The 71,150-nt window shown below is 43.8% G+C and overlaps 2 protein-coding genes and 2 long non-coding RNA genes across 9 annotated transcripts; 1 reads left to right on the top strand and 3 right to left on the bottom strand.

The window, feature by feature from the left end:
* Positions 1-39,322: 39,322 nt before the first annotated feature.
* On the bottom strand, positions 39,323-41,568 carry LOC105483186 (homeobox D1). Its single transcript, XM_011743885.2, has 2 exons — positions 40,776-41,568; positions 39,323-40,423 (listed from the first exon to the last, which is right to left on the bottom strand). Exons 1-2 carry the CDS (start codon positions 41,425-41,427, stop codon positions 40,089-40,091), a joined length of 987 nt encoding a protein of 328 aa, XP_011742187.2. The 5' UTR covers positions 41,428-41,568; the 3' UTR covers positions 39,323-40,088.
* A 95-nt stretch (positions 41,569-41,663) lies between these two features.
* Positions 41,664-55,105, top strand: LOC139357154 (uncharacterized). 5 transcript variants are annotated; one of them, XR_011609882.1, is made up of 4 exons: positions 41,664-41,817; positions 53,094-53,256; positions 53,892-54,049; positions 54,796-55,105. It is a non-coding gene; the product is annotated as an uncharacterized lncRNA (long non-coding RNA). The 5 variants fall into 5 exon arrangements; XR_011609883.1 differs by lacking the exon at positions 41,664-41,817 and adding an exon at positions 52,130-52,206; XR_011609881.1 differs by lacking the exon at positions 41,664-41,817 and adding an exon at positions 52,310-52,894.
* LOC105483185 (uncharacterized) lies at positions 51,598-52,440 on the bottom strand. Its single transcript, XR_988095.2, has 2 exons — positions 52,353-52,440; positions 51,598-52,181 (listed from the first exon to the last, which is right to left on the bottom strand). It is a non-coding gene; the product is annotated as an uncharacterized lncRNA (long non-coding RNA).
* A 724-nt stretch (positions 55,106-55,829) lies between the features above and the next one.
* On the bottom strand, positions 55,830-61,482 carry LOC105483184 (homeobox D3). 2 transcript variants are annotated; one of them, XR_988094.3, is made up of 3 exons: positions 60,942-61,482; positions 58,030-59,080; positions 55,830-56,717 (listed from the first exon to the last, which is right to left on the bottom strand). XR_988094.3 is itself a non-coding variant. In XM_024793224.2 (2 exons), exons 1-2 carry the CDS (start codon positions 61,480-61,482, stop codon positions 58,323-58,325), a joined length of 1,299 nt encoding a protein of 432 aa, XP_024648992.1. In that variant the 3' UTR covers positions 55,830-58,322. The 2 variants fall into 2 exon arrangements, 1 of the variants encoding a protein (XP_024648992.1); XM_024793224.2 differs by having other exon boundaries at positions 55,830-59,080.
* Between the last annotated feature and the right edge of the window lie 9,668 nt (positions 61,483-71,150).

Genomic DNA, 71,150 nt, shown 5'->3' with positions numbered 1-71,150 from the left:
AAGCATTCTCAAGAGAGGACATAAAGTGGCAAATGCCCCAGCTCCAATGTCAAGGCTATCTTTCCCATATAGAACAACAGTGGTATCTTGATAGGGGTTCTCAGGACAATCTCTTATTTGGAGTCTGGGGATCTCCAAACAAATGACACTTTGTAAAAACACTTTCTTTAGTCACTAGACTGTTCTTTAAAGAATTCAAAGTCTGAAAGCCTGAGATACTGCTTTGGTTTGGGTGTGGTTTGCACCCACCAAAACTCGTGTTGAAATTTGATCTCCAATGTGCCAATGTTGGTAGGTAGAGCCTAGTGGGAGGTGTTTAGGTCATGGGAGCAGGCCCCTCATGAATTGATTAATTCCTTACCAAAGGGTTGAGTGAGTCCTCACTCTTATGGGAATGGATTAGTTTCTGAGACAGCGAACTGTTAGAAAGAGTATGGCTCCCTCAGTTTCTCTCTCTTGCTACCTCTCTTGCTGTTTGATCTCTTTGCACATGCCTGCTTTGATTCTGCTTTCTGCCATGAATGGAAGCAGCATGAGACAGAAGCTGAGCAGATGCTGGTACCATGCCCCTTGAACTTCCCAACCTGCAGAACCCTGAGCTAAAGAAACATCTTTTCTTTATAAATTATTCAGCCCCAGGTGTTTTGTTATAGCAACACAAAGTAGACTAAGACAAATGCAAAGCTTGATTATAATACTGTAATTTAGATGTGAATGATAGGCTTGAAAAGTGAGGATTTGGTTGACTTTTAGTTATATAATTTTTAAGAATCAATAGATGTCTGGAAAGCTCAGCCCCAGATTGCCTAGCCACTCTTGACAGGGGTCCAGGCTATACTCAGGAGGAATGTGACAGTCATCTCCCCAGGACAACCCAGGACAAAAGTTCACTGCACAGCCCAGGACTCTTTTCATGATATGCTGAAACTGATAGAAATGCCCCTTCACCTTCGACTGGAAGGGGAAGGATCTGGTTTACTTTTTTGTTTTTTGTTTTTTGAGACAGGACAGTGGCACGATCATGGCACACTACAGCCTTGACCTCCTGCGCTCAAACAATCCTCCCTTTTCAGCCTCCTGAGTAGCTGGGACTACAAATGCATGCCACTATGCCCAGCTATTTTTCTTTTCTTTTGTAGAGACAGAGTCTCCTTATGTTGGCCAGGCTGGTCTCAAGCTCCTGGGCTCCAGCAATCCTCCTGCCTCGGCCTCTCAAAGTGCTGGGATTACAGGTGTAAACCACCACACCCAGCCCAGTTTTCTTAGACTCATCGTTGTTGGAATAACTTATCTCCCTTTAGCATTAGCATCTGCCAAACCCAGTCCGGAGTAATGAGAAACCAGATCCTTCTTTGGCCAAGATGCCCCCTCTTTCTTTCCTAAAAGTTCTGGTTTGTGACAATAAAGTTTGTGTATCACTCAAAGTCCCAGTGGAAAACAGATGGCACACTAAAAATAGATAATTTAAGGAGAGTTTGGTAAGGGCACTGTTTACGAGGGTGTGAGTAGGCTAAAGAGAATTAACAAGGGATAGCACTGCAGTGCCCCAGGACTGTTGCCACCCTGCAACACATGCAAGGGAATAGAGAAATTACTGGAACCTCAAGAGAGAAAGGTTATGTGCAGAGGATCACCAGATGGGAGCGGAGTAACCAAGCTGATGAAACCTCTCAGAGAGGAAACAGAAGAATAAGTACTCTCCTCCCACCAGTCTTATTTGGTAATACTCACAGGAAGCTGGAGTGCAAGGGAGCCCTTTGATGGAGGCTGTCCAGATGAGACTGGTGCAGAGAGCAAGATGGACAATGGTGAGAGTGGATCTCAGGGGCAAATGGAAGCTCTCCAGCACAGCTATGCTTTTCCATTCTCCAAGAAACTGTGTCTGTAAAACCCCACTCATTTCAAGTGAAAAAGACCTCCTTTAGACTAATACAGTGAACCAAAAGCAAATAGAATTAGGGAAACAAGACCCTACATTCTAATCCCATTTCTACCAGTAATTTGTTGTGTGAGGCTGAGAAAAGTAAGTTTTCTGCATTTAGGCTTCTTTCTTTGTATGCTGCTCACTATCTCTTGAGAGTATTGTGAGGATATTTGCAGCACTTGAATATGTATCAGCCTCCTTTTTTTTATTCAATCACTTTCCTTTATAGCATAACTACCAGGTGCTTCCTTGATTCTCTTTGTATTCATTTCTTCTCTCTCTCTCTCATTCTCTCTCTCTCTCATTCTCTCTCTCTTTTTCTCTTCTTTCCCACCGTACTTTATCTCATATTGAAGTCTGCCTTGTGGTGTACTGTGAATACTGTGTTGTGGTTTAATTCTATGTTTGTTGTAGTTATTGTTTAGCTCTGTAAAAAGCTGATCCTTCAAATTCATGTTGAATCATCCCAATGATAATTTTATTACAACTTGTTCAAACCACGAATATTGCTCACAAATATTGTTCTAATCTCCTTGCATTGCAGAATATGACAGAGACAGTAAAATGCCAGGAGCTGCATTATCCAAAGAACAACCTATTCTGTAGGATTGTGTTTGTGATGATAATGACAATGATTAGTCAATAGGTGTTTATATATTACATATGTTTACAAATTACTAATAAATAATTTGTATTTACTATGTGGCAGGAACCATACTAAGTAGTTTGCATATGTAATTTTATGCCATTATTAATAGGTACTATTAAGTGTAATTATTATCCCCACTTTGTAGAAGAGGAAGATGGGGCTTAGAAAGTTAAGTAACTTCCCCACAGTTGTAAAGTATTACTGATTCAGGACTCAAATCCAGGTGTGTCTAACTCTATAGCCCATGCTCTTAGACACTACAGTTTGCTTGAATTTTAAAAGTTAATAGGCACGTGATTTAAACCCTCTGACCCTATAATCACACTCAGGAGCATTTTTCCTAACCTAAAAGAAAAACAGTATCATTCTGATGTTACATGGTGAAGACAGTTGCACAACAATGTAAATGTACTTAATACCATTGAACTGTACACTTAAAAATGGTTAAAATGACAAAATTTATATTAGGCATATTTTGCCACAATAAGGACCACAATAATTTGTAAGAATCAACAGGAACAAAAAAGAAAGCATTATGTCAAACTAATAAAGCAACTTTGCAAGGTTGCTTTAAAATTAATGATGAAATTAAATATCATAAATATCTATTACCTACTTTGTTTCCGTGTATAAAACTGTATATTCAAGCTGCTTAAAAACTTTGAAAAACTATATTCTTATTGGGGAGATGGAATTTTTCTTAAGTTTGATATTGCCATGTATTTGGGCATGACAATTTTCAATATAAAATGAATAGCTGTCTAAGCTAATACTTAATGAGGAGAAAAACAAAGATAGCTTTGGATATGATCTGACCCAAATTTTGCTATCCATTGACCACAGAGGATTATCTGAGGAGTTATTACAGCAATTACCAAGGAAGAAAATGGCATGGGAGAAATTGAAATGGAGAGGATAAAAAGGAAAGTACTATAGAAACAAAGATTCTGATTGCAACATTATTTTTAATTGCAAATGAACTATAGGAAGTAACTGAAATGCCCACAGAGAATGAGTAAATTAGCTGTTTTATAGTACCTTCACTTGAGAGAATATTGTGCAGCCATTAAAAATTATAATTATGAAGATTTTTGTAGCAACATGGAAATACTTATGGCTTAATGTTAAATAAAAAATAGGATGCAAAATTTTATTCACATTATGCTTACAGTATAAATATATGTGTGAATATGTGTGCAGACTGAAATAAAACATGCAAAAACTAAAACAATGTTTGTGATTCAGTGGTGAAATTATGGGTGATTTTTCCCCTCTATTTTCCAAACTTTCTTTAATGATAAACTTCATTGTTGTGTTAGTTATCTACTGTTATAGAACAAATTACCACCAAACTTAGAAGCTTAAGACAACAAGCACAAATTTTCTCACAGATTTTGTGGATAGAATCCAGGCATAAGCTTTGCCAGCTCTCATAGCCTCAAGACTGCAGTCAGCTCAAGTCTTGACTAAGGGAATATTCTCTTCTAATGGTTGTTAACAGGATTCACTTCCTCTGCAGCTGTCATATTGAGGGCTGGGGTTCCTCCCTAGCTGTCACTTGGAAGCCTACCTCAGTTCTTTGTCACATGACCTCTCCATAGGGCAGCTCAAAACATGGCAGCTGTTTTTTCATCAAAGCAAATATGTGAAAGAGCAATCAAGGGCAAGTATCATGGAAACCAAAGTATTTCTGTAGCCCAATCTCAGAACCAAAATCTTATTACTTCTGCCTTATTCTGTTGGTTAGAAGCAAATTACTAGGTCCAGCCCATACTCAAGAAGTTAGGGATTATTGGGACTGTCTTAAAGGCTGCCCACCACAAGAGTTATTAGAACTGGAAAAAAAAAAAAAAAAAAAAGGATGAAATAAGAGCACTTGGGCTGGGCATCGTGGCTCATGTGTGTAATCCCAACACTTTGGAAGTGATTTCCATCCTCCGAAATGGGAGGATGGCTTAAGGCCAAGAGTTTGAATTAAGCCTGGGCAGCAAAGTAACACTCCATCTCTACAAAAAAATTTAAAAATTAGCTGGGCACGGTGGTCCCAGCTACATGGGAGGCCAAAGTGGGAGGATCACTTGAGCCCAGGAAGTTGAGGCTGCAGTGAGAAGTGATCTGGCCACTGCATTCCAGCTTGGGCAACAGACCGAGATCCTGTCTCCAATACACACACACACACACACACACACACACACACACACACACACACACACACCTGTTCTTCTGATCATCCAGCAGGATCTGAAATCAACTCATAGCCCATTATTCTTTGGGAATAGGATTTAGCAACTCCTTTTCATGTGAGTATCAGCAGGAGCAATTATCATCAGAAGCGTTTTGATATTGAAAAGCTTATGCTTGTAGGCATGTAAAGAGGCCCGTTGGGGCCCTTTCTGAAAGGGCTGGAATAGAGGTGGAGGCTGAGGAGTGGAGGAGTGCAGAAACAGACTGCTACTATTACCTAGGAATAGAATGATACCCTCCCCTAACTCTACAAATCCTAAAAGATTTCATTACGTTTTGTTCTTGACCAGCATGTCTTTGAATCTTTTGACTTAGGAAAGACCTATTATATTTTTTAAAGGATCAGAGGGGGAATTAAAAGGCAATAAAGAACAACAATTCTAGCCAAGCCCGATCGGGCAGTTCATCACAGCTACATAGAATTCTACTATAAAAGCTGCATGCATTTTACAGAATGGTAACTTACATCTTTTCACTGGGAGGTACTGGGTATCCCTGGCAGAACAAAAAACATGTGCGGGAAAGTGGGAGGAAGAATGGGGAAGACAAAGTTGATCCCCTCCTCCCAAATAGTCAGAAAGAGAAAGAAAAAGATGCATCAATGATGGGGTGTTAGTATCTAATTATGCCCCAGATACCAGTAAAAACCACTGTCTGTGAAATTACCTACCCACGGTCTGTCAGTACTGTAGTTAATGTCTTCATGTCTCCAACAGGGGATTACGATGTACGCTCTGAGGAAAGGGGAAGCTTGTCCAGCTTTCTTCAGCCCAGGTCAGATTACAATGGTACATCTTTCAACTATTCCCTTCAGACAATGGCAAGAAAGTTATTGTTTGCCTCACTTTACTTTTTTTTTTTTTTTTTTTGAGATGGAGCTTCACCCTGTCGATTATTGGATTATTGGTGCAATCTTGGCTCATTGAAACCTCCACCTCCCAGGTTCAAGCAATTCTCCTGCCTTGGTCTCCCAAGTAGCTGGGATTACAGGCATGTGCCACCACGCCCAGCTATTTTTTTTTTTAATTTTTATTTTTAGTAGAGACGGTGTTTCACCATGTTGGCCAGGATGGCCTCGAACTCCTGACCTCAGGTGATCTGCCCACCTCGGCCTCCCAAAGTGCTGGGATTACAGGCGTGAGCCACCGAGCCGGGCCTTAGTTTACTATTTGAAACATTAAGTGAGCCCCCAAAGGACTCAAACCTCAATTCTGCTTCTGTGACTGTCACAAATCTGGGAAGCTTCCCCAAGCTAGACAAGGCTCACTTGGAATCTGTGATTCAAAAACAGTTGCTCCCAATCCTCAAACCAAATGACAAATCTGTCCAGCTGAAAAGGGTTTTTATTTCACTCTCCTGAAAAAGAGAAATGGATTGCCTTTTCTGTTGTTGTTTGTGTTTTGTTTGGGGAGGTTGTTGTTATTTAATGGGAGCATGGGAAGATTTTTTTTTTTCTACCTTGTGGTAGGCAATGTCCATGTCCTAATCCTCAGAATGTGTGAATATGTTACATCGATGGACAGAGAGGAATTCAGATTGCAGATGGAATTATGGTTGCTAATCAGCTAAACTTAAAATAGAGAGGTTATTCTGGATTATCCAAGAATCACAAGGGTCCTTGAAAGTAGAAGCAGCCAGGCGCAGTGGCTTAAGCCTGTAATCCCAGCACTATGGGAGGCCAAGGCGAGTGGATCACCTGAGGTCAGGAGTTTAAGGCCAGCCTGACCAATATGGTAAAACCCCATCTCTATTAAAAATACAAAAATGGACAGGAATCCAGTATCTGGCCTCACTGCCGCCTGAGACATGGCTTCTGTTCGAATTCTTCTTACCCAAGGAAGACAGTTGTTTTCATGAGTCCATTTGGTCATGCGTTAAGCATCAGATGTGTTAAAAATAAATACAGAGGAGATCTGTTCCAAGATGGCCGAATAGGAACAGCTCTGGTCCGCAGTTCCCAGCATGATCGATGCAGAACACGAGTGGTTTCTGCATTTCCAACTGAGCATCCGCTGGTGATACCCAGGCAAACAGGGTCTGGAGTGGACCTCCAGCAAACTCCAACAGACCTGCAGCTGAGGGACCTGACCAGTAGAAGGAAAACTAACAAAGAGAAAGGAATAGCATCAACATCAACAAAAAGGACATCTACACCAAAACCCCATCTGTAGGTCACCAACATCAAAGACCAAAGGTAGATAAACCCACAAAGTAGGGGAGAAACCAGAGCAGAAAAGCAGAAAACTCTAAAAATCAGAACGCCTCTTCTCCTGCAAAGGATCACAGCTCCTTGCCAGCAACGAACAAAGCTAGATGGAGAATGACTTTGACAAGTTGACAGAAGTAGGCTTCAGAAGGTCAGTAATAACAAACTTCTTAGAGCTAAAGGAGCATGTTCGAACCCATTGCAAGGAAGCTAAAAACCTTGAAAAAAGATTAGATGAATGGCTAACTAGAATAAAGAGTGTAGAGAAGACCTTAAATGACTTGACGGAGCTGAAAACCATGGCACAAGAACTTCGTGATGCATGCACAAGCTTCAATAGCCAATTCGATCAAGTGGAAGACAGAGTATCAGGGATTGAAGATTAAATTAATGAAATGAAGCAAGAAGACAAGGTTAGAGAAAAAAGGGCAAAAAGAAACGAACAAAGTCTCCAAGAAATATGGGACTATGTGAAATGACCAAATCTACGTTTGATTGGTGTACCTGAAAGTGATGGGGAGAATGGAACCAAGCTGGAAAACACTCTTTAAGATATTATCCAGGAGAACTTCCCTAACTTAGCACGGCAGACCAACATTCAAATTCAGGAAATAAAGAGAACACCACAAAGATACTCCTCTACAACAGCAACCCCAAGACACATAATTGTCAGATTCACCAAGGTTGAAATGAAGGAAAAAATACTAAGGGCAGCCAGAGAGAAAGGTCAAGTTATCCACAAAGGGAAGCCCATCAGACTAACAGCAGATCTCTCAGCAGAAACTCTACAAGCCAGAAGAGAGTGGGCACCAATATTCAACATTCTTAAAGAAAAGAATTTTCAACCCAGAATTTCATATCCAGCCAAAGTAAGCTTCATAAGTGAAGGAGAAATAAGATCCTTTACAGACAAGCAAAGGCTGAGAGATTTTTGTCACCACCAGGCCTGCCCTACAAGAGTTCCTGAAGGAAGCACTAAACATGGAAAGAAATGGCCAATACCAGCCACTGCAAAAACATGCCAAATTGTAATGACCATCAATGTTATGAAGAAACTGCATCAATTAATGGGCAAAATAACCAGCCAATATCATAATGACAGGATCAAATTCACACATAACAATATTAACCTTTAATGTAAATGGGCTAAATGCCCCAATTAAAAGAAACAGACTGGCAAATAGGATAAAGAGTCAAGACCCATCAGTGTGCTGTATTCAGAAGATCCATCTCACATGCAAAGACACAAATAGGCTCAAAATAAAGGGATGGGGGAAGATCTATCAAGAAACGGAAAGCAAAAAAAAGCAGGAATTTCAATCCTAGTATCTGATAAAACAGATTTTAAACCGACAAAGATCAAAAGAGACAAAGAAGGCCACTACATAATGGTAAAGGGATCAATTCAACAAGAAGAGCTAACGATCCTGAATATATATGCACCCAATACAGGAGCACCCAGAATCTTAAAGCAAGTCCTTAGAGACCTACAAAGAGATTAGACTCCCACACAATAAAAATGGGAGACTCTAACACCCCACTGTCAATATTAGACAGATGAACAAGACAGAATGTTAATAAGGATATTGAACTCAGCTCTGCACCAAGCAGACTTAACAGACATCTATAGAACTCTCCACCCCAAATCAAAATATACATTCTCAGCACCACCTCACACTGTCTATTAAGCTCAGCACTACACAGACTTAATAGACATCTACAGAACTCTCCACCCCACATCAACGGAATATATATTCTTCTCAGCACCACCTTGTGCTTATTCTAAAACTGACCACATAATTGGAAGTAAAGCACTCCTCATCAAATGTAAAAGAACTGAAATCACAACAAACTGTCTCTCAGACCACAGTGCAATCAAATTAGAACTCAGGATTAAGAAACTCACTCAAACCCACACAACTACATAGAAACTGAACAACTTGTTCCTGAATGACTACTGGGTAAATAATGAAATGAAGGCAAAAGTAAAGGTGTTCTTTGAAACCAATGAGAACAAAGACACAATGTACTAGAATCTCTGGGACACATTTAGAGCAGTGTGTAAAGGGAAATTTATAGCACTAAAAGCCCACAAGAGAAAGCAGGAAAGATCTAAAATCGACACCCTAACATCACAATTAAAAGAACTAGAGAAGCAAGAGCAAACACATTCAAAAGCTAGCAGAAGGCAAGAAATAACTAAGATCAGAGCAGAACTGAAAGAGATAGAGACACAAAAAACCTTCAAAAAATCAATGAATCCAGGAGCTGGTTTTTTGAAAAGATCAACAAAATTGATAGACCGCTAGCAAGACTAACAAAGGAGAGAGAAGAATCAAATAGATGCAATAAAAGATGATAAAGGGGATATCACCACTGATCCCATAGAAATACAAACTACCATCAGAGAATACTATAAACACTTCTATGCAAATAAACTAGAAAATCTAGAAGAAATGAATAAATTCCTGGACACATACACCCTCCCAAGACTAAACCAGGAAGAAGTTGAATCTCCGAATAGACCAATAACAGACTCTGAAATTGAGGCAATAATTAATAGCCTATCAACCAAAAAAAGTCCAGGACCAGACGGATTCACAGCCGAATTCTACCAGAGGTACAAAAAGGAGCTGGTACCATTGCTTCTGAAATTGTTCCAATCAATAGAAAAAGAGGGAATCCTCCCTAACTCATTTTATGAGGCCAGGATCATCTGATACCAAAGCCTGGCAGAGACACACACAATAAAAGAGAATTTTAGACCAATATCCCTGATGAACATCAATGTGAAAATCCTCAATAAAATACTGGCAAACCGAATCCAGCAGCACATCAAAAAGCTTATCCACCACCATCAAGTTGGCTTTATCCCTGGGATGCAAGGCAGGTTCAACACATGCAAATCAATAAACATAATCCATCACATAAACAGAACCAATGACAAAAACCACTTGATTATCTTAATAGATGCAGAAAAGGCCTTTGACGAAATTCAACAGCCCTTCATGCTAAAAAACTCTCAATAAAGTAGGAATTGATGGAACATATCTCAAAATAATAAGAGCTATTTATGGCAAACCCACAGCCAATATCATACAGAATGGGCAAAAACTGAAAGCATTCCCTTTGAAAACTGGCACAAGACAAAGATGCCCTCTCTCACCACTCCTATTCAACATAGTGTTGGAAGTTCTGGCCAGGAGAATCAGGCAGGAGAAAGAATTAAAGGGTATTCAATTAGGAAAAGAGGAAGTCAAATTGTCCCTGTTTGCAGATAACATGTTGTATATTTAGTAAACTCCATCATCTCAGTCCAAAATCTCCCTAAGCTGATAAGCAACTTCTGCAAAGTCTCAGGATACAAAATCAATGTGCAAAAATCACAAGCATTCTTATACACCAATAACAGACAAACAGAGAGCCAAATCATGAGTGAACTCCCTTTCACAATTGCTACAAAGAGAATAAAATACCAAGGAATCCAACTTACAAGGGATGTGAAGGACCTCTTCAAGGAGAACTACAAATCACTGCTCAATGAAATAAAAGAGGACATAAACAAATGGAAGAACATTCCATGCTCATGGATAGGAAGAATCAATATTGCAAAAATGGCCATACTGCCTAAAGTAATTTATAGATTTAATGCCATCCCCATCAAGCTACCTGTATTCTGTGAAGAAAGTTTCTTCTTCACAGAATTGGAAAAAAACACTTTAAACTTCATGTGAAACCAAAAAAGAGCCCACATTGCCAAGACAATCCTAAGCCAAAAGAACAAAGCTGGAGGCATCACACTACCTGACTTCAAACTATACTACAAGGCTACATAACAAAGGCAGCATGGTACTGGTACCAAAATAGAGATATAGATCAATGGAACAGCATAGAGGCCTCAGAAAAAACACTACACATCTACAACCATCTGATCTTTGACAAATCTGACAAAAACAAGAAATGGGGAAAAGATTCCCTATTTAATAAATGATGCTGGGGAAACTGGCTAGCCATATGTAGAAAGCTGAAACTGGATCTCTTCCTTACACTTTATACAAAAATTAATTCAAGATGGATTAAAGACCTAAATGTTAGACCTAAAACCATAAAAAATCCTAGAAGAAAACCTAGGCAATACCATTCAGGACATAGGCATGGGCAAGGACTTCATGACTAAAACACCAAAAGCAATGGCAACAAAAGCCAAGGCATGGGCAAGGACTTCATGACTAAAACACCAAAAGCAATGGCAACAAAAGCCAAAATAGACAAGTGGGATCTAATTAAACTAAAGAGCATCTGCATGCAAAAGAAACTATCATCAGAGTGAACAGGCAACCTACAGAATGGGAGAAGATTTTTGCAATCTACCCATCTGACAAAGGGCTAATATCCAGAATCTACAAAGAACTCAGCCAAATTTACAAAAAAAAAAAACCAGACAACTCCATCAAAAACTGGGCAAAGGATATGAACAGACACTTCTCAAAAGAAGACATCTATGCAGCCAACAGACACATGAAAAAAATGCTCATCATCGCTGGCCATCAGAGAAATGCAAATCAAAACCACAATGAGATATTATCTCATGCCAGTTAGAATGACAATCATTCAAAAGTCAGGAAACGACAGATGCTGGAGAGGATGTGGAGAAGTAGGATCGCTTTTATACTGTTGGTGGGAGTGTAAATTAGTTCAACCATTGTGGAAGACAGTGTGGTGATTCCTCAAGGATCTAGAACTAGAAATACCATTTGATACAGGGATCCCATTACTGGATATATTCCCAAAGGATTATAAATCATGCTACTATAATGACACATGCACACGTATGTTTATTGCAGCACTATTTACAATAGCAAAGACTTGGAACCAACCCAAATGTCCATCAATGATAGACTGGATTAAGAAAATGTGGCCCATATACACCATGGAATACTATGCAGCCATAAAAAAGGATGAGTTCATGTCTTTTGCAGGGACATGGATGAAGCTGGAAATCATTATTCTCAGCAAACTATTACAAGGACAGAAAACCAAACACTGCATGTTCTCACTCATTGGTGGGAATTGAACAATGAGATCACTTGGATGCAGGGCAGGGAACATCACACACTGGGGCCTGTCAGGGGGCGGGGGCCTGGGGGAAGGATAGCAATAGGAGAAATACCTAATGTAAATGACGAGTTGATGAGTGCAGCAAACCAGCATGGTAGATGTATACCTATGTATCAAACCTGCACATTGTACACATGTACCCAAGAACTTAAAGTATAATAATAAAAATAAAAGAAAATAAAAATAAATTTAATAAATAAATAAATAAATAAATAAAAATACAAAAATTGCCTGGCACTGTGGCTCACACCTGTAATCCCAGCACTTTGGGAGGCCTAGGTGGGCGAAGCACCAGGTCAGGAGTTTGAGATCAGCCTGGCCAACATGGCAAAACCCTATGTTGTCTCTAGTAAAAATACGGAAATTGTCGGGTGTGGTGGCACATGCCTGTAGTCCCAGCTACTCAGGAGGCTGAAGCAGGAGAATTGCTTGAACCCAGAAGGCAGAGGTTGCAGTGAGCCAATATCGTACCACTGCACCCCAGCCTGGGCAACAGAGCGAGACTCTATCTCAAAAACTAAATAAATAAAATGAAATTTTAAAAAATACAAATACAAATACAAAAACAAAAATTAGCCAGGTGTGTTGGCATGCACCTGTAGTCCCAGCTACTAGGGAGGCTGAGACAGAAGAATCACTTGAACCCAGGAGGTGGAGGTTGAGTGAGCCAAGATCGCGCCACTGCACTCCAGCCTGGGTGACAGAGCGAGACTTAATAAATAAAAAAGTGGAAACAGAAGGTGGAAGATAAGTGTCTGAGTGATTTGATGTGAGAAAGACTTGCCCAGCTGTTGCTAGCTTTGAAGATGAAAGGGGACCATAAGCCAAGAAGTATGGTGCTTCTGGAAGTTGGGAAGAAAAGTACAAAGATTCTCCCTAGCCCCTCTAAAAAGAAATGTACCCCTGCCAACACATTGATTTTAGCCCAGTGAGACCCAAATCAGACTCTGACCTCCAGAATTACAAGGTAATAAATTTGGGTTGTTTTGAACTACTGAGTTTATGGTAATTTGCTAAGGCAATCATAGAAAACTAATAGCAGCCACAAGCCAAACAAATTGCTAAAGTATAGCTTATTCAGTCTCAGACTGAATGGTTGTTTTATTGGGAGAAGTTGCACAGAAATGGATAAGGATTGGTTTTGGCCTGGTTTACAGGAATATTATTTAAGCAGTCTAAGCCGCCACGGTGATCGTTAGAAGTGGTCGTAGAAACAGCAGTCTTAAATTTCTCATTGACTTTTCACACTGAATTGTGATAATAACTATCATCCACTGTAGAAATTGATTTCAGTTAGTGGAGAAATTGGAAAATACAGATTTGTTTATTTCATTGAAAAATGAATGGAGAAACAAAGACATTTAACCTTTACTAAAACTTTGAGAGCACAAAGCCTGCTCTCAGCTTTCTTTAAGTCCTGCAATTTAGAGACACTCTGGATTAGGCCAAAAAAAAAAAAAAAAAAAAAGAAAGAAGTCCTTTTATGCCCATGTAAATCAGAGAGGCCAGTCTTTTCAAAGCTTGTCCTTCATAAAATAAGTTAGAGGAAATCCCATTAACATTATCTAGAAAGATAAAGAGCAAAATCCATTCTCCAGGGATGAGAACCTGTGATTACAAAGAGTTTAGCCTTTTTAAAGCTAAGGTTATGGTGTGGTGAACTGGTAAGTATAAAAAGATGGACTTCTCTTGCTTAAAAAGCTTCGAAAATGCTATGAGATTTTCTTTCCTTTTCCTCCGACCTTTAAGAGTCTGTGAAATGGAAGACTGACAGACGACTGTGGCTGTTAAGAGGTATACTCTTCCGGTGATGCATTTGTGCAGCTTCCATTAACACTTAGGGGAATTATGTGCAACTATCAGTGAGAGAATATATCCCTAGCACTCTATTTTTAATTTTTTTCATTTAACAGTTATGTTTAGTCAATCCCCAGCAGGGTTTGTTAGTGAGATTGCTGGCTTCCTAATGCAAGTTTCTTTTTAGTTAGCCGAGCTAATGCTGATGACCTGTTTTTACTTGATGATGCATTGTTAGATATATCCAATATCTACCTAAATGGATTTGTGAATTAAATCTTGTCTGGGAAGGTTTGCCCATTCAACCTAGGGATTAGAAATTATATTGACCCAAGAAGCAAGACTTGCTATATTTAGTCTGGATCAGTGCCAAAAATTCACAGCCAGACCAAGGACCTTTTTTACTTTTACTCCAGCATCTTACAAAACATAAAGATTAGCAATTATGCTACATCATTTGAAAGATACAATTCTTAGGTTTCAATTGTTTTAAATTTTGTTTGGAGCCTTATTTTCAAATCAATGCTATTCAGTGCTCAAAGGGAAAAGAAGAAACTAGAAGGGGAAAGAATCAGCCTTTACCAACGACCAACTGATATTTTAATTCCCATTCTGTGATGAGGAAACTAATACACAGATAAACTAATTATGTAAATTAAGAAAGGTACAATTGAGTTGGTAGCAGGATCAACATTCTGCCCATACCTATCTGAATCCAGATCCCATATAACTGTCTTTTGATTATTAATCCTACCTTGATATGAGAGAAAAGGGCTATGTTTCATTTCAGTTGGAAAAGTAAAGAAGTGAGACAATTATAATAATAGAATAGGTTCAGAACCTCCCAAGGAAAATCAAATAGCTTTTGACTCAAGCTTCCATCCCTTTTTTAGACATTTTCCTCCTCTCCTCTCTTGCCTTTCCTTCCTAATAAAAGCGCTGTTGAAATTAAACATTAAAACTGCAGGAAGAAAACAATCTCCAGGAGGGCACAGATTGCAATTTATCTTTGTATCTCCAGTAACTTGTACAATACCTGGCCCAGAATAGGTGCTTGTCACTGGCTCATCATAGGAAAGAGAGAATTAATAAACCACTGAATCAATGAAGATTGTTCTATTTATAATGCTCTTTGGAACTGCTGTTTCACTTTCAAATATAAGAAAGTATTATCTTATTATTTTAAGCCAGCTTTGAATATGTTAAATGTTTCAAATTTCTGACTTCTATTAAGAAAGACATGTAACTATTTTTCTCTCTCACTATGTACAGATAAAACCATACATATATATTTAGTCATATATTTTTATTACACCTCCAAAAATGATTTGAAACAGTTTAAATTCAGGGGTGTAAGCACTCTGACCTATCCAGTAACATTCTTAGAAAGAGCCTTTAAAAATTCCATTTATTTATTTATTTATTTATTTATTTATTTATTTATTTGAGATGGAGTCTCAGTCTGTCACCCAGGCTGGAGTGCAATGGCGTGATCTCAGCTCACCGCAACCTCAGCCTCCTGGATTCAAGCGATTCTCCTGCCTCAGCCTCCCAAGCAGCTGGGATTACAAGTGTGTGACACCACGCCCAGCTGATTTTGTAGTTTTAGTACAGATGGAGTTTCACCTTGTTGGTCAGGCTGGTCTCAAACTCCTGACCTCAGGTGATCCGCCCACTTCGGCCTCCCAAAGTGCTGGGATTACAGGCGTGAGCCACCATGCCCGTCCAAAATTCCATTAATTTAAAATAAAGAAGGCCAGGCACGGTGGCTCACGCCTGTAATCCCAGCACTTTAGAAGGCCAAGGTGGCCGGATCACAAGAGGTCAGGAGTTCAAGACCATCCTGGCCAACGTGGCGAAACCCCATCTCTACTAAAAATACAAAAAAATTAGCCAGGTGTTGTAGTGGGCGCCTGTAATCCCACCTACCCAAGAGGCTGAGGCAGGAGAATTGCTTGAGACCAGGAGGCGGAGGTTGCAGTGAGCCGAGATCAGCCACTGCACTCCAGCCTGGGTAATAAAGCGAGACTCCGTCTTAAAAAATAAATAAAACAAAGAGACCTTTAAAATGATAGTATTCATAGACCTCTCTAAAATGTAGTGCCTCTTGGACAGGATTTATAAACTGCCCAACTGTAATAGAGAATAATTTCAAACCTTGGGTAAAACATGTGGATGATGTTACCATTAACAAGATTTTTTTTCAGTAGTTCATATTTTAAATCAGGCTGCATTTGAAGTAGTGGTTTTATCCGTATCCACCCAACCCCAAAGAGCAGTCAAAAATTTCCAGAAGTAATACAGAGTGATGCTCTGAGAGTTCTTCTCAAAATGTACACCTAATATTTCCCACATTAGGTTTTTCTCTAGAAGAAAGTACAGTATCTTAAGTGCCTTTCTAGCCAAAAAAAAAAAAAAAAAGACAAATTTCAGATTTTTTTCTCATATAACATTCCATGAAATGCCTTGTTTCCAAGTGAAAAAAAAAAAAAGAATTCTAAGGAATCATAATAAAATTTGTTTTGCTTCAGTAAAAAGACCATTCCTAGAACTTTATTTTTTGTCATGTATGTGACATTTTCTATGAAAGACTTCAGTTCATATTCTTGAGAATAGATAATTTTTAAAATTAATACCACCTTTGTAGAATGTATTGGTATAATGATAATGTCAGTACCCATAGGTCATACATGAGGTGTGCTTGGATTGATTCTATCTTCCAATAGCCTGAAATCTAAATGAAGATATTTTTTAATAAGAAGCTAATAGGACTATAGAGATCTTTGTATGACATAAAATACACAGAGAGGTGTGTTGTAATGTGAATAAGACTAATTGATCTTCTTATTGGAGAAACACTTATCTTGAGATGAAAAATGGCCACACTGTTGTTTGACATTTGGATGGTCGATGGCTTGACCAGAAGAATCCTTGGTCAAACACTCCAGAGACAAGAATAGTTCAAGAGATCAGTTGCTTGCCAAAGGTCACTGATAGAATAATAGGGTTTTTTTCTTCACAGTCTTAGGAAAGTTATCTGACTCTACTTATATCCTAGTGAAGGGGAAATAAACTGATGGCCAAAAGTCATCCTTTCATTAAAAATAACATCATTCAATATTACAACCCATATGACAGGACAAACCAAAATTTCCTCATAATATTATAAGTCCCTAAATAGTATACTTAGGCCTATAACCTATACTTTGCTCATGTGGTATATATCAAAAGTAAAATATTGCATAATTTTTTAGCATAAATAAGCTAAGAAAACACCTGAGTTGAGTCAGTATTTATCTAGCTTGAAAATGATCCAAATGAGTAGAATTCTCAAATATACATTTAAATCTATATTTGTTTTTAAATTTTCATAGAAAAAGAGAGTTTAGGTAGGCTTAAAATGGTTTTTAAAAAGTAACAAAGAAAGAGATTCAATCCTCTCCTCTTACCACGGAGTTAAGATTTTCAAGGCCGGGCGTGGTGGCTCAAGCCTGTAATCCCAGCACTTTGGGAGGCCGAGACGGGCGAATCACGAGGTCAGGAGATCGAGACCATCCTGGCTAACACGGTGAAACCCCGTCTCTACTAAAAAATACAAAAAACTAGCCGGGCGAAGTGGCGGGCGCCTGTAGTCCCAGCCACTCGGAAGGCTGAGGCAGGAGAATGGCTAAACCCGGGAGGCGGAGCTTTCAGTGAGCTGAGATCCGGCCACTGCACTCCAGCCTGGGCAACAGAGCGAGACTCCGTCTCAAAAAAAATAAATAAATAAAAAAGATTTTCAGATAGAAGAGTTGGTGAATGTTCTTAGTCATTTCGTGCACCTTTGCTCATTTTATAATTTCCCATCTCCCTGAAGCAGCTCACATTAAGAACTGTAAATTAAAATAAAGAAGTGTCTAACCTAAAATGAAGGAATATCTGAAATGGTGACATTAATAAGTCTGTCTAAAATATAGGTTGTCTTGAACAGGACTTATAGATTATCCAACTGTAATGAAACATAAATTCAAAAACTTGGGAAGATATAGATGATGTTACCGTTAGGAAGAAATTCATTTTGAAAAACAGTAGTTCATATATAATTTTTAAATAGTTGTTCATTTTTTAAAAATTGTCTGTGATTTTAATGCCACATTACCTAATACCTCACAACTGAATTATTTAACAAGGTGTTAGTAACAGTGCTAAGATGTGCTGGTGGACATGAGGCACTTCCAAACCTTGAACTTCTCACTTTGTGCCAAGAAAGGTTTTCACAAAACCACCCATTTTAGCTAGTACATTGCCTCTCCAAGCGTGCAACGACATCTAGGATCATCTCTGGGAAAGTTAAGATGTCTTTACTACCACCCCACCCAGTTGGGAGACTTGAGAGCAAAAAGAAGTCAAAACAATGCAACGGGAAGCCTGCATTGTGTGCAGGGGAAGGGAGAGAGGCAGCTCCATTTCCCTTTACCTTGGTAAGAGTTGGCTGTACGTGAGCTTCAGTGCCACCTTCTTGACTCAACCCTCACACAACAGATACCCACTCCTTCCTTGGCCATCTTGGTCACTCTAGCAACAAAGGGCCCTCTAAGAACTATTGCCCCAATTCACTCTACCCCCAGGGATTGTTCTGAGGATTATCTGCTGGTGTTAGGTAAGTAACTAAATTAACCACCAAACTTTTTTCTGCCCACAGCAATGTGAAATAAATTTTGGGTCACTTAGGCATGCAAATCTTATCTTGTTGATTAATGACATTATTTGTCAGTAAGCTCTGAAAAATACAGCACAGTTTGGATGAAGAAAGGTTGACCTAATAACTGAATTACTGTGAGATCCAGATTCTCACTAGTACTTTATCCATAGGTGTCTAGGCCATCTCTTACAACTTGAATTGCATGGAAGAAGCTCAACAATATTTCATCTGCTCTCTTCAACCAGGAATCCATATTTTTAAATCCCGAAGGAAAACGCATGGGTCTCTAAAATACTCTTTTCCAAGTGGTTAGCAGTGCTTGAGTTCAGTAAAATTAGCTTATTACAAACATTAATAAGATTATTTTGCAGAACAAAGTGTTATTTGCAGTCAAAGATTACCAAAATCCCATAGATTCTTATGAGCCATATATAAAGCGTAGCTATTCCACTGGACAGGCAACTACCTTTGGAGCTGAAAGATTACTTGAGACCAAAGTGTCATGAAGTACCAAGCTGAACTGCTGGTCCACAGTAAGATGGTAGCATCTAATCTTCTGTCTGATTTTGTGGGTAGGTTATATCTTAACCAAATCACTCAAGGGTTTGAACAGTTTTATCATTATCGCCTCTGAATCATAAACTTTAAGTTAAAATGGTGAACCAGAGCTCCCAGAAGGCACCCTGTTCACCAAGTGTTTCTGACTAATCTTAGAAAGAAGTCCATGTCAATAATTCTAAAACTCTTTCTCTCCTCTATCTCATTCTCTTGTCCTCTACTTTTTAGAGTTTATAATAGTCATACTACTTAATAATTAAGTTCTCAACAATGGACATTTCACTAGGAATGAAGATGTGTTGAAATTTGTTTCATATCAGATTGTCGGGCAGCAGAATCAGCTGAACATTATGAACCTATGATTTCCTAGTTGTGTGATCCTGGGAAAATTATTTAACTTATTTGGGCCTGTTTTTCTGTTTTCTGTTTTTTTTTTTTTTTCCATTAATACAATGTAACAAATAATCCCTGCCTCACCAGGTAGACTGTAAGGATTAAGTGACATATAAAAGAACTAGAATGTTACAGGCATATAAGAGATCTTAAATATTTTAAACAAAAATTTGAGTTTATTTATTTTAAAAACTTGTTATGGATGTATTTTTCTTTTGACAGAAATACTTTTACTGTTTTGTTTTTTGTTTTGTTTTGTTTTTTGAGACGGAGTCTTGCTCTGTCACCCAGGCTGGAGTGCAGTGGCGCGATCTTAGCTCACTGCAACCTCCACCTCCTAGGTTCAAGCGATTCTCCTGCCTCAGCCTCCCAAGTAGCCGGGACTACAGGCACATGCCATCAGGCCCGGCTAATTTTTTTGTATTTTTAGTAGAGATGGGGTTTCACCATCTTGGCCAGGACGGTCTTGATCTCCTGACCTCGTGATCCGCCCGCCTTGGCCTCCCAAAGTGCTGGGATTACAGGCATGAGCCACCATGCCTGCCCCTGACCTTTACTGTTAAATTATCTTTATTCACCATTTTAAAAGTAGAATAATCAAGCTTGTTTAAGATTTCCATTATTTAAAGTATTTATACAAATACAATATTACATTGCTTCTACTTTTGAGTTAACTTACATTTTTTAATTTATATAATCACATAGTCTTTATCATATTCATTTTGTGCATTCAAAATTTTCATAGAGTGATGTACCATAATTATCTCTTTCCATTATTGGACATGTAATTTGTTTGCAATTCTTCAACACTATCATCAATAATATTGGATAGGAGGAGAAACTTTGTACACAAGAGCTTTTTTTAACTTGTCAATTGTTAATTTCTTGGGATACAGTTCCAGAACTGAAATTACTAGATCAAAGGATGTGAAGACATTTTTATGGTTCTGCTCTGTTTTGTTGATTTGAAGTGCATGGAAAGGAGAAACTACTGTAAGAAAGGATAGTCAGAAGTCTCAATTTGTGGATTTGGAAGGTTGGGAAAAGAATATTTCAAAAAGAAAAAAAAAATCCTTAAAAAATCAGAATCAGGCCGGGCATGGTGGCTCACGCCTATAATCCCAGCACTTTGGGAGGCCAAGGTGAGGAATTCAAGACCAGCCTGGCCAAGATGGTGAAACCCCACCTCTACTAAAAATACAAAAAAATTAGCCAGGTGTGGTGGCGCATGCCTGTAATCCCAGCTACCTGGGAGGCTGAGGCAGAAGAATTGCTTGAACCTGGGAGGAAGAGGTTGCAGTGAGCTGAGATCACACCACTGCACTCCAGCCTGGGCAACAGAATCAATACGAATAAAAGGCAATGGAAAATTCACCTGACTAAAGCTGGGTGCAGTGACTCGCACCTGAAATTCCAGCAACGTGGGAGACCTAGGCAGCTTGAGCCCACGAGTTTGAAACCAGCCTGGGCAACATAGCAAGACAACATCTCTACAAAGTGCTTTAAAAATTAGCCAGTGTGGGCGAGGTGGCGGGCGCCTGTAATCCCAGCTACTCGGAGGCTGAGGCAGGAGAATGGCGTAAACCCGGGAGGCGGAGCGTGCAGTGAGGTGAGATCTGGCCACTGCACTCCAGCCTGCGTGACAGAGCGAGACTCCGTCTCAAAAAAAAAAAAAAATTAGCCAGTGTGGTGGCATGTGACTGTAGTCCCAGCTGTGAGGGAGGATCCCTGGAGCCCAGGAGTTGGAGGCTGTAGTGAGCTATGATTGTGACTCTGCACTACAAACTGGGTAACACAGTGAGATCCCATCCTAAAAAATGACTTCACTTGGGAGTAAAAGATTTATTTTGGCAGTAGTGAGAAATCCGGCTGGACAGATTGAGAAGATTCTTAAAAGAAGGGGCCCTTGAGAGTGAAATAAAATAAACTGAGCTTTCTATAGTATGCCTAAAGTCCAGGACAGTAGCAAAATTGAGAGAAGCGGATGGTTTATGATGAATCACTGGCAGTGGGATTGAGGCTGAATTGGATGAGGACGTGAAGTTGTGGAAAATAGCTATAATTAAAACTTCACATGTGATATTAAAGAAGAGGAAAATAGAAAGCAAATACAGACCGTTGAGAGAAAAATAAAAGAACTTAAAAAGAAGCAGTGTAAGAGAGTGAAGAAAAGTATAGTTCCCCACAGTTGGCACCTGAGTGACTAGAAGTGAGGAGAAATATTTGTCACTCAAGTGACAGCAGTAGGGCAATTTTGGGAAGGGGAGTAAGTTTATTGGAGGGGTGAAATGGGCAGGAGATAACTGATTTTGAGTTGAGAGTAGGATATTCAGGTGAAAAGGCCAAGTATAGCCTGTTGGAAGGCTTTACATTCTTCAGGACTTTAATGGTTTAAGTTGGATACAGGCAAAACAAGTTTATATTGCAGAACAGGGCATTTTTACCAGAAAATGGGGAAGATACAGTGGAGTTTCTGAGATGGTCTCATTAGCCAAGGCCTTGGACCAAAGCAGCAAGTGATCCTGGCTTATCAGCCATGGCCTCCCAGGATTGATCTAGTGTCGGAATTTCATCAGAAATCATATCCCATTACTATGGTCTCAATGTTTGTGCCCCCCTCCTCCCCGCCACCAAATTCCTATGTTGAAAGCTAATCTCCAATGTAAAAGTATTAAAAGGAAGGGCCATTGGGAGGCGATTAAGCCATGAGGGCAAAGTCCATGTGAATGGGATTAATTCCCTTTTAAAAGAGGCCTGAGGAAACTTCTTTGCCACTTCCACCATGTGACAACATAGCTGGAAGGAAGGCACCACCTATGAGGAAGAGGACTCTTACTAGTCACTGGTATGCCAGTTCCTTGATCTTGAACTTCCCAGGCTCCAGGACTGTGAGCAGTAAGTTTCTGTTGTTTATAAGCCACCCAGTTTATGGCACTTTTGGTATAGCAGCTGGAATGGACTAAGATACTCATTCTCTAGTTCTACCATCGTATGTGGTCAAACATAATTGTGGTGGCCGGGCGCTGTGGCTCACACCTGTAATCCCAGCACTTTGGGAGGCTGAGGCGGGTGGATCACAAGGTCAGGAGATCAAGACAATCCTGGGTAATGTATTAAAACCCCATCTCTGTTAAAAATACAAAAATTAGCTGGGTGTGGTGGCAGGTGCCTGTAATCCCAGCTACTTGGGAGGCTGAGGCAGGAGAATCACTTGAATCTGGGAGGCGGAGGTTGCAGTGAGCCAAGATTGCACCACTGCACTCCAGCCTCGGTGACAGAGCAAGACTCCGTCTAAAAAAAAATAAAATTAAAAAAATTTTAAAAAGCATCAGGACAAGAAAAAATGAAATTTAGATTTATTTAAGGTAGATGCAAAACTAGCAATACTATTATAGGCTCAACTCATTGTATTTGGGGGCCAATGACATATAATTCATGAATAATTAATTTTTTACTTTAGAAGGTACCTGTGTCGAAAGACTCCTCTAGGCCAGGCACAGTAGCTCAATCAGTAATCCCAGCATTTTGGGAGGCCAAGGCAGGAGGATTGCTTGAGCCAAGGAGTTCAAGACCAGTCTAGACAACATAGTGAGACCTCATCTCTATTAACTCGGGAGGCTAAGGAAAGAGAATTGCTTAAGCCCGGGAAGCAAATGTTGCAGTAAGCTGAGACTGCACCACTGTACTCCAGCTTGGGTGACAGAGCAAGATTCCATCTCCAAAAAAAAAAAAAAAAAAATTTAAAAATTAGCCGTGCATGGTGGTGCACACCTGTGGTCCCAGCTACTCAGGAGACTGAGGTGGGAGGATCACATGAGCCCAGGAGTTTGAGACTTCAGTAAGCTATGAACACACCACTGCACTCCAACCTAGGTGACAGAGCAAGACCTTGTCTCTAAAAAATAAAAAAAGAAAAAAAATATTTTAAAGACTCCTCTAAAATATATCTGAGAAACTCTGAAACTTGAAAACTCTTCTCCATTAAGATGAGGATGAATAGGTTTTAAGACACCACCCAATAATGAAAATTTGGCAGGCCTCCCACCTGCAAAAACTTACAGATAGACTCGTGTCCACACCAGACAGTCAGAATTCTGGATTCATCTTTTAACTATAGAAAATTCCACAAGAAGAATATAATAATCTCCTGGGTCACATACCCAGTATTCTAAATATAATCCTTTGCATTTTTCCTTAGAGGAATACTAATGACATGTGTGGACCATATGTTGCAGTCTAATATCTCTGCAATCAGCAAGGAATTTCCTTGGATTTTTTTATAGGATCCCTGAGGAACGAGAATTAGACAGCAGGAAAATTCAGTCTGAAGTAACTCTCTTAGATTGAATTAAATATAGTTGTATCTGTAATGGTATCAGGATCTGCTAGAAAATTTGGAGTGTACAAAGTGTTCCTGAATTTGTATGATTTATCTATTTTTAATTATTACTTTTAAATTCCTGGGAAAAATATTTTATTAAAATGAGACAATTCCGGAATCATAAATAAGACCATTGGTTTAAGTAAGGCCATAGTAAGTCACCTCAAAAAAGGCTCACGCCATCTTAGAAATGAATAGAGAATGCAACAGAATAACTCATAGCCAGTGCAACTGCTCATGGCCCAGGGATCCCCTAGCACAATGAAGTGGCTAAGCATTCTCAGTTTGCAGAAGGCTCTGGAAATTGCTATTGGTGAGTCACTCTAAAGCCCTGTATCAGAATCAAGCTAGGAGAGTGTTAGATACATCTATCTCCCAGGAGTTTTCAACCACAGGTCTCCAGGGTCTTCTGAGTACAAAAGATGCTCTGGCCCAGGGTCTCCTGCTTTCTTAAAATCCGCAAAACTAGAATGATGAGAGAAGGGAGGAAGAGACGGAGAGGGAGAGCATGGAGAATCACTCTCTTGCTCATTACCAGAGGTTATTTTGATTCTTTTAAATTGATAGAAGTATAGAATTACATATTTTTCCTTTTCTGTAGTTTCAGTAAATATGTTCATTGCAATTAAATAAGATTTTGCAGTCCATTACCTTGTAATGGATGTAGCCTTTGGGTATTTTTGAAAACTAAAATTAAAAGAAAAATGAGCAAGTGAATGTGTTGATTAATGCATCTATGAGGATCTTATACCAGCTTTTAAACAGACTAATAAACATTTTAAAGAAAATTAAAACACAGAAACAGGTATACTGTATGTTTGTTTTTATTCTACTTACTTTTCTTTTCTTTCTTTCTTTATTTAGACACGGTCTCCCTCTATTGCCCATACTGGAGGGCAGTGATGCAGTAACAGTATGCTGCAGCCTCAGCCTCCTGGGCTCAAGGGATCCTCCTGCCACTGCCTCCTGAGTAGGGATTACAGGCACACACCACCACACCTGACTAATTTTCTAAATTTTTTTTTGTAGAGACAGGGTCTCATTTTGTTGACCAGGTTGGTTTTGAACTCCTGGGCTTAAGCCATCCTCCTGCGTCAGCCTCCCAGAGTGCTGGGATTACATAACATTCATGAGCCATCGCACCCAACCTATATTGTATTTGTAATGACAAACCTGTTTTTCAAAACAACCACCAATGAATTAATATTGTTCAATACATTCTGAAGACAGAGACAGTAAGTCACAAGGAGATCACATTGCTATTGCACACTGTAACTTGGTAGAGGCACCAGCCACTAAAACTACTGCCCAGTCAGATAACAGTGATTATCATGAAATTCATCTAGAGTTTCAAAGCTGTACCAAATTTGCTTAAAAGAAGAATCATATGATCTATACTTTTTAGGCAAGGATGTGTTCTGAGGTCTGTAACTTCCTTCAAGGGCTGTTTCTTCGTGATTGAAGCTGGCTTTAGGGCAAGGAGAGGCTGACAAAGCTTGCTTTTGGGTCTTTCTACCACTCCCATTGGGGCCACTTTAAAGTCTCCCTCCATACCTCAATCCACCCCATGTTTCTCCTGTTCCTGAGTTAACTCATAATTAAAATTGGAGCTAAAGGTGGGTGTGGTTGCCAGCCTCCCAGATGGCCCCTAGTGATCCTCAATCCTGGATCTTCAGGTCCTTGTCCAGGTGCTTCCACACTAAATCAGAGCTGACCTGTGTGACCGCTAGAATATTCCAAAGTGATAGTATACAAGTTCAGAGGCTAGGTCATAAAGGCATTGCAACGTCTACCTTGTGTTTTCAGATTGCTTGTTTTGAAGGAAGCCAGTAGCCATGTTTCAAGGATACTCAAGCAGCCCCACAGAGAGGCCCAAATGGAAAGAACTGACCTGCCAGCCATGTAAGTGAACCACGTTGGAAGTGAATCTTTTAGGCCCAGTCAAATTGCAGCCCAGCTGACATTTGGCTATAACCTTCTGAGAGATCCTAAGCCAGAATCACCCTGCGAAGCCACTCCAGAATTCTTGACCCACAGAACCTGTGAAGTTTAACAAATGCTTACTGTTGGTTTAAGCCACTAAGCTTGGGGGCAATTTGTACATGGAAATGGAAAACTAATATAGTAGGTTAATATGTAACTCCTCTTGAGGGGTATTTATACTTTAACCAGAGTCTTTACTAAAACAAAACCAAAAAATGGTGAAATGACTGACAGAGTGTGGGTGGGTGGGCAAGGGTCCCTCTGTGGTCTGTCCCTCCATCCCCAGGCAGCCCTTCCCTTCTCATTTAGTCCATCCTTCTTTCTATTGTGGGGACAGAAACTGCAGTGCTTTTGGTGTCAGGTGACTTTTTATCACTCAGACCTCAACAGAGAGATTCTTTTTTTTAAATTTTCTTGAGACAGAGTTTTGCTCTTGTTGCCCAGGCTGGAGTGCAATGGCGTGATCTTGGCTCACGGCAACCTCCACCTCCCGGGTTCAAGCGATTTTTCTGCTCAGCCTCCCAAGTATCTGGGATTACAGGCACCCTCCACCATGTCCACCTAATTTTGTGTTTTTAGTAGAGACAGGGTTTCACCATGTTGGTCAGGCTGGTCTCAAACTCCTGACCTCAGGTGATCCACCTGCCTCAGCCTCCCAAAGTGCTGGGATTACAGGCGTGAGCCACTGTGCTCAGCCAAGAGATTCTTAATTATAACCTGATGTTCTCCCCTCCTCCTAGCTCAAGAAACCCAGATAGCTATTAGGCACATAAAAGTTCTGGTGATTGTAGCTTCAATCCTGGCTGTACATTGAGCCATCAGGCCACATCTCTGTGCCTCATTTTTCTTCAAGACTAAAATGAAAGATGACTTACATAGAGTTAGTACTATTATATGTCAAAAACTACAGTAAATCCTTCTTTTTTTTTTTTTAGACTGAGTCTCACTCCGTTGCCCAGGCTGGAGTGCAGTGATGCAATCTTGGCTCAATGCAACCCCCGCCTCCCAAGTTCAAGTGGGTCTCGTGCTTCAGCCCCCACCCGAGTAGCTGGGATTAGAGGCACGTGCCACCACACCTAGCTAATTTTTGTTTTTCTAGTAGAGACAGTTTTTGCCATGTTGGGTGAACTTAATGCCGCTGAATTATACACTTTAAAATGATTAAAATTGTAAGTTTTATTTTGTACATGTTTTCGCATGATAAATTCTTTAAAAAATCGTTGGTTCCTGGGGCTCTAAAGTCTGCATCTGATCTTTCTCCTCTTTTGCATCAGTTGCTAACTCCTTCCCATTCTTCCTCCAGAGTGACTGTTTTATGTTTTTCTGTCTTCATTGCCTCAAGCCTTCATCATCTCTCATCAAGGCCACTGAAATGAGTCCCTAAATAGCCTCTCTGACTTCTTCCTCTTCCAGTCTAATCCATCTTGTAATTCTGCTTTCTATGTCATCTGATGTTAAACTCTCAGTGTCTCACTCTTGTCTCTAGAAGTTTAAAACATATCGAGACAGCCTTATCTCTCACTCAGAGGGAAACCTGGTATGTTTAGGAGAGGACCTATTTTTAAATGTGCATTATTTCACTTCTTTCCATTATAAAATGTAACATAAATGCAGAAGAGTACACTAAACTTTGTATACAGTTTAAAAAGTAGAGGTTAAGCTAGAACACGCTAATTAGAACCTAGAGCTGCCTTAATCCACTACTGACTGGACAGTATTGGTAGGCCTGTACAGAGAGGCTGTTAGTGGCCGGAAGAGTCTCAGAAAAAGAAGAGACAGAGACAGACTTTCCCACTTCATCATTGTAACCCAAGCATGGGATGCAGTACCTTCTAGCAGGACCAAAGTGGGCAAACAGACAAGCCTTTTTAAAAACTCTTCTCAGTACTTACAATATGTAAAATGAACATAATACCCAATACAGCAAAAGTGAATATGGTAGAGAAGCTAGAGCTAGGAAGATGAATATGTTATAGCTCCTGCCCTGGAAGAGACAGACATGGATACAGATAATTGCAATCAACAGCAATTGTTATATAATAAAGATGTATACAAAGTGCAGTGTGGAGCACAGAAGGGTTTGGAAACAGAAGGAATTAAAATTAATTCAACCATGAAACTAAGCCAGAAGCAATTAGTATTGGGATCTTTGTCATCACTTAGTCCAACATTCCCACTTTGAGCTGAGAAGGAAAGTTCTTAGGAATCAAAAAAGTTGGAGGGGGAAAAAAATGACTTCACTTCTCCATTGCCAGAGTCTCTGAAGCAGCTAGCAGCAAATTACCCGTGGAAGTTGTGGAGTTCCCTTCTCCAGAGGTCTTGTGATCGACACTGTAGCCCTATGTTTTCAATGCACTGCCAAATTTGTTAAAGCAACTGGATGCTTGCCAGCCTGCAGCTTCATTTTGTGCTGTCTGGACACAGTGTGTCCACGTGGCATGTGAAGTGTCAATAAAGCACTTAACATTATTTTCGGACTTATCCAATCTTCCTTTCTACTGAGTTTGTAAGTTCCTTGAGGGCAGTGCATCACACTGTGTTCTGAGTGGCAAACATTGGACCCACTAAAGGTAGCTTAAAAAGGAAAAATGATTAACTTTAGTTATCTCTAGGAGGGTTAGGAAACTAGGTTCGAAGGGTACTCCACACCCAGGAGACAACAGCAACACCTGGAATGTAACTCTGGCACAGGCCCCAGAGCAGGTATCACTATCACAGGCACAGTAATCAGCTGTTCCTTTCCCCACAGGAAAAGTGTCGGGTTGTTAGAGGGACAGTAAATGAATACTGGGCAAGCCAAAACAATGGCAGCTATGTAGTAGATCCTCCACAGGATTTAAATAATTTCAGCCAAATGAAGATACCTAATACCATTAGAAAAAGAATATATCTGACAGTCAGGCGAGGTGGCTTACACCTGTAATTCTAGCATTTGGGGAGTCTGAAGCAGGCGGACCGCTTGATTCCAGGAGTTTGAGACCAGCCTGAGCAACATGGCAAAACCCCGTCTCTACAAAAAATTAGCTGGGTGTGGTGGTGCGCGCCTATGTCCCAGCTACTCAGGAAGGAGGCTGAGATGGGAGGATCACCTGTACCCTGGGAGGTTAAGACTGCAGTGAGCCAAGATCACACCACTCCACTCCAGCCTGGACAACAGAGTGAGACCCTATCTGAAAATATGTCTGTTTTAAGTCCTCTCAGGCATACTCAGAGGGATCAAGTTGCTAGTGAAATAAACCAACTTCTAAATAAAAGTAACGGAAGGACTAGCATTTTCTTATCATGGTTACCTAACCCTTACTAACCTTCTTGAGGCTTACTTAGACTTGTATTTGTATGTATGTTACACAGACCACTATCAAATTTTATAAATCTTGCTACAACAAAAATGAAAGAATATTTTAGTATTGCTCCCTAGAAAACTGCAAAGCTTACTGAGACTATGCATCCTTTAAAAAGTGTGCCTATATCTTTATATACCTGCTTTTAACATTTCTTTAATTTTGTATTATTATAAGTATAGAAAAATGATAAACAGAATAGTTTTCCACGTTTCTTGGATTCTCCATTTTACTTAAGCTAAAGGTATACTTTTCTTATTAGTTTGCTAATCGTGAATTCTGCTTTTATCAACACAGTTCAGAACTTGTTTCCAACGGGTAGGATGAAAATTGAACATATGTGACACTCAAATGCTCAATTCCCTATTGAAGAAATGAACAATAGACCCTATCTATCATTTATTTGACTCATGTGTACACCCATGTATATCGCAGACATTTTTATTTAATTATTCAAGAATCGGCACATGAGAAGCATTATCTAATTCCTCTGGGACCTTCCCCTGGCAAAAATAAATGCAATGACTGTGGCTACCAGATGAATTTTGCCCTTTTTCTTATATTTGTAAGTAATGACTTTATTATTTCTACATTTAATGATTTAAATTTTAAGCAAAACAGAAAATGACTACAAATAAAAAAGTCAATAAAATCTTACTCTGTAGAAGTTAACCATCATGAATATTAGGTGAACATCTTTCTTGACAGCTTTATGCAGACACTCAGATATTAGGAGTGATAGGTACATAGATAACTTGGTACACAGAAATAATTTTATGAAACTGGATACATATCATGCATGCTATTTTTAAATAAAAGTATTAAATTTACATTGACTCAAATGTAATAAGAGAGAGAAACCAGATGAAACTAACAGATAACTGTTTCTTCTTCACTAATAACCTTCTAGGAGTATGGGAGAAAAATATTTACAAGTTTGGATTTTTTAGCAACCCAAAAGTGTTGTTGAACTTTATTAAAGTGTTCCTAAAGTTAAAAATATAACAAATAAAATAAACCGGTTGGGCATGGTGGCACACACCCGTAGTCCCAGCTACTGGGGAGGCTGGGGCAGGAGGATGGCTTGAGCCCAGAAGTTAGAGGCTGTAGTTAGCTATCTATAATTGTGCCTGTGAATAGCCACTGTACTCCAGCCTGGGCAATATAGTGAGACCCTGTCTCTAATTTTTTAAAAAAATAAGTAAATAAATAAACAAGTGACCCTAATTCTATATAATCTTAATTGAGAAAGTTTTAAGCTAAATCTATTCATCTTGAGTTCCAAATGATAATTATATGTTTTACAACTAAAATTGGAAAGAGGCAGAAATGGAACGTCTGAAACCTTTAGTCTCTTTATTTACATATGAATTGGAGCTAGCTTACCTTTGTCATTGTGATACTTGTTGAATTAGGGACAGGTATAAAGCAATACCTTTATTCCTCTTAGTTCATTCAGAACAAAGTTCATTCACTTCATCGGTGTAATAAAATATCTAAACTGCAATTGTTTGCGTTTACATGGAACGAGTTGAGATAACATTGTCCTCTAAAATATATAAAATTTTTAAAATCAAGGGCCAAGACCCAAATTACAAACCTTTAATAAAAAGAGGCTTTGACAATTTTCAGATAGCTTCCCCATGTGACAATTCTGAAGCATCTTCAGACATACAAACACAGCTGTTTCTGAAGTTTCCAAAGGAATTGTACGCTGCTAGAAAAATAGATGATTCTGGTTGTATGTGTGCTTTTATTTGCAGTCAAAACAGAAGCATATTGGACTTCCTTGGCAGGTTAACCCAAGGAAGTTTAAATTTTAAATCTATTTAAGATTTTTAGGGACAAATAGTATGCTATCTTTGTCTGAATATGAAATATTATCGTTTTAATTCATCATTTGAAGCTCATTTTATATATTCACATTGAATCTACCTTGTCTACAATTTTTTTTTTTTTTTTTTTTTTGAGATGGAGTTTCGCTCTCGTTGCCCAGGCTGGAGTGCAATGGCATGATCTCGGCTCACCACAACCTCCACCTCATGGGCTCAAATGATTCTCCTGCCTCAGCCTCCCGTGTAGCTGGGATTACAGGCGTGCGTCACCATGCCTGGCTAATTTTTTGTATTTTTAGTAGAGATGGGGTTTCTCCATTTTGGTCAGGCTGGTCTCGAACTCCCAAACTCAGGTGATCTGCCCGCCTCGGCCTCCCAAAGTGCTGGGATTACACACCTGAACCACCACGCCTGGCCTGCAATTATTTCATAAGCTAGTAGTTTCTTTTTTTCCCTCTGTATAAAGCTAACATGCTTCACATATTCAAAATGTGACTCAAGTTTCAAATGTAAGAGGAAGTGTAAACATTTACATATAATAGAGTAATTACTCATACAGGCAATTGAATACTAACACTATTTTGACAATTAGGTCATAAGCAATTGGGAAAAATAGAGTAATTTCTATTTACATAGAACTGTCCTTCAGCCATTAATTAGACCACAAAGTGTCCTTTTTGCCATTCAGCCATTAATTAGACCACAAAGTGTCTTAATTAGACCAGAAAGTTTTTATTTATGTTTTTCAGTTTAAGGGTAGGTTTTTATAGACCCACAGTAGAAATAGTTACAATTTTATGCACAGTTGAGAAAATTCATAATTCCCCACTGCCAAAGTAGGTAGAGGGAAGAATTTCTTTCTGCAGCAACAAGAGTTAATGTGGTTGATCACTCCTGTTTTCACTTTGATGTCCACAGAACACAGTAACCCGAGCCTCTGTATTTTACAGAATGATAAATTCAACCCAGGGGAGGTGCTACAATGTAGGAAATGTATGTAAATCATCATTGCATTCTAATTTATGGCACCTGACCTCCAAAGTGCCATGCATGTGAATTCACATGTCCTTTTGGATAGGAAAAAATTGAACAAAAGTGTGATGGATTTAAGTTTTCTGCACTCAGAATGAGCCAGTAAACTAGAAGCAGTGGGTAATGGCCTGACACCTCTTCCATCCTTTATTTCTCCCGGGCTTCTTCTAAGATCTTGGAGTCTTAATTTAGTGAGTGCCCAGCCGTTGCAGTCATCAAGCGTTCATTAACTGCCACTTTCCTTTCCTCTGTTATTAGGTACCACCAGTATTTTGCTAAATGTATTGATAACCCTAGACTTTACTTATTCTCTCCAGCCATATCCGCTGCAATGATTCTTCCCTTCCCAGTATCTCTTCATTCCTAGTTGGTAATAGTCTGTGCATGGCACCTGGAAACTCAGTACATATTTGTCATATATGTAAATATTTCTTTCCCTCAGTCCCTGTCTTTCCATCCTAGATGCCTATCACAATGCTCATTACCCATTCTGTCTTAATAGTTAGCAAATGTTACACTAGACATTGTGCTAAATGATCCACATGTATTATCTCTGCTCTTCCTCACAAATCAATGAAGTAGAGACATTAATATTCCCATTTTTAAGGGAGGAATGTAGAGCTGAATGATACTGAGTCATCTGTCCCAGGATTTGTGCCCAAGCCTGTCTGCTTCCAAGGTTCACTGTAATAACTACTACATTTAATTGTCTCCAGAAACTCTCTGCTAGACCTCATTTGGTTTCATCAATCTTTCTCTAGGAGTTCTGTTTCCATAAGGTACTCCAACAACTATAACAAGTAACAAATACAATATATTAAAAAGCCTCAAACAACAACCAAAATGCATTATAAATTACATTCTGTAAGAATAAAAGGGATTGGCCAGGCATAGTATCTCATGTCTGCAATCCCAGCACTTTGGGAGGCCGAGGCGGGTGGATCACTTGAGGTCAGGAGTTTGAGACCAGCCTGACCAACATGGCGAAACCCCGTCTCTACTAAAAATACAAAAATCAGCCAGGTGTGGTGGTGGGCGCCTGTAATCCCAGCTACTCAGTAGGCTGAGGCAGGAGAATTGCTTGAACCAGGGAGGCAGAGGTTGCAGTGAGTGACCCGAGATCGCACCACTGCATTCCAGCCTGAGCAACAGAGTGACACTCCATCTCGGGGAAAAAAAAAAAAAAAAGAATAAAAGGGATTGTTTTCGATAACATTCACACTTTATTGGTATACAAAGCATTTAATCAAAAGAATGTACCAGATGCATAAGGAGGAAAGTCTATAAGCTCTCCCTCCTTCAGCTTTCTAGCCTCCTATTTGTATTTTACTGTGTAGTCAAAAATCACTTGTATTCTATTATAAGTAATGAAATATAGAGAATACTTAGCAAATAAGTCATCAGAGTGTTCCTCACCTGGTAGAAAGCACTTGATGAGCAGCACTGTAGGCTTTGATCCACATTCAACATTCAGCAAATGGTATAAGACCATTATTATGTATAAAATACTCAATGATAGATGAAATATACATATGCCCATGGAGGGAGAACTAATGAGAGGGGAAGAAAGGTGGAAAGAGAAACAGACCTCTCATAATATGGCAGGAGATTCTAAGTGCTTAAGCAGATGATACAAACAATAAATACTACAGCAGCTCAGAGGAGTTAGCTTTAAGTTTGGATGATGTAAGAAAAAAGTTTTGTAGAGGTGGTGAGGTTTGAGCTGTGCCACAAAGGATGACTTTGGATAGGCAGAGAGAAGGTAGAAGTATGAGAGAGGAATGACATGAGAAAAGGTTCAGAGGCAGGAAAGCATAAATTTCTTGCAGGGAGTATAAACAGTCCACACTAACTGGGGGTAAAGTTTGTGTGTCAGGCAATGGTGGGAGATTATCAGGGAAAAGATAGCTGGAAACAGGTGTTGAGGGCCTTGAATCCCGAGTTAAAAACATCTGAGTTTCTTCTACTTGCTACCAGGAGCTACTGAGAGTTCAAAGTGCAACAATACAATGAAAGCAGGGCTTTCGAATGGATTGACTGGGAAGAAGACCGGAGGCAAGGAGACCAGTAAGGCATCAGTTGCATTGCTGAGTGAGAAATTATAAAGACTGAGCCAATGGAGAAGGAGAAATAGACAGGATTTGGTGACTAATGGAAAGGAGGAGAGATTTGTTTATCCATGTTTCTTTTCTTCAAAAGAACGGAGCATTCACTTCAGAATCCCATTTATCTGAAAGTAAGAGAAAAGACCCAATATCACTTCTCTATTCTGAAAGTTGTCAACTTTGAAGTATGGAATTAAGGACAAGGAGATTGAGAATCCAAATAGGAAGCGCTGACACCCATTTGAAAAATCTCTTGTTAAATCTCTAGTTTATCTCTTCAAAGGGAAGTGGTCTTTTTGGAGGCTCTCACCATCGTTAGCTTTTAGTTCATCAGGTAGACAAATGAGGAATGTTACCTAGTTCACATATACATATGCATATACACCCAGATTCTAAAGCCAGATAATTTTTAAAGGTCTCAGAAACTGCTTCAATACCAGCCTCTTGTTGACATTAATCTTACAGAGCTACAGTACTACTAAATAAACTCTTCAGTAATAACCAACAAAGGATTGTGAAGAAATGCTAAGGTGATAAGGGAATGTAATCGTCATCCAGACCAACCCACTTTGTTTTATAGGAGAATCTAAGACCAGGCAAGTTATTTTTCCTTTTAATCAGAAAATACAACTGGTACTGAAATCCAGGTCTCCTCCCTTAAGAATAATGTTCTTGGCCAGGGGTGGTGGCTCACGCCTGTAATCCCAGCACTTTGGGAGGCCGAGGTGGGTGGATCACGAGGTCAGGAGATCAAGACCATCCTGGCTAACAAGGTGAAACCCCGTCTCTACTAAAAATACAAAAAATTAGCCAGGCATGGTGGCGGGCGCCTGTAGTCCCAGCTACTCAGGAGGCTGAGGCAGGAGAATGGCGTGAACCTGGGAGGCAGAGCTTGCAGTGAACGAGATCGCGCCACTGCACTCCAGCCTGGGCAGCAGAGTGAGACTCCGTCTCAAAAAAAAAAAAAAAAAAAAAAAAAGAAGAAGAAGAAGAAGAAGAAGAAAAGAATGATGTTCTTACTGGGTATGACAGTGCATGCCTAAATTCCCAGCTACTTGGGAGGCTGAGGCAGGAGGGTCACTTAAACCCGAGAGTTCAAGACCAGCCTGGGCAACAAAACGAGATCCCATTTCTAAGAAAAGAAAAATAATAATGTTATTTTTTCAGGGTCCTTTACTTCAGCTTCAGTGGTTCCATTCTAGGAAATGTTTAGATGCTAACAATGTGGCTGCATTGTCTCCAGCTATATCTTTCTCTTCTGTTCATATCTTTGAGAAGAAAACGCAACAGAAGAGGACCTCTAGGATGAGGTAGGGTTCCCATTCTAACGCAGTGAAGTAAGACCACTAGTTAAAGTCAGCCACCCAGTAGCCCAGAAGAGCACAGTGAGATTGAGATGTTAAGACAGTAGAACAGAGTGCCAACCTGCCCTTGTCCCTATTATCCACTATTTGATGCATTTGAAGAGTAACAGTGACTCTGGCTCTAAGATGTTAGAGAAAAGCAGTCATTGCTATTATGTCACAGGCAATGATGGCAGTGGAGAAAAAGCAATGGTTTCAAGGAAGGGGCAGATATGGATTTACTATGAACCCAGTGAAATTTAAACTTCACTAACTTGAACCATTCCACATCCTGGGAATTTTGTATTAACAATTTTGTATTTTTTTCCTTAAAGAGGTTTCCCCAAATTGTATAAGCTTAGGCTCTACAAAATCCCTAAGAATTCAGTGTGCTAAAGAGTCTAGTACCTTCTAGAAATGCCACAAAAATGTCAGTTTTAATAAACTTGTAATAGTTTATTAGCTATTACAAGTCCAAATGACTCTCTTCGGCCCTTCTTTCCAAAATATATCAGTAAGATTTCTAGAAGGCGAAGAGATTGTGTTGAAATCTTTACAAACTAAGTAATAGACCTTCCTTCCACACCAATATTTAAGATTTTCATCCTCTTGGTTCATTATTGAATCTAGTCAAACAGTTTCTATAGAAATTTTATTTCTGAATAACACATACAATGTAATAAGCAATTACAAATGAGATGTTGACATAGAGTTATTTTGCAGATTATGTTGCATGTTCATGACTTGAAAACATTAGATAGAGGTAAAAACCATGAACATCTTTGTTTCTATTTAGACGGATATTTATCTTTATTTGTGAGATATGACCACTATGGTTTTACTTTAAAACCACAAATAAAGTTTTAACAATGGGCATTTTTCTTGTTGAGAGGTCTGTGGTCAGACTGAACATCTCTCGGAACCTGATTAGATCCTGAGGTTTTCAAATTCAATATTCAGCAAATATAGATCATTTCTTTGGCCAAAAGAAATAATTAAGAACTTCAGAGCTAATGCAACTCTCCTGAGCCTGCTTCTGTTTTTTTGGATGACATGATAATCAGACAGCCTCTTCTGGTGTTGCTTCTCACCACGTTTGAGATTGAGACAGCATAAATCACACACAATCTTTTGAAACTCTAGGTGACATTGCTTTAGGTTTTTATATCAGCAAAGCCTTCATTTTCTAGTACTCAACTTATGGGAATTTTATATATTATTAAATGTTTTCCTTTTCCTCACTCCCAATTATCCTGATCCAGAAAAGTAGACACATGGTCATTATGTGAAGACGAAGGAACATTGAATAGTTAATTATACAACAGCCAGAACTGTCCACAGTAAATTCATCCTTGTAACAGATTTCTGGAGGGTAAATTAGCATATTTAGTTAGAAATCTTGTAAAATAGAAATGGGATTGTTTGAGTAGCTGCAGTTTACATAGTAACCTCACACTTCATGGAGATCTGACTCAAAATAACACAAGGCTCAAAAAAATGGGAAAAGGAATGCTCTGTAAATGATCCACATTGCCTAGGTAACTCCACTGACAAGATGTATTTGATAGTGTCTAAAATCCTCTTTTCCTGTATAAACACAGTGTCACTGTAATCCTAGAGAGTACATTTGCTTTCTCTTAGAACCTAACTCCCTTCAAATGATAGGTCTAAAATAAAATATGCAGAAGTCATTAAATTGTAGCATTTTCATTGCTGGGAGGGACCTCCAGAGGTCACCTAGTTCATCCCGATCTCCAGCCAGGACTCTTCCTCATACTGAATATAGCTGTACAGTGATCTGCATTAAGAAAGCTTTTAAAGATCCCTGGGGTTGGGCAAAAAATAGCTAATATTGGCCTGATTCATAGAACAGCATTATACGAATGTCATAATAGCCACCCTCATCAAGAAAGACATCCATCAGGGCTAAGTGCTAGTGCTCGCTTCAGAAGGAAAAGCTTTATTTTCTCAGAGAAAATGGTGGTAGATTAAGGAAATGACCAAGCATGTTGGTATTTTGTTGTTGTTGTTGTTTAGGTGTACATTTAAATGCTTATCAAAAAGGAAACATTGTCATGTCAAAGACCACTGCAGGGAAGCCCAGAGGTGGCTGTAAGCAAGCAGATCACAAGTCCTTTAACAAGTTCTTTCAAATAGCAGCAGAGCTCAGAGGGGGGCTGTTGTTTCAAACAAGATTCAATTAGCATCAAGTTATTGAAGGGCAGATGGGGAAACATAAGAATAATATTGACAGACCTGCTTTTTAAGCAATATCTTTTCCCTCTAATCAGCTGAGTTTGTTAGAGCTGATCACTTCTTCAACTCCACTCAATTATAGGTGCAAAGAATGAGAACTTCAGTGTAACTCCAATTTTCTAAGAGAACTACTCACATTGCTGTTTTATAGAAAAGGTAATCTTTCACAGTTGCTTAGATTTAAAGCATTATGCTGGAATCTAGAAATATAGCTAAAAGAGCTGAGGTTCTTATCTGAATTATTTGGGCCTTTAAGCCTTTCTGTTGAACTAAAGAAAGAACTTAAAGATACAGCTGTAAAATGAGGAAAATAACCTACTCCCCAAAATTGTCTCAAGTATCTACTTGATTCTGTGTGTTTATGTTGCATCTTTTTCTCATATTTCTGCAAGGTTATATAAACTCTAGTCAACTATGAATGCCTCCATGATGAGAAATGGGAGGTTGGGTGGAAATAGATTAGAGAATAGGTTTTGTGGTTTTTTTAAACCACATACTCTCTTGTCAACTTTCAAATTTTGTGCTTGTACCTCTTCCAAAGAATTCATTTGAAAATATTTCATTTTTGAAATCAGAAAGGCACTGTCTGTGCTCTCTCAGCCAGATACTCAGTCTGGGTTACAGGAAGTAGAAATTTGTGACTATTAGCCTTTCCCAGCCTCCTTTGCAACTCTTGACTTTGGAAATGGGAATTCAGCCACTGAGAACTTTTTGATGTGCAGCTGCCTTTCTCAGGGAACACTAACCAAGAAACAAAGTCTTCAGGTCACCTTTCCTCTTCCTTTTGTGAGGACAGAAGACAAAAAGTACAAGATCTCCCTGAAGTGTCTCCTTGGCTTTACAACATTCCACAGTAGGCACCTAACACTTGAGTTAATGTGCAGACTACACACCTACCATAAAACTAGGACACTCAAGGCAAGGAAAGTATTTCCATAGTTACTTGGACATTTGGCAGAGTAGTTTTCTCTCTTAAACTACTGAGATAATTGTCCATAACTTGCTGGGCATGTACACAACCTGTAGGAAGTATTATTTTTAAAAGTTATCCACCGGGCGCCGTGGCTCACGTTTGTAATTCTAGCACTTTGGGAGGCCACGGTGGGCGGATCACCTGAGGTCAGGAGTTCGAGACCAGCCTGGCCAACATGGTGAAACCCCCATCTCTACTAAAAAAATACAAAAAATTAGCTGGGCGTGGTGGCTTATGCCTGTAATCCCAGCTACTAGGGAGGCTGAGGCAGGAGAATCACTTGAACCTGGGAGGCAGAGGTTGTGGTGAGCCAAGATTGTGCCACTGCAGTCCAGTCTGGGCAACAGAGCAAGACTCCATCTCAAAATAAATAAATAAATAAATAAAGTTATCAACATAAACAAATTCTCATAGCAGAATCAAGAAAATTCAAATACAGGAAACTGAATCAACTTTAAAGAAAGAGAATCATGATTAAAGAATGTAAGAAAAGCAGACAGCAGCAGATTCTACAATTTTTATTACAAAAAAAAAACCCTTTACATGCTATGACATTAAATGTCACTTACAAGGTCACTGCAAGCAAATCGTTTTTAAAAATATACATACTGTATATATTTACATTCAAGTTTGATAATATTTGTCAAGATATAGTTCAGATTCTACTCTTTACCCACTCTGTGGATTTCTTTATCTAGTAACTAAACAGCGATTGTATCATCACTCAGGCACATAGAGAGGTAGAAACCGCTTTTTAAAGGAAAAAAAAAAATGGAGTGCAAATGTGAAGATCATTGAAGCAGCTTAGCTACATCAAGGAGACCCTAACTAGCTTTGGTCATCTCAAAAAGCTGAATATATGTAGCCTTGTCCTTTAAATTAAAACCAGAAAAACTTTGGGCAGGTGCTCTTCTGAGCACATCAGAGTGCTGACAGAACTCAGCAGCTAATGGTCTGCCACTCTGCAACGAGAATTGCATATGACTAAGTGAGGCAAAGATAGCAGCAGAGCTGGGCTGGCAACTGGGCACCTTTTCCCTGATAAGACACAAATCATAACCAAACAAGTGGCTTACAAGACAGCCAATTAATATCTGGACATATAGTCTGGGATTCAGAAGCCAACTAAAGTACTTCATTTCCCAAGTGAAACCCCTATTCATTTCTGTTCTCCCACCTCCATCCCAAACTGAGCTCCTAAGTCTAGATAGGGGTGGGGGTGACCTGGGACTTCTGCAGGCCACAGTTTTTCGGTCCCAAGTCCCGGCCTCACGAAGGCTCTTGGGACTGAGAAGGGCTGCCGGGGTTCTTGATAAACTTGGTGGGGGTTGTTCCAGAGAGGGGAAGTTGGAGGGGAGCCACAGGAATGGCCGTGGCCAGAAGCCCTTCTCGTTCCCTTTTCTTCTGTTTCATCCTGCGGTTCTGGAACCAGATTTTGACTTGCGTGTCATTCAGTTGCAAGCAGTTGGCTATCTCGATGCGTCGGGCTCGAGTTAAGTACTTATTGAAATGAAACTCTTTTTCCAGTTCTGTCAGTTGCTTGGTGCTGAAATTCGTGCGGATCGCGCTGGACGGGTTAGCGGTCCCATACTGGGCGAGTTTGCCTGCAACGTAAAGACAGGGCGTCAGCCAGGCCAGAGGCCGGGGACAGAACGTGGGTGAGCAGTGGAGCTAGTTAGAATCAAAGTCCCAGCGCAGCCCTCCTGGGTTCCTAGCAACACAGTTTGTGCCAGGAGAAATTTCACGGAGAGCTCCTTCCTGAAATTTTCTCAATGCTGGCACATTTTCCGAGTCAGTACTCGAGGCAGACTCAATGGAATTCGCCCAGGAACGCGTCTTCTCCACAAAACCCAAACCGCTGTCTGGAGAGGCAGCGGCACCACGCTCCCAGAGCATTTCCGCGAGGGAGCCTCCGTCCCCAACCCCAGGTGACCCCATCCAAGCCCGCGGACTTACTTTTCTTAGAGGCGTTCCTCTTCACTTTCATCCACTCGAACGTGCTGAAGGCGGCGGGGAGGCCGGAGGCGGGAGAGACGGACTTGGGGTAGGTGCCCGGGGCCGGGGATGCGGTCTGGAAAGCACCAGGGTGGCCGTCGGCTGGCTCTTTGAGACACGCCGGGAAGGGGCCGGGCTCGCCGAAGGCCGCGTAATCCACCTGGCCTCTGAGGAGGAATGAGCCGCCGCCCGAGAAGACGGCCGAGGTGGCGTAGTGGACGTGAGCCCCGCCGTCGTCTGCCGCCCGCCCCAGCACGCCCGGGAAGTCGTACGCGGGCCCGGGCCCCAGGAAGCCGTAGTCCGTGCCCGCCCCTGCCGCGGCAGGTGCCGCACCCGGTTCGTAGCTCCCCTCCAGGGTGCACGGCGCGTACTGGGGCGCGGCCGGAGGCGGTGCCGGCGGCCGCGCGGGGGTGGCCGGGGGCGAAGGCGAGGGTCTGGCGGCGGCCAGGGGCAGACAGCTGACAAAGGCACCGTCGCCGCTGCCCCGGGAGAAGGCGGGCTGCAGAGCCACGGGCCGGACGTCGGAGCGGGAGAACTTGGGTGCCAAGCTGAGCACGTCGCCGCCGACCCCGCCGCCGCTGCTGCACGACACGTACTCCAGATAAGAGCTCATGGTTCCGGCCCCACCTTCCTGAGGGCGCAGGCCGGGGCCGGAGTGCGGAGCCGGGCAGAGGCTGGGCAGGACCGCCGCCGTCTGCGCCGCTCCGCCAGCCCTCTCTACCCGAGCTGCCCTCGCCGAGCCATGGCGAGTGTGCCGGAGGTAAATAGTGGCCTAATATACCGACGGGGGCAGCCACGTGGCGCTGGCCGGCCAATGGGCGGCCTCCCCGCACGGCCCGGGTCCCGACTGGCGCGCCGCTCCTCGCGCCTGCCCCGCAGCCAACTTAGCCAAAGCAGCCCAGGGCCGCCGCCCAGCGTCCCGGAGCCTTGAGGAGAGCCGTCGCGACCCGGGGTTGCCTGGGCAAGGGCGGGGCGAGAGTGCAGAATGCCTTCTCTTGGACAGGTATTGGGCGAGGTGGGGGGAGAAAGGCAGGATTGGCCGCTTGGGTGAGGGTGAGGGGATGCAGGGTGGCGAGCCGCTTCTGCTCTGGATCGTGGGGGACAAGTCCCTCGGGGGCTGACTATGGGCGTCGCGGCGTGGAAAAGGTTAAACGGGAGCGTGACTCTCGGGCGGTGGAGACTGCTCCTCGCCTACCTCCAGGACAGGTAAAGTTATTCCTCTTCCCCTCTTCTGAGTCCTCTGCGCTTTCGGTTTGCTTGGCACTGATGTTATCCCTCTTCTAAACCTAGAGCAGATGTTTGGTTTTTTCCTTTCTTCCCCCTTTCCTATGACTCATGGAACTACATTTTATGCTGAGTGCCGTGTGCCTAGGGCGGGACAAAATTTTCACTTTTTGACTAGGCTTCCTTTTAACGTCACTTTGCAGCTTTGTTATCCCTCGCAATTTGTGGCGGCGTGATGAGGACCAGTGTTGTAGTGCCAGGTTTTGATAAAGTTTCTGCCTTATGGGGTAGTTTAGCAGATTTTCCCCTCCGGCTGGGTTGTTGGAATAAAGAATCCAGAGTCGTGGTGAAACACTCCTTGTGCTCCTATCTGGGAGGCTGGCACAGGCACCCGTGCGGCGCTTGCTTTCACTGAGGAGCTTGTCTGGAGGGCGCAAAGGCTTCCCGGGGATGGGTGAGATCTCAGAGGTTTGGATGGACTTGTACCTCGAAGCAATTAGAGCTTCTGCTCCATCAGATAAGTGCTGCATCGTCTCTTGCGAGTGAAATTTGAGGGCTCACAATGTTAATGGGCTCACGTCTTTCCCTTGATAATATGGTTTTGTGTACTGAGTGTAGAGACGGGAAATAAAAGTGCAATTGGCACAGGCAATGAAGAGTAGAAAGGTTACAAAGACCAGCTTTACATTGACAAACTTTCCAATTTCCTATAGTATTTCTTTTAATGTTCCCTTTTTGGGGGACTGTAGGAAAATTACAAATTAGATAAATAGAGGTTGTTTACGCACAGTAGTTATGAAAGATGGTGGTTTCCTAAAACCCTGTGTGAATAAAGACTCTAAAGAATCTACTCAAAGCTTATATCAAGTGCCCTTGAAAACTTAATCTATTACAGCCTCTAAGTTATGGTAACCGAGGTTTTATTATTGTTTTACTGATCCACTTGTCATAAAAGAGCGATTGAGCTGTTGCCTAAAATTCCACTCTGAGGAAGTTTTTAGAATAGGAGCCATCACAGCCCAGGAAGCCAGTTCCTTCCAGGGTTGTGGACTTGTGGATGAACAAAGCCCTACCAAAATGTGAACTACTGATGGACCTGAAGTTGCTGCAAGATAGGGGAGGGTGTCCCCAGGTTGAGGGGAGCCGGTAGAGGGTGGATGCCTAGGAATGAGCACAAAGTTAAAGAGATCTGTGGTTCCTGCACTGCTGGAGTTCTTGAGTTTGATTGGAAATGGAATACCTGGGCTGAAACAAGCCCTTCAATCTTGATTTTGCTATTTCAGTTTTGTGCTATAGCCAGTCAGATGACAAAGGTCGTAAATATTTATTTATTTATTTATTTATTTATTTATTTATTTATTCGTGCAGTGGCGTGATCTCGGCTCACTGCAAGCTCCACCTTCCCGGTTCACGCCATTCTCCTGCCTCAGTCTCCTGAGTAGCTGGGGCTACAGGCGTCTACCACCACGCCTGGCTAATTTTTTGAATTTTTAGTAGAGACAGGGTTTCACCCTGTTAGCCAGAATGGTTTTGATCTCTTGACCTGCTGATCCACCCGCCTCAGCCTCCCAAAGTGCTGGGATTACAGGTGTGAGCCACTGCACCCGGCCCTAAATAATTTTTTTTTTTTTTTTTTTGAGACGGAGTCTCGCGCTGTCACCCAGGCTGGAGTGCAGTGGCCGGATCTCAGCTCACTGCAAGCTCCGCCTCCCGGGTTCACGCCATTCTCCTGCCTCAGCCTCCCGAGTAGCTGGGACTACAGGCGCCCGCCACCTCACCCGGCTAATTTTTTGTATTTTTTAGTAGAGACGGGGTTTCACCGTGTTAACCAGCATGGTCTCGATCTCCTGACCTCGTGATCCGCCCGTCTCGGCCTCCCAAAGTGCTGGGATTACAGGCTTGAGCCACCGCGCCTGGCCTAAATAATTTTTAAGAAGAGAAAAATAAAAGTTCTTCCCTAGCACCCCAGTTAGAAAATGATAGAGCTCCTCAGCACTAGCTCTATAAATGTAGACACGTTTCTTCACTGCTCTCCTGTGCCATTTATGCAAAAGTAACAGCAAATAAGATGCTGCTGAGTTCACAATGCCCCCTCCTCCACCTCTGACTAGATTTTAATAGCCAGTTTTTACCTGCAAGATGTCCCAGCTCTCACAGTGTTCCCTCAAATGGTACTTATCCTATCACATCTTCTAAGCCTAGAGGCCCCATGGATCAAGAAGGTAGGATGGCTTTGTAAACCTCTTTGGGGAAGACATCCAGCCAGCTGCAACCCAGGGTTTAGGGCAGAAAAGTCAGCCTGACTGTCTGGCAAGTCTGACCAAAACCCCTCAAATTAAGGGCCTTTTCTCTAAGGTTCCAGAAAAATCAGGCTGCCTAGGTGTCCTGGCAGCTTTCATGGCAACAAAGACTAAGTTTTTCCTGCTGGGCATTTGGGGCAAAGGGTGGGTCGTTCCTGATATAATTAGGCCTTGACTTTGATGCACCCATGAGCTATCCACACTAGCTCCATCAGGTAAAATTTTGGAGATTTAGCCTTTCCGAGGGAAGAAAGTGTCCTAAAAAAGAATGAAGTTTTAAAAAATACTGTTTTGTTTTGTTTTCACAACCGTGGGTGAGAGCGAGGGAGAGGTGTTCAATATTTGTTCAGACCCAATAGCATTTCTCTGATAATCGCATGCAGAAAACTACATTCTGTTCGGGTGCGGTTGTTCCCGCCTGTAATCCCAGCACATTGGGAGGCTGAGGTGGGTGGATCAAGAGGTCAGGAGATCAAGACCAGCCTGGCTAACATGGTGAAACCCCATCTCTACTAAAAAATAAAAACAAAAATAAAAAATTAGTGGCACATGCCTGTAGTCCCAGCTACTTGGGAGGCTGAGGCAGGAGAATCGCTTGAACCCAGGAGGTGGAGGTTACAGTAAGCCGAGATCACACCACTGAACTCCAGCCTGGGTGACAGAGCAAGACTCTGTCTCAAAAAAAAAAAAAAAAAAAAAAGAAAGAAAGAAAGAAAAAGAAAAAGCTATATTCTGTTCACCCTTCTCTCCACTCCCTTAATCTCCAAATCCTTGGCATATCCCACACCTTGGGGCTTAGAGTTGGCATCTTCATTCTTGGACTGGTTCTTGACTTGCTCAGGTTGGAAGTCAAGACTCTAGTCATCTCATACTCAAATTCAACAGATGTTTGACAAGGATTTACTATGTAATGACGTTTTATTAGGAGAAAGTTAGGCTAGGGAAAAGACATTCTCAAACCAAAGGAGCTAGAGATTCATTTCTGACACAGGTTTTAGCTATACTATAAATCTACTCTAGAGGAATCTTAATGTATAATTATCTAAGGAGAAGTTGGAAGATATTATTGGGGAAATGTAGAAAGATGTGAATATAGCATATTTTGAGTAACATTAAAGTTTGTCTCTTAGATGTTCACAAAGTATGGGAGAAATGTCTTACTAATTTTATTCCTTGTCAAGCCATGAATTCCCCAGGGTCACTTGCCCTGCTGGGTCCTGGTGCTGAGTTCTCCACAGGAGGTGACAGCAGAGGGGCCTGACTACCAGCTTGTGTTTGATGTCGGAATGCTTTGAAATCTCTCCCATCCTACTCACCACAGCAGCCACCCCCTACCCACTCCCTATCCCTTTCATGACTACCTTTCTCTCCCTTTCTAATAACTAGCCTCTTTTCTGCAGACAGAAGTGATAGAGGGTGGCAGTCTGGTTTTCTGTGTGTTTATTTTATTTTATTTTTGAGATGGAGTCTCGATTTGTCACCCAGGCTGGAGTGCAGTGACACGATACTGGCTCACTGCAACCTCCGCCTCCTGGGTTCAAGCGATTGTTGTGCCTCAGCCTCCCGAGTTGCTGGGACTATAGGCGCACGCCACCACACCCGGCTAATTTTTATATTCTTAGTAGAGACAGGGTTTTGCCATGTTGGCCAGGCTGGTCTCGAACTCCTGACCTCAAGTCATCTACTCACCTCAGCCTCCCAAAGTACAGGGATTACTTCTGTGTATTTGAAGTTGTTTTCAAGAAGCTCCGGGTAAGCCCTCTAGACAATTCCCACTATGTTACTGCTTGGAGGCACTTGACCACTTTGAAACTCTTGGCTTCCTAACCCCAAGTCACAGAAAATCTTGTTTGTTGGGGTAAAAAAGAGTGGGTGTCTTTTTTTTCTTAAGCCACATTAAGAGAAAGTGCAGATTAAGATGCAGTTCTCTGTAGCATCCCTCAGTCAGCCTAGGATGGAGGTAGGGATGCAAAGGAGTCCTAAGGACAAGAATTCTAAACCTTTTGGAAATCTGACAATGTGACCTTCCCTGAGGAAAACCATTTAAAGTGCTGTGCCTTTCCCTGAGAATTTTGTGAATGAAAGGCTCACTGGTCAAGCCAGTGACTGACATATGGAGGCATTCAAAAGTGTTTGTTGGACATAAGCAGAGGGGACAGAATGGTGTGTCTTTACCATGACTAATACTGGCTGAAGGATATCTTTAGATGGTTGCCTCCCAAAACCACATCAGGTGGGTAGAAATCACCATAGAATCTTGTTTAAAAGTTCAGGTTTCTTGGGTCACCCCCAGAGACTTTTACTTAATAGTCTGACTCCGAAATGTTTTTTTAATTTTTAATTTTTTTGTAGAGATGAAGTCTTGCCATGTTGGCCAGGCTGGTCTTGAACTCTTGGGCTCAAGTGATTCACCCACCTCAGCCTCCCAAAGTGCTAGGATTGCAGGCATAAGCCACTGTGCCTGGCCTAGGAATCCTTTTTTTTTTTTTTTTTTTTTGTGTGTGTGATGATGATCCTAAGGCAAGATTTTTTGGAACCACACTTTGAAAAATTATGCTGTAGGAGTTGGGGTGGGAGGGGGCAGGGTGGGAATAAAGGAGATGTTCCTGTGGGAGGGACCATGAATGATGAGAGGTCATGGCTAGCTGGTACATGAGTATACCTAAAAAGTATCCAGATGTTTGTTGGGTTGTAGAGGTCAATGTCAAGGTAAAACTTAAGTCTACTTGGGCTGAAGTTCTAGAACATATCCTTAAGAAGTGGTCAGTTGGAAGTTTCCCAAGTTTTGCTGATCAATTCGTGCTTTGCAGAGACTGGGCTCACTTCTGCTTCTTGCCGCTTCCCTACCTTGGCTTTGATTATGCCAGGGGTGTTGGAAGAGAAAGAGATTTGTGTCTCCCAGTCTCTTCAGAGAAAATTTAGAGTGGTTCTGAGGCAATGGGAAGAAGGAAGGAGTGAGAATGGGCATCTGAAGAGAGAGGACTCAGACTTTTTTTTCTTCCATCTCTCAAATTGTCTGGAATATGCCTTTGAGTCCCAGGGATCCAGAGGGGGCCAAATGTCCCTTAGCCTAAGCGATAACTCTATCCCTGGCTAAAGGCTGACCTTTCACAGCCTAAGATGTCAAAGCTAGAAAACACCTTCCAGATAAGCTACATCAAACCCCTAATTTTAGAGAGGAAGTCACTTTACTCAGAGGTTAAAAGAGGTTAAAAGCCATCCTGCAAAAAATGGAACCACCTTGGGTCTCATGACTTTCCACAGTCTATTGCCTCTTCACAGTCGGCAAAGAGGAAGAGGTATAGTAGCCACTCCTTGGCATTGTGGCAGGCCTTGATCCCAAGCAAGCAGAGCAGCGTTCAAGGAGGTGCACTCATTTCCGAGAGGCCCCACAGTCAGTGGCTCTGAGAAGCCTGCTGTTCTGCCAGACTTCTGTAGCCTCATATTGAGTCCTCCTAGAAGAGAGGGTAGAGACAGACCTGGGACCCCACCACCAAGCAAGAGTAAAGAATCCCCTTATTATCGTTGAAGTAGATCAGCATCAGGGCCCCAGGGGAACAAAACAACAGGTATCCCAAGATTAATTTTGCTGGATAGAACAAGTATAAATAAGGACACATATGAACACACACAGGCACACCCAGGTTACTTGTACTAACCATTTTTTTTTGTTGTTGTTCCTTTATTATTTTACTCAAGGTGAGTTCCATTTCTTTTTAATGGCATTGTTTTGTTTTGTAACTTTTATTTTAAGTTCAGGGGTACATGTGCAGGTTTGTTACATAGATAAACATGTGTCATGAGGGTTTGTTGTACAGATTATTTCATCACCCAGGTATTAAGCCTAGTACCCATTAGTTATTTTTCCTGATCTTCTCCCTACCCCCATCCTCTGCTCTGTTCCTTTATTATTATTATTATTATTATTAATTTTTATGAGACAGAGTCTTGCTCTGTTGCCCAGGCTGGAGGGCAGTGGCGTGATCTTGGCTCACTGCAACCTCCATCCCCTGGGTTCAAGCGATTCTCCTGCCTCAGCCTCTGTGTAGCTGGGACTACAGATGCGCACCACCACACCCACCTGAGTTTTGTATTTTTAGTAGAGATGGGGTTTTACCATGTTGGCCAGGCTGGTCTCGAACTCCTGACCTCAGGTGATCCACTTGCCTCAGCCTCCCAGAGTGCTGGGATTATAGGCAAGAGCCATTGTGCCCGGCCTCTTTTATTTTTTCGAAAGGGTAATAAATTTAAATGTGCCTGCTTCAAGATTCAAAGGGTACAAAGGGGTATACAGTGAAAAGTCCTCCTCCCACTCTTGTTCCCAGCTACCTAGTTACCCTTCACATAAGCAACCAACTTGTATATCTTTCCAGAGACACTTTTTACTAGCATCATTTTTATGTGTGTATGTGTGTACTCCACAGATTTTTACACAAATGGTAGCATGCTAGGCAGACTTTTTTGCACCATGCTTTCCCCCCATTGTATCTTTCATACCATTCCATATATATCCACACATAACTTCCTGGATTTGTTGTTGTTGTTGTTGTTGTTTGAGACAGGGTCTGACTGTGTCACTGAGGCTGGAGTACAGTGGTGCAATCATGGCTCCCTGCAGCCTCAACTTTCTCGGGGCTCAGGTCATCCTCCCCACCTCACCCTTCTGAGTAGCTGAGATTACAGGCATGCACAAGCATGTCCAGCTAATTTTTGTATTTTTTGTAGAGATAAGGTTTCATCTCTACAAAACCAGGCTGGTCTCGAACTCCTGGGCTTGAGTGATCTGCCAGCCTTGGCTTCCCAAAGTGCTGGGATTACAGATGTGAGCCCCAGCATCTGGCCCTGGTTTACTTTTATAACTTCATACTGTTCTACTATATACACCTGCCACAGTGCATTTAGCCATTCCCTATCGATGGGCATATAGCTTGTTTTCAACCTTTTGCTATTACAAACACATGGTCAAGCTTTTACCTATTAGAAAAATTTGTAGAAGTGAAATGATTTAGTCAAAAGGTATGTGCACTGTCAGTTTTAATACATTTCTCCACAGAAATAAATTAATTTACACCTCTATCAGCAATATATGAGAGTTCCTGTCTCCTTATGCCTTTGCCGAGTCAATGGGATGTTGAAGTTTTTATGTTTGCCAATCTGATAAGTGAAAAATAATACCTTTTACTTATCCTTATAACATCTCCCAAAATATCTCTCTTCCTTATCTTGAGCCTTTCATAATTCTGTATTACAAATGATAATACTAACATAGAAAAGATAAACAACTTGCTGTAATCATGCCCAGTGTAAATGGCCAAAGTCAGATGTTCAACACTCTTCCCTATACTACACCATTCCACACAGGGCTCAAGGAGGTTCAGAAAAGAGTAGGTGGCTTCAAGCATTCCCTGAAAGACACATGATATTTAAAGAAAAAAAAAAAATAAAAGCATGGAAGCTTTCTGACATCTGCTAAAAGACCTCTTCTTTAGTGGTTTGATACCAATAACACATTTCTGCATGAATCATCCAGCGAATACTGCTCTTGAAGGAGAAGGCTCTGATTAGCAATTTGATCTGACCTAGTCCTAAACATTAGCTTGGATTCAATATCTAGGAAGCAGCAGGGTGTTGTTGTTTTTAATTTCTCTAAGACATTTCTCACTTTACACCCAGGATCTAAGTATTCATCAGCACGGTGTGAGTGCAGGTGTGTTTTTCCTAGGTTTTAGCTTTATATAGAACACTCACTTGGACCTGGTGAAGATACCAATACCTAACACACATTCCCATACAACTCTAATGATAAACCTATGAGGTAGATATCTTTATTGACTCTTTCACTGGTGAAACTGAAGTCCAGAAAGATTAAGTGGGTTGCTTAGGGCCACACAGTATATCAGTAGCAAAGCAGAAAATACAATGTAGACTGCAACTGAACTCAATAGATTCCTTGCAAAGCCTTCTCTTCTTCCTCCTCTATTCATTTTAGGGAATGACGTGACTCAGTCCTTCAAATCTAGAGGTTACCATCCACAACTCCTCTTTTACTCATCCAGTTGATCACTAAGCCCTGTGAATTCTACCTCTAAATGTCTTTTCTCTTCAGTCTTGTTACTTTAGTTCATGTATCTGCTGTGTTGTTGCAGTCGCTTCCTATTTTGTTCTTCTTGCCTCCTACCTCTCCTTTCTCTAATCAGACACAGCATCCCTGAGCTAGCTTCAAAATACATAACTTCACATCCCAGCTTAAAACCTGCAGTGGCTCCCCACTCTCTACAGAGTACGTCCAGACTCCTTCACATGAGCCCTGTGCAACCTCTCTTTTTAGCCAGGATGACCACACTCCAAAGTACTCTCCTTGTTCCGAGTCCAGACTTTGCTTTTTCCTCCTTCTTTCCTTTTGCATGAGTTGTCCTCTCTACCTGGTATGGCCTTCCCTTCTTGACCTGAAAAAATCTTATGCTTCAGGAGCCTGAATTCACCTCCTCTGAAACTGTTTTTTTGACATTGTAGTACTATTAGTGGCTCCTTTTTTATTAGAGGAACATTTTGACCACACCTCTGTTATAGCACCTGTCATATTGTTTTAGGATTATTTCTCTTCCCTACTAGATTGAAGAGCACACACCATCAGTGACTCGTCTTTGTATCCCAGAGCCCAGCACAGTGTGCATAGGAGCTGTTTACTAGGAATTGGTGAAAGGCAAGGAGGAGAAACAGACTGAACCAAGGACAGCAGGACCAGTAGTTTCATTGCTCAGTGAGTTCAGGACACTGTGTGAGGCTTAATACTTCATCTTATATTTATCTGAAGCAAGATGATAGAACATTTTTCCAAGCAAGTTAATTTTCCACCCAAGAGGATGAAGGGAGAGAAGCCTGAAGGAAGAGAGGGCAAAGCTAAGGCTTTCTGTCCTTCAGGGACTCTTTCCTGTGGGCTGAGGTAACACATTTAGTAACTTCAGAAACATTTCAGCTGATGTCCCCAAGCAAAAAAGGGTAAAAGGGGAACTAGGCTGGAACTTTGTTAGGATTTACAAAGAGAACAGTATGACCACTCCAGAAGGGTTATAAAAGTGCTCCACCACTAACTCCACCAAACCTTCCTGCTGTAAACAGCTCTAATCCTAGTGACTACCCTCAGAAACTTGCTGTCTATCCCTTTAGGGTGTTCTTAAAATAAGCCGGAAAGAATGGAGGTAAAAATACTGGAGTGTTTCCTCCACACTGGAAAGGAGAGGTGAGTCATATCATTGTGATTGGTGTTTTAAGTATATTTTTATTGTTATGTTAAATGGCATTCAAGTTCAGCTTCAAGTTCAACAGCAGTCTTAGCCTACCTCCTCCCACACAAATACTCCTGCCAGTAAATAGGCACTCTTAAATAAAACAGTGCCTGCGAGAACCTTCTGACCCATTGAAATTAGTCTTGCCCTGCCTTCTGAGGTGGATTCGTTCCTCTCTAGGTGTAGAGCGGTATTTAAGGGTGACACTCGGGCACGCAGGAGGTGTGGCAGGGGACGGGGAATGCAGGGTCACTGTAGGTCAGGGACGGATGTAGGTGCAAGCGCGTTGGGAGGGCCCTGGGCTCCCTGGGAAGTCCGAGGGCAGGCGGCAGGGCTGGCAGGTGGCAGTGCTGGCCCCCAACGTGAGGCGGTGACGGCGGGCCCTGTGCCCAGGCCCTGCGCTGTGGACCACTGTCCCGGCTGCGCAGCTCCCCAGCAGGCCCCGGGCTCAGGTCGCGCCTTCAGTTAGCGCTCAGCCTGCGCGCCTGCCTCTCCTCCGCTGCGGTTGCTGGTCGGATCCCAGCTGGCCCAGACATGCTCTGAAGTAGGAGGAACCGCTGTCGAGCGAAGAGTGCACACCGGGTGATTGATGAACTCTTAATAGAACTAACCTCTCCCGCCCCCCACCCTAGACACACACAGAGAAATCCTCCACCCCAGCCCCTTCTCCAGTCCTCCTCGCGGGCGAGAGGGGACGCGGCCGCCAGCCGGTAGGGTGATTAACTCACCGTCTGTCTTTGCAAAAGTGCTCCAGGTGGATCAGGAGCACCCGCCCACCCCTCCCGCAGCCTGGCCGCTTGCGGAGGCGCGGAGAGCACGGAGCGAGCGCGCACGTCACATGGCGGCGCGGACCTTTGTGCCGCGCGCCCGCCAGACCGCCCAAGAGGCGGCGGCTATTGTTCCCCGCCGGGGCCCGGGGTGCCCTGAAAAGGGGTCCACGCCAACCCCCTCCCCAGCGTGTCCTCAGGTCCAAGGACGGGTGGGGCTTCCTTTGTGTGTTCTCTGGAAGGGGCTGGGATGGCATCGTTGCTGCCCCAAGGGGTAACCGAGGGGGGTTGATGGAAGATGGTACCAGTTCCCTAGAGCTCAACTCACCAGACCTACTCTTCGGCTCGGCCCTTGCAGAGGAGGTGGAGAGGGGTATGGTATTTGTAGGGCAGCGCTGTAAACAATGGAGCCATCAAAAGGCATTCTACCAGCCTCCCCACCAACCACGCACATTCCTGGCCCAACAAGCCCTCCTGGCCTGGTTTTGAGCCCTGCTTCCCAGGTAAAAACACTCTGTACCAGAACTCTCCATGTATTCTGGTTTAAATTAGGATTTAAATTCTTCTGGCCCTTACTAACGTTAAAACACAGCTTTTATGATTCTCCAGATAGTCTTTCCTTAAAATAATCCAGGAACCAATCAGGACATTTTGCCCAAGATCTAGGACAGGAAGACTCATGCAGTAACTCCTGCCTTACAGATCTGGGGGCCCTTCACCTGCCTCTGCTACTGCAAATGATTGGATATTCATCTGCCTTGGCTTTTCCCTCATGTGTGGAAATAATTTTGTTCACTCTGTTTCATGCTGGACCTGGCCTGAAAATGGGCCCTTATGTTGTCTTTGCACTTTCCAACTTGCCAAGGTAGGTGTGAAACCTGAGGGAAGTTTTTAGGAATAGGCTTTAGGCCAGGTACTTAAGTGCATTTGTTCCTAACCTTGGACTCCAAAGATAAGGGCATTTGTAGCTGGAGTGGAAAACAAGGGAACATGAGAACTAAGATTTCGTCCTCTGTGATGATACTCATCATTCACTATCCTTCTTCTCCAGCATCACCAGTGCAGAAAGTGCAGAATATGTACCCAATTTTTTTTTTTTTTTTTTTTGAGATAGAGTTTCACTCTTGTTGCCCAGGCTGGAGTGCAATGGTGTGATCTCAGCTCACTGCAACCTTGCCTCCCAGGTACAAATGATTCTCCTGTCTCAGCCTCCCAATATACCCAATCTTTCTCCTTCCTATCCAGGCCTTCTGCAAGAGAGATCTAAGAACCAGCCCTCAAAGATAGTAATACGGGCTTAGCTAGTGACAACCCAGTCTCAGCTCCCTGTTCCCAAAGTGTCTAGGAATAGGGCCACTCACCCAAGCCCTACATATATACTCTCTCTGGGAAGTTGCAGTGCCTTGAAGTGATCAGGCCATAGGCCTGTGAAGACTGGGGTCGTCCATGTCCCTTCCTGCCTGCTCACAAACTTCTGTTCTTCCTATTCTTTTCTTTCAGTTTCTGAAAGAAGGACCAAAGTAATGCCAAGAACTCCCAGATGAAGAGAACCTTCCTTAGACCTGTAACAGATTCACTACTTGACTTCAGAGGGAAGTTTCAGCTAATTCTCAGGAAAAGGTCAAAACAGGCCTGTGACTGTCCCTCCAATACTGAAGGTATAAACAAGCTTCTGGCTCCCCCAGGTCAAGCAGAGGAACACTTTTTATTAGAATGAAGGGTTACTTCTTTGTTATTCAAACACACACCCACACACATCCTCTTTAGTCTCCCTAATGAAAAACCTCAACAGATGGACAGCCTGAGCTCCCAAGTCCTCAGGCTGAGAAGATGCGCACTTCACTCAAGGGCCAGTGGGCTGGTACAGACTAAGGAAGGGAAAAGGGACAAAGGCTGCTAGTATAGGTAATCACTATCTTTTAATACTCCTAACACACAGAAATTCGAAAAATCTTGTTCAGCAAGGTTAGCAGCCTCTGGAGCCTCAGAAACTAATTTGGCTGATGTGTCTCTGATAGGGAGCTTGGGGCTGAACCAAGGGGAAACGTTCTCCTCCTATATTCTCTCCTCTCTCTCATTTGAAAGCCTGTACAAAGAAATGGTACAAATGGATGATTAACTTAATGATTCCATCAGAGGCAGATTTTTCTCTGTCAGGTCCCTGGATGAGGTACAGATCTGAAAGCCAGGAGGCAGAATATGTACTTAATTGCCCTTTCTGACCTGCTTACCAGTGGCCAGGACTACTCTCCAGGCCTTGCTGCTGCCACTTCCCTATTCTCCCTGGCTAGTTCAGCTGGGTCTCAGCACTTCAACTCCTGGCGGGATCCTGGGTTTTTCTTGGTTGCAGGGAAAGCTCTCACTGTCTGCATCTCCTTCCCCACCCCCACCTCCTGTTTTGCAGCTGGCCATTCTGGCTGCCTCACAGCTCTCCTGCCTTAATTCACATTTGATTGCCTGGACAGAACCACCAAGAATGTCCAGACGACTGCCACCCGTCACCCATGGGCCTGAGATCCTGCCCTGATGCCTTTCTTCAGACCCCGGGAGGACCCACAATCTCCCTGATCCCCACCTTCCCCAGAGTGGTCTCTATAGGAAAAAAGCAGAGCTAGCTAAGGCCTGAGACAGAGCCATTTCTTCCCCTTGGGCAAACGAAGTAGACCCTCCCAGAGACCAATACCGGAGAAGCCCGGCCCCGATCTCCCTTTATATGGCCTCCCCCATCACGGAACCCGTGGGAAAACCTGGCACACAATGGCGCGGCTGCTCCGGGCACCCTCAACCCAGCGCCCTACGGCAAGGCCTGGAGCAGCCTGGTGGTCTTGGTGCGCTCCCTTTGCCCTCCCCCCAACCCTCCGCGAGCACCCGTCCCGGGAGAGAGACCCTGGCTAGGGTGGAAGTTGCCTCCCGCAAAGGGCGCTGTTGCTGGGGCTTCCCCTCCCCCATTCTCTTGTTTTTCTGCTTCTGAGACTCGGAAGGGAGGTGGCAGGCGCCTCCACAGCCGATAGAGCAGCTATTGTGACCTTCCCTTGCAGAGCGGGAACCCAGCCGAGTGTGTACCGCCGGCGGTGGCGGGGGAGGAGGCGACTGTGTGTGCAAACCTCAGTCGCAGAGGGGGTGGCACTGGAAAATAAAGGTTTGCAACCTCAGGCAGTTGGGCCCTTCAGAGGGCGTTTGGTTGTGTTTAGACTCGGGTGCTTTCTAACACTAATTGCAGGCTCAAAAGGAGCGGAATTTATAGCGAAGGCCAAGGCGGCTTGTTTATAATTTATGAAGTTTTAAATGGCTGTGCCGCGGGCCCCAACTTTCTCCTGGGCTGGCAGCCGCGCGGAAACGAGCCCTCCCACGGCTCGCCGCCCACCCCCACCCACGCCCCTCAGATAAGTCTCACGCCAATGACAGGAACAGATCCGAGCCATTCTTAGAAGTCTCGGGAACCTCCAAAGGTGAGAGAAGGTGGCAGATTTGGTCCAAGCCCTCACCCCACTCGAGAGGAGGGCATCAGGGAAGGCTGCGGCTGCCCGGAGAGGAAGCCCCCGATCCCACACTTCCTTGGAGCCTGAGTGTGAGAGGAAGCTGATGTCAGCCGGGCTAGACACCGTTTAAAGTCTAATCCATGAAACCCTAAGCCGCAAATGACACTTGGGGCTTTGCAGACACCTGCAGACTCAGCAGATACTCCTGCGGTAACACACTGTGCTGGAAAACGCCTGGAGCCATGATACATTATGTATTTTTATTATTATTTATGGTAGGAAGAGGAGATGAGGGAAAATCGGGCTGAATCTAAGCAGCCTGACAATTCAACTATTTAATATTTAGCCAGTTAAGAAAGGTGGTTGTAATCCCTGCAAGGCAGTGAGCTCTTCTTTGATTTCGCTAATTGCTTAAAAAATAAATTCTTACAAGACAATTAGAAATTCTGCCTATGGATGCAAATTTCATAGAAAACAATGTTAAGCCTTGAAAGTGGGTAAAATATGCCTTCGATTGAAGTCATTTATTCTGTTGATACACTTCTACAACATATATATTTTAAACCTGCTCAGATAGAGTGAAATTTAGCAAAAGGATATCCCCTCCCACCCTCAAATCTAACATGCCATTTTAAAAAGAGCACAAAGGAACAAGGAAACTAAATATTATTTTGAGCCATCATTACTTAGTGAAATACAAACATCCAAATAGAAACGATTGTTGTTCCATCAGAAGATTAGAAGTTAAATTATTTCCACACAATAGGAATTTCACCTTGTGTCATCGGGGATGTAGTAGGAGTTGCATTATTTGTCAAACCAAATAGAGATGCGTGGGCTGACTTTGCTGAAATACAAAAGAATTGAACCTTATCAGAAGGCGTTTTCTAAGTGGCCCCTCCCATAGAAGCAGGGAAGTTGTCCACCCCTAGCAGAAGCCACATTATTTACAAAATGGTTATAAATCCTTGAAGACATTTTTGCCCATTTTGTACAAAGTAACAGGAGTAAACAAGGTGTTTATACTTATTATGTTTCATTAATGAAACTTTTATTACTTTACGTCATGGGGAATGCTTGTTTTCTTTAGAAATGAACTAATGATCACTACAAAGGAAGAATTCATGACAGCATTTCCTAGAGAAAAAGCTTAGGTGCGCGTCTCCAAATGATGGTTTCTTTTTCTACACCTTAGCTTTTTCATAGCTCAATTTTTCTTACAACTTCTCTTGTGTTTTTTCTTTGATTGTCAGTTTTCTTTCAAAGTTTATTTTTTGTTACTTAATGCAGAAAAGTGAGCTCTGGCCTCCCCAGTGTAAAAGTCAATTGTGTCTAGAAAGAGGGCAGTAAAAACAGCAAAGCAGGCGCTGCTTTCAAAAAGCCCTGTCCAAATCATCCTGCCCAGAACCTTTTTAGGTTTGCATCCTCATTTCCCCCTCCCCTAATTTCAATAGCTGGAAAGTAATCAAGTATCCCCAGAACCAATTTATGCACTAGACTCCAAATAAATAAAGTAATTTTTTCAAAGTGTCAGTCTGTTTTGGGGCCTTCCATAGGGATTGTGCGAGATAAAGGCATAGTGATCTGCTTGCAAGTGTGCGTGATTAACACAGATACACTTCTGACGGAGAAATTTTTTTATTCTAAATATTTGTTTCAATAGTACCAGACAATTTGAAATCAATAAGCTGTGGTGAGGGCTGTGTTTTTTGAGAAATGACCAACGTGTGTTGTGCCACGCCACCGGGCTTCCTGACTCTACCCATGAAGGACAGTTTGCGGTCTTAATGCTTTACATCAACTACAAACACCAGCCACGGTTACGACTGTTCAAAACTACTCTCTCAACTAGTTCAGACCAAAGGGGACTAAGGAGGTAAAATGTGGCCCCCACGGCCTGGAAGCGAATTTCTAAGATCGGCTGGAGAAATCTACAAATATACACATAAATACATTCAGACAAGGATAAATAATCAGGGAAACGAAATGACTCGCTTCAAATAATAAATACAGATAGTTTAGTCCGATGCAATCCTTACAGGACAGGAAGGAGAATATAAATTAAGATCTCCGAAACTAAGCTAGACGTGGGCCAGGCCCAAGACTCTCCAAGCTCTGGTCCCTCTGTAGGGCGCGCCGCCGATGGGTCTCAGACTTACCTTTGGGACACCATTACCAGATTAGAGTCCCTCGGTCCGCAGTATGTGGCACTGTCAGGTTTACAGGGAAGGATCCTTGCGGCTGATTTATGGCGAGTCACCCAAAGGAAGACGTCCATGCAGGGGAGGCTCGGTCGCCTGCGCCTCCACTGCTGGAGGCCTGAGACCCGGGAGGCGGAGGCAGGGCAAGAGCAGGGAAGGGGGTTCCCGAACTGCCCCGCGGGTCCCGCCCGCCACCCCACCACTACAGCAAGAGAGGTAATTGCGCCGCGAGTTCAGGCCGGCGGCGGCCGCTACAGATGCGTCAGTTTGGGAGCCTCTGGCAGTCGTCCCTGAGACGAGTGGTGGGCGGAAAGATCTGTGTAGGTGGGATGAGGGTCGCACGGTCCATGGTGATGGTTGCCTGGAATCTGCGCGGCGCAACTGTAGTCCACACTTGCCGACGACGGGTGCGAGAGGTGGCCCAGGTTGAAGACAGGCCCGGACGCGGGCGCCATGGACTCGACGAAGTTGCCGCCCACGTACACCGGGCTGCCCTGCAGGTTGGCGCTGGCAAAGCCGCCGCCGTTGCTCGCCATGGGATGAGGCTCGAACTCCGGCGCCGCGTAGCGCTTCTGTTGTGGCAGGCAGCTGCTGAGCGGCGCCGTGTAGGCGGCCAGGCCGTACATATTGGGCTGTGATTTGGCGAAAGCAGGCGGCGAGGGCGCGTCGTAGGCCAGGCCGGGCACTGGCGGCAGCTGGCCGGAGTAGGCCACGTGGCCAGCGGCGCCGCCGAGCGGTGGGCTGCGCTCAGGTGACTGGCCAGCCGGCGAGTGCAGGATGCCCTTGGCCTTCTGGTCCTTCTTGTACTTCATGCGCCGGTTCTGGAACCAGATCTTGATCTGGCGTTCTGTGAGATTCAGTAGGTTGGCCATCTCCACGCGGCGCGGCCGGCACAAGTAGCGATTGAAGTGGAATTCCTTTTCCAATTCCACCAGCTGCGCGCTGGTGTATGCCGTGCGTACCCGCTTGGATGCTGGGCCTGGCGGGCTCTTGTCCTCGCAGCTCTCTCCTGGGCAGGGAGGGAGAGAGGGAGGGCGCTGAGCGAGTGGGTGGGGACCCTCAGGACTGGAGAGGGGTGCTTCCCTGGTTCTCTTTTCCTCCTCCCTCCCCCCACCTCCAATCCTGGCTGGGGTGGGGAGGTATTATTTGAGAGGTATGATTCCAAGGGGGAATTCACCTACCTACCTACCCCCTACTAGGCCTACCTATCAGTCGCACCTGAAACCCCCATCAGCCTTCTGAGATCCGGTTCACTCTGCCCACCCTCTCCCCTGCAGCCCAGTCCATCATCCCATACCCACCCAAAGGCCATGAAAGAGTTTAATGAGAGACCAGGAACAGCTGGTAAGGCCTCCCCCTGTCAAAGAAGGGCCAGACTCCTTTGAACACTCCTCCCAGCCTCTGCTGCCAGGGGTGGGGTGTGGAGAAGGAAAGGAGGAGGAAATAGTTCCAGCCTGCCTTGCTTAGGAGCTAGCTCCTTGGCAAAGTCCCCCACCAACCCCCAGCAAAGTATGGGGATGGAGATCTTGGCACCCCACTGCAGCCCAACTGCTCCCAAAGCCAGGGAGGTGACAAACCAAAAAATAAAAAATAAAAAAATAAAAACCAACCAACCAACCAAACAAACAAGCAAAAACACTGCCTGGGTGTTTTAGGGAGTCCAAGGCCAGGCTGGAAGTGTTTTGAGTATTCACAGTGCTAGAAGCAGCAGCCTCAACACTGGCTTTTACTACCCTGCCACCTCTCAGCTGCTTGTCCACTCCCTCCCAGGGAAGACAAATGGATTTCTCCTGGGAGGGAGGGCCTGAGCCTGCAGCTGAGGAAGGAGGGGCAGGAAAAGGAGGTTGCAGGCAGGAGAATACCTTCCCCCTAGGAGCAGCAGCCCCAGAAAGCATCAGGCAAACCAGATCCCTGATAACAAGCCACACCCCAGGCCCCAAACTTGCCCTGGACCGGGAAGCAAGTTCATCTACCTGAAGATAAACCACATCAGATACCACATGGTCAGAAAATTTCAGGAACCAAGCAGTCTAAGCAGAGAGAAGGAATGGCCCTCAGAGCTCCTGGCCATGCCTATCTTCTACAAGATAGGGTGAACCTAGAGAAGGCCCCAACTGGAGGGTCTCCCCTTCCAGTTAGAGAAATCCAAGGCTGTTATTGTCTTCCAGAATATCCTCTCCTACTAGGACAGGCACCTCCCCATTATGGATTTGCTGGAGTGGGAGAATTGGGCCAAGGTGGGCCAAATAGAGACTCGTGGTTATGCTTAGCAGCCCTTAAAGCCAGACTGGTTGGATTCAAACTTTGCAGTTTCATGATCTTGGGCAAGTTGCCTATCCTCTCTAACAGTTTTCTTATCTGTAAAATGAGGATGTTATCATATACCTACCTCAAAAACTTCTTTGAAAAATTAAATTAGATGATGCTTAGAAAGTGCTTAGTATAGTACTTTCTAAGATTTTAGTTTTTATGAGTTTAAGGGAATGAGATTCATGTGATAGGGGCTATGTAACCACCTAGTCTTGGGGATTGTAATACCTATCTTCAAATCTTGAAGAGCTGTTGGGTGGAAGAAGGAACGGAGTTATAATTAGCAGCCCAGGAAAACAGACATGCCCATATAAGGAAGCACTCTCTATTAATAGCTATAAGACCTGTCCACCAATAGCACCAGCAGCCTGGAATGGAAGGGAGCACCCTGTCACTGCAAGGTCATGACCCCAATCAGGAACACTAAAAAAAAGAACATTTGGACATAAGTAGGAATTTAGACTTATAACCTCCAAGGTTGCATTTCCAGCCCTGACTAGGCTTCCTTGGGTCAATCTGGAGGGGGCTTGGTCTGGGGGTGAGCCACCTCAGGGAGCTACCTGCAGTGGCACAGCTGTTCTTTTGCTTGGAGTTCTGTCGAGACTCTTTCATCCAGGGGAAGATCTGCTTGCTGATGGTGGCTGAGGAGCTAGAAGCATTGGGCCCACCTTTGGGCTTCTTGGCAGGCACTCCACCTCCAGGATTGGTGGGTGAAGATGGGGGCAGGGTCGGTGGTGGAGGAGGGGGTTGTGGTGGCTGCTGCTCTGAATTCAGACCAGAAGGCTGGCTGCTACCACCTCCACCCTGGCTGTTCCCAGTGCCAGGCCGCATGCAGCTGCCATTGAGTTCAGCTCCTTTGTGGGCTGGGGCTCTCAGAGGGGCAGAGCTCTGGATGGAGCAGGCAGAACCTGGATAGTCAGTGTCCAGGGAGTTGGCAGCAGCCGGGGGTGGGTAGGGCTGGTGGGGGTTGCTGTAGCCATAAGTGTCAGTGGTTTTGCTGTAGCCATAGCCTCCAAACAGTCCTGGGTTTTCATAGTAAGCAGCCTTCTGCATTGTGCACTCAGGAAGCTCCAGGGCCTGTTGACCCTGCTCAAATAACATTGACTACCACTGTATTCTTCACTGCCACCTCCAATGTCTGCTAAATCCTGAGAGAGCTGGGCCAGCCCCCAGGCTCCAGGTGACCTGTCAGAAGAAAAGCAAGAGGCCCCAGAGGGAGTGTCATTGGCAAGACCAGTCAATATAAAAGGACTAGCCCATGCTCTTTGCATCCCACCCACTTCATGGTGGGGAGACAGGCAAGGTGCTGGATCTGAGTTTATTATTTATTTATTAGCACAGTGTCTTGCTTGTTGCCCAGGCTGGAGTGCAGTGGCTTGAACATGGCTCACTGCAGCCTCAATTTACTGGGCTTAAGCGATCTACCCACTTTAGCCTGGTGTTAATAGCTATTTCAGAGTATTTCAAAGTCTCAGCTACTCTGCAGTATTAATAGCTATTTCAGAGTATTTCAGAGTCCCAGCTACTCTGCAGTAGCTACAGGAGTACACCATGTCTGGCTACATGCCTTGGTTTTTTGTTTTGTTTTGTTTTAGATGGAATTTCGCTCTTGTTGTCCAGGCTGGAGTGCAGTGTCATGATCTCATCTTACTGCAACCTACGCCTCCTGGGTTCAAGAGATTCTCCTGCCTCAGCCTCCTGAGTAGCTGGGATTACAGGCACCTGCCAACACACCTGGCTAATTTCTTGTATTTTTAGTACAGACAGGGTTTTGCCATGTTGGTCAGGTTGTTCTTGAACTCCTGACCTAAGGTGATCCACCCGCCTCCACCTCCCTAAGTGCTGGGATTACAGGTGTGAGCCACCGCACCTGGCTCTTAGTTTTTTTTTGGTTTTTTGTTTGTTTGTTTGTTTGTTTGTTTTTTTGAGACGGAGTCTCGCTCTGTTGCCCAGGCTGGAGTGCAGTGGCATAGTCTTGGCTCACTGCAAGCTCCGCCTCCCGGGTTCATGCCATTCTCCTGCCTCAGCCTCCCGGGTAGCTGGGACTACAGGCACCCGCCAGCACGCCCGGCTAATTTTTTTTGTATTTTTAGTAGAGACAGGGTTTCACCGTAGTTAGCCAGGATGGTCTCAATCTCCTGACCTCATGATCCACCCGTCTTGGCCTCCCAAAGTGCTGGAATTACAGGCATGAGCCACTGCATCTGGCAGATTTTATGAAGTTTAACTTATTTGAACCTCTGGAAAAATCAGAAGGAATTTTTCCTAAATGTAAGAAGAGTTTCCTTTTTAGCTCAACTCTAGCTGAGGGAAAGGGCTTCCCTCTACCTCCAGATACAATTTACTTTCTTCAAGATTGTCCATTTAGTCTTTATTCTGTGCAGAAAAGCACTTATAGCCTCAGACATTTTGTTGGCTGATTCTCCCACTAAACTGTAAGCTCCTTGCAGGGAGGGACTGTGTCATTTGTCTGTATATTTCGGACATCCAGCACAGTGCCCTGCATGTAGTTAGTGCAATAAATGCTTATTGAATAGGTGAATTAATAAGTGGATCAATCAGTCAATCATTGGGTCAGCACAAAGTTTTGATGGGAAATGAAAGTCCTATAACACGCTCAGAACAGCCAGAACTTAAAAAAAAAAAAAAAAAAGTGTCTCCCCCACCTTGTTTCAAAATCACAGCATCTTTCATGAAATCATCCAGATAGTCCACTTAGCAATGACAGGGTGAAAATCAGCTGAGTTAGCTCTATGAATCAGCAGTGTAAAATCTATAATGTAGAAACTAGGGGATAAAAACCAACAGGAGGACTTGCAGACTTCCAGACTCATTTTGAGGCTAGAAAATGTTTCTTCTCTTTCATCTACATTTTTCTAGACCTTTTACTTTTGACCTCCCACTACTTTTAAATGGATACCACTGAAAATGGGCAAAGAGATCTAGCATTTGAAATGCATGGAACATGGGTGAATGGAGAATGCTTTATAACTTTATTATTTTTGCCTTGGATCTATTGTATAAATAGATATTATTATTGACATCTGCTCTGGATAATCTATTCTACCCCACCTCCCACCCAAACCACAACCAATGAGAGAACCTTTCATGACATGATGAATGGACCCAGAAATAGAAGAAGAAAAAAAAGCTAAGAAAAATTCTACCCCTTTTGTATTCCCTTCTTGATGGGGGTTTCCCTTCTCACCCTCCCTCCCTACTTCTTCTGAAAGGCTCCTAAAGAGTTAAAGTATAACTAATACCATTCAATCACTTTGTTTGATAAAGAAAACTCATAGGTCAGCTCCCTGGTCTCAATTCTTTATCTGTCTTTCAGGCAACTTTCCTTCCTAGAAACTCTTCCTGGTTTCCATCCTGGTCATCGTGATGGACCACATCATCTAGACAGCTTATGTGGCCTAGTGGATTTGACCACAGGTACCAAAATGATTCACTAGTTTTCCCTCCACCTTCACCAAAGAGCCTAACCCAATTTTTAAAATTATTCTAAATAGTCTTTGGTAGGTAGTGGTGTTGTCCTTTTTTTATTTTGGTTTTAGAATATAAGTGAGTATGCCATTTGTCTTGATGAGGAACAGGCTCTTAATACCAAGATATTATGTTGTAGAAATTGTTTCCGTTATTGTTCTTAAATGTATGAGGTAGGATATCTACTTAACAAAGCAGGACTTAATCTTTCTTTTGATTAATTTTGTATATCATACTCTGTTAACAGTTACTGGGTGTCAAATGGACAGCTAAGTCTTCATTCTGTGACTAATATTTACATATGTTTGCCCCCTGCTAAAAAAAGAGGCACTCTGGATTTGGTTGTGTTTCAGGCTTTTCTGGTATCCTGCTTTCAGTCTTAACCCTCTGGAGGCCTAATGGTGAGACACTCAGACCACCAGAACTTGCTGCTGCTCTGTCATTCCATTTACAACCGTGGAAGCAAAACATCCCCCCTCCTGCCTCCCAAGTTGACAAAGTTGATATAGATAGGTGAACCAGTCACGTTAAAATAGCTTATTTAGGAACTGACCAGTTCTTCTGGGACAGATGGCTTTATATATATATTTGCTCCTATGGCATATTCCTAGAAAAATTCTGTGTACACACCTCAAAAGTACAAATATTGTACTTCCTGAAAAACCAGTCTGTTTTCCTGTTTACACTGTCTTAAGAAATTTCCCACTCAATGACAATCCACCACCTTAATGTCCATTTCCCCAAAAGCAAGAGCCAGTGGTGGTGCTGTCCTTACTGGAAATGGCTTTGCAGCCCCCCAAAAATGCAGCTTCCCAAAAGTGATCCCTCTTAAAACAAAACCTGAGAATATAGTTACAAAACTGGTAAAAAGGCTTATTTCTTTTCAGAAATCCCTACTCCTTGTGAACTCTGCTTGAACCTAAAAAGCAGGAACGGGTCATAAATCACTTGGACAATGGTCAACTGTTCAGTGGCTCATCTTTTCGATCACCCCTTCACCCTTTTTTTAAAGCCTTTCTTTTCTCGCCCTTTGGTACCTTTGCTCATTTGGGCTCCAAGACCCAAATGCCTTGGGGTGAAGATGAGCCAGTGTTGGGGGAGGGGTGGTCGAGCAGGGCTTCGCATTTCTTCCAAGTCCTCAGCTGCCCTTTCCTCTCCCTCCTCCTCACCTCCACCCTCTAACCCAGGGAAATGGCCAGGGCAGCCTCGCCAAAATCCGCCGGCGCCATCCCCTGCTCCTCCTGGGAAAGGGGTGCCAAATAGGTCTGGCTCGCCCTTTCTTGCGGTGCTGGGAAGTTGCCCAACTCAGCTTGGAGGCCCAACCGCAGGCCGGGAATACAGGGCAAAACGGTCTCCCGCCGGAAGGAAGGTATACTCTGAGCGGCCACCGCCCGCTTCCCCGGCCCCGCCGGTCCGCCGCAACCACTGCGTCTCCGAAGCAGCCGAGCCCTGATACTTGCTCACTGCACTTAATTCTACCAGAGATCAATACCTAATATGATACCAAATAAATAAAAGGCGCTCACAGCGACCAGGGGACGGGGTTATTAAGCAGCTGGAGCTCTCACGGTGCATATCAATGCACCTGTCATTGTGGTTTGTAGCAAAATTTATGACTGCGACCACGGCAGCAGTAAACGCTTCAGTAAGGAATGAAAAGAAAAACACTTCCCAAGGCCCGGCACTTTTCAGAAGTGGAAAGCAGGCTCCGCGTAGGAGGCAGCGCAGCAAAAGAATTCCCTACTCCGCACTTTTCCCGCTCTTGCACCCTGCGAGCAGCAGGATTATATAAAGTGACCTGCGGCCTGCCTCTGCTAGCAGCTCTGCTCGGCGGCCGGAGGCGGGAAGAACATGCGCACCCTTCCCGGGGACCAAAAATCTGCTGCCCGTCGTGACCTCGGACGCCGGGAGGCTAGTCTGACTCGCGGAGGCCGACTTGGGGCTCGCTAGTACGCCCGCCCGTGGCAGTGGAAAAGCTGAGGGGGCTTGGGAAGGGCGGGGGCGCCAGGCGCCAGGCTGTGACTAGCGCTGCAATCGTTGTAAATCACCGATGGGTAGAGTCAGCCCATCCAAGTTGAAAGAGAGGGGGAAGGAGATGGAGGTTTCGGTCAGTTTCTCTCAAAATCCGCTAGTGCTCGAGCTGGTCTTGGCGTCTTTCCCCGTTTTGCCTAAACCAGGGTCAGAAGCCCACACGGATCTCTTTCTGGCGGCCAACACTTTCGCTGAGCATCCCCACGAATTCACTGGAACCGAGCAACGATTCTTCCTTTCCTGTTGGCTTTGCCACTTCGGGATTCGAAACCACTGGTTTTCGGGTTTGCTCGAAAGGGGACTTCTTTGCTTTCTGCCCAAGTTCTCCCATCTCTAAGCTTGAGTCTCTTTTGCTCTATAAGAAGCCCTGGACGCGCCTTCTAAATCACTCTTATTTAGCCCAGATAACTCAATACTGTAATGCACCCTGTATTTAAGGCACTGGGCTTGCCCCATTAAAGCGCCATAAATTTGAAGACCAATGATCGGTTTTCATGTAATGGGTGGCAGTTCGTACTGAAATGACCCACTTCAAAGCTGCCCTTTGTTCTATGTCTTGATGTATGAATTTTGAGATGGCCACCTTGAGTTGCAGGACAGATGGAAATGTAGTGGAAATTATTTTTTAAATGATGCCCACTCACCACAATTATGTATGTGTGTGTTTTCTTGAATTTTGTCTTTATCTCTTTTTTTTGTAGGCTCTTCAGGTTTCTTTTGATATCTGTGGAGGCGAATCTGGAACAAAATGGAAAACTCTCAGTAGCAGCCGGTTCTTGCTTACAAACACTTACATGTTGAAGGGCTTTTCCCACTTGAAGGATGTCATAGTCAATGTGATTATTGTATATGGTACCCGTGACCATCCAGACGCCTTCTCCCCAGCAGAAAGCAGACTCAGTTGGCTCCTGGGGAGCGAGGGCCCCTTTAACGCCAAAATCCATGGCTGGACGGGGGAGGGGAAGGCCCGGACCTGAGGGAAGCACCAGACCCTCTAGCCAGGTGGGTCAGAGGTGCGGGGAAGCCAGTCTGCTCTCCTTCTGCCCCCACCAAATTCTAAATGCTCCTCCAGGTCCCAATCCCGGAAGCCAAACACCCTCCTAGGGGCAGAAGAGAGAGACTGTGCAGAATTAAGGTGGGGGTTTGGCAGGGGAGGCTGCAGACTAGGGCACCAGGAAAGGAAGATAAATTGGGTGGATCTTGGTCAGGGGCTGCTCTACAGAGCCTCAGTGAAGAAGACCTGGGCGCTAGTTCTTTGTTTATACATTAAATATCTCATATGGTTTCCCTGAGTGTATTCATTCCGGTAAGTACCCACCACACTTTTGGCCCTGGGCTGCCCACTTCTGGGTCAGGATCAGACTGCAAATCGCCTAAGAAACAAATATCCTTTCCACCCCCACCCAAAGCCACAGACCAAGCTCCCCCACCACTGTCACCGCTCAGCGGGTGCCACCCCCGTCAGGTGAAAGGAGAGAGACAGAGTCCCCCTCTTGCATCTGCCCTGTGCAATTTGTCGACTCAGTAGTTTGCGAACACTAAACTACACCCGGGAAAGCCTCACACAAAGCGTTCCCGGCGCTTCTAAAGACTAGAGCGCGCAGCCATAAGCCTTTGAAGTGACCTTTGGCTTGCACCGCAATAACTCACCCCGTAATGAACACCCAACAGAAGCGCCTCGAAGAGATCCCAGCCCGGTAGGGCTCCTAACTTCGCGCCGCAGCTTCAGCTTCCCAGCCGGCCTGGACCCAGGGAGAAACGCCACTTGCCTGCCCCCCTCCCCCAAGCACTCTTGGCTGGGCCGGGCCCTGAGGGTGGCGCGAGGTACCAGGGCTCTCAAGCCAGCTGGTCCTGAAGCTGCTTTATATAATACATTCACGTGGGCGGACGTCAACTTTCGCCGCTTGATTTTTATTTATTTATTTTTTAAAAAGAGTTCTTTAGAAGTGGGAGCATTCCCTCAAAAGAAGAGCTAAGTTGGGAGGTCACCTGGGGCCGCCATCCCCTTATGCCTCTAGCTAGATTTTCTTTTTCCAGCCGCGGAGGAACAGGGTAAGTTTGCGCCTGGGGATTCCTAGGTGCGCGGTGCGCTTTGAGCTCTTGGCGTAAGAAGCTTGGGAAGAGAAAGGAAAGAGGACCCCAAGTTGACCAAAGTTGGACCACTAGAAAAGCCTTTAGCACCTTCTCCCACGCTCCCTACCCTGCCCACCCATCATCCCACGCGAGTCCAACTTTGGATCCTTGTTTGCCCAGATTCTCAGCCTTAACCGGGCTGGGTTTGGGCCACCAGCACTCGTGCCCTTTCTGGAGCCAAAAACGGGGAGAGCAGGAGGGAGCTGTTTCCGCAAGCTGTCAAGGAAGAGCTGAGTCCAGGCAGCCCCAACCCTACACCTCATTCCTCAGCAGCACCCTACGAAAACTCTTTAGGATAGGGCCAGCATGGAGCCTTGGTAGGGATTATTGAAATTTTCGGGGGAAGTTATAAGTGAGTGCTCCATGGGGCCAAATGAAATGCTACTCGCGGTAATTGGATTCAGCTGACTAAGCTGGCAGGCGCGCAGCTTCAAGGCAGCTAGCAAAGAAAAATGTCCAGCGACTTTTAAGTTCTGATGAAGCCAAGCGCAGGCGATTGACAAAAAACTTTACTGCTCTCCTATGATGGTGAAGCCCCTGGAAGTCGGTTCCTCTCCTGCTGGGGCCTGTCCCAACCTAAGCTAAGGGAATGCTCCTTGCTTTTGAGGTTCCTTCCCCATAGAGGTCTGGTTGGATCTGGCCCAGTGGCATTACCATGAGCATAGAACCACTCGCTGGAGCTCATGGAGCTGCTCACTCCATCCCTGGCCTGAAAAGACCCGGGATGGGTTGTCTTCTCCTCTCCCAGCCAGCAGCCACAGAGGCCAAGTAAACAAAAGGAGAGATGGGATTCAGGAACCAATATACGATTTAACTTTCATTCAGGGCTTTTTGGGGAGGAGAACCCAGAAACACTAAACCTTTTCTCTGCCACTATGGTAATCAAAAGCCTAGATTGGTAAAGGGAAGTGTGGAGGAACCTCCCAAACTCTTCTGGGTAGTTTGGGGGTTCTCTCAAATTTTGGGGAGAAAAGCTCAGTAGCATTTTAATCTCCCAAGAAAAAATTAAGCCAACAGCAAGAGGTAAAGACTGTGTGTGGAGCTCGCTACCCGAACAATGCAGGGAGCTGGCTGCCTACCGAGTTTATTTTAAATACATATAAATCAACCCGCCTGCACCCAGCCCGGCAGCTCAAGACACAGAATTAATATGACGCTCCATCTTACTTTGGCAGTGACAGTGTAAAAAAGTTTTAATTTCTTTTTCAGCCCATTCTCCTAACTGCACATTTAGCCCCCAAATATTTCCTCCAGCCCCCAATCTCCTCACCCGTATCCCCTTCTTAAACTGCTACTACCACCCCCAATGCTGCCGGCCACCCTCCAAGCCTGGCAAGGTAGCATCTTCCTAACCCTTTGGTAGGCGGGGAACGTCCCCACAAAGCGCGCCTTGTTACGATTAATCACCGTCCTCGATGTATATGTAGCAGTGTATCTAGGTCTACGCGGGCTGCCTCACCAATTGGCAATAATCAAGATCACAGATTACACAAAATAAATCATATTTAGTATCCCGCTCAGGGCAGCAAGCAGCCCCGTGCCCAAAGATTTCCATTTTGTCATGCAATTGCTTACCTGGATCCCAATTTATCATAAACCTGGTGTTCTCGGCCTCAGAGTGGGCGCCAGTGGGGGGCAGAGCTAGCCTTCCCCCTTTGTCTGCAGACAGCACTGTCCCAACCCTGGTCTTGCGCGCTCGCAGACACAGCCATATACTCGAGCACACGGAATTCCCGGTAGAACGGAACCAGGCTGAGGTTCAACTACCAATAAACGCAGGAGGAACGAGTTCGCAGTCCCCGAGCTGGCTTCGCCTGCGCTGCGCGCCCATCGGTCCACCCGCCCGCCCGCCCGCCCGCCGGTCCGCTCCCGGGCCCAGAGAGGCAGCCACCCGCGCCCCCACCCACTCCTGGGTTTCTGCCCAGCCCTCCCAGGCCCCCCAGAGCTTGGGATTTGTTTTGCTTGCGGAACGTGGTCGTTTCTGGATTTGGAGAGAGCCCCGGAAACCCCCTCGGAGTCGGGAAATACAGACGCTGCCTTCAAATGCAAGCATATTTGTTCACGTGACCCCAAGGGAAGATTGTACTGATTGAGGCTGAAACTTTCACGCCACCCAGCCTCGGAGCGCAGCCAGGCCTGGGGGCTGGAAGGAAGGGCGCAGGAGGCTTGGGACCTGGGCCCCATTCCTAGGGCAGACGCAGATGGGTGTGGGGCGGAAGGAAAGAACTCATTCTCGCAGCTCGGGGTGACTCAGTCCTGGCCTGGCCGCCCTCAGTGGGTTGGGGGCGTTGAGAGTCTCTCCCCACAACGACCTCTGACCCTGGCTGGGCCTTCTGCCAGACTGGCCCGGGAGTTGGAAATTTTAGAAGCTTCCTCTCTTAGAAGCGTCTCTGCAGACGGCCGTGGAGCAGCAGAGGCTGAGGGTACCCCCAGCTTCCCGGGCCCGCGGAGTACTCCGCAGCCGCATGCACCCTGGCAAGGCGGCCTCCCCACAGCCGAGGTCGACGCCGAAGCCCTGCTCTCCTCCTCCCAGGGCGAGGACCCGCTCCGGCCCTAAGGTGGAAACCGCGGCTCTCAGCACTGGCCAGTCACCTCAGAAAACCCTGCCACCACCACCACTCCGTGGCTCGTTCTGCGGACTCAGCAGCCGAGGCACCGCCACTTCTGAGACAGAAAAGGCGCGTAGCAGGCGGCCCGGACCCAAAGCGACCTCCCCTCTCTGATCCCTGAGCACCCCAACCTGGTCCTTCGAGGCCTGGAGCCGCCTAGGCGCTGAGCCACTGCCCGCCGTGATCTGTGCGACTCCAGATCTGGGCAGGACCCGCAGATCCCATAGGCCCAGCGATCACCAAGCCGCGACTTCCCGCTTCCTGCGGCGCCTCCAGGAAGGCGAGGAGGACAGCGGAATGAGTCCTGGCTGGGCTAACCTGGGGGACAATGAAACTTACATTTTAGAAATATTAAATCAAGACAGATTCCCACCACTCTCCGAGTGGCTGATGGGAACAGTTGTGAATGTGGGAAAAAGAATTAAGAGTGCCAGAGCCAGCAGCGGACCTCCTGGCCTGTAATGAGCGCCCAAGACCCTCCCCCAGCCGGACCCGCACTCGGGAATC

The sequence above is a fragment of the Macaca nemestrina genome, chromosome 11 (genome assembly GCF_043159975.1).
Source record: "Macaca nemestrina isolate mMacNem1 chromosome 11, mMacNem.hap1, whole genome shotgun sequence".
Taxonomy (NCBI): Eukaryota; Metazoa; Chordata; class Mammalia; order Primates; family Cercopithecidae; genus Macaca; species Macaca nemestrina.
This window is presented reverse-complemented; position numbering and strand designations above follow the sequence as displayed.

What these genes read in the sequence shown, in the direction of transcription:
- LOC105483186 (XM_011743885.2), bottom strand. Translation starts at nt 41,427, where the DNA reads ATGAGCTCTTATCTGGAGTACGTGTCGTGCAGCAGCGGCGGCGGGGTC. An exon ending in GAGGAACGCCTCTAAGAAAA is followed by an intron (nt 40,424 to 40,775) that starts GTAAGTCCGCGG and finishes TTTACGTTGCAG; the next exon opens with GCAAACTCGCCCAGTATGGG.
- LOC105483184 (XM_024793224.2), bottom strand. Translation starts at nt 61,482, where the DNA reads ATGTTATTTGAGCAGGGTCAACAGGCCCTGGAGCTTCCTGAGTGCACA. An exon ending in GAACAGCTGTGCCACTGCAG is followed by an intron (nt 59,081 to 60,941) that starts GTAGCTCCCTGA and finishes CTCCCTGCCCAG; the next exon opens with GAGAGAGCTGCGAGGACAAG.